Here is a 72,089-nt window from a genome sequence, read left to right on the forward strand (position 1 = left end):
ATGGAAACCACATTATTTTAAAAATCGTATAGAAAGAGGGTAGAGGAGAGAGGAAGAGAGGAAGGGAGGAAGGGAGGAAGGGAGGAAGGAAGGGAGAAAAGGGCAGAAGGGGAGGGAAGGAAAAGGAAGGGAAGGGTGGAGATGTTGATGGGAGGGAGGGAGAGAATTGTAATAATTGTAAAATGGTCTCCATAGCCGTTCAAGGGCGCTCAATCCTAGGCCTGAGAAACCCTTCTCAGTCAGGCCATAGCTGTTTACCTTCAGCCTGTTCTGTTGGGCAGTGTGGCTTGGGTTTTGCCAGTTCCATTAAGAAGTCTCTTCTCTCCTTGCTCCATAATGAACCACTCTAACTAATTCAAACCAGACTAGCATGAACTTATATGACAGAAACAGGAAGGTGGGCATTTTTTTTGGCATGTGTATAATTTTTTTTCAACTTTTGAAAGCAATGGCTCAAATTCATATCTACAGGCACTTATGTGTAGGACCAGACATGCTAGAGAGGGCATTTTCATTCCTTGCATCTTCCCAAGCCTGTGCCCACCTTCCAAATATTTCTACATTTCTGTCAGAACTCAGGAGTAGATTTCAACAGGGTTGGCTAATGAGCAGAACTCTCCTTGCCTATGAGGCCAAGCCTGTCTTTGGAAACTCCATGCAAGGCCCGCTGAAGTCTAGGAGATCTGCCAGAGGGCGGGAGGGATTTGAGGGGTGCTCAGCCACAGCCGGGATTCCCCACAAGCCTGGATTTCTTCTCCCAAGGGACTGTGCATCTGATGTTTTCATTGTTGTATAGTTTGGTTGGAGTCTTCTAACACAATGTTTCCTAAACTATGATGTAAATATGAATCATCTGGAGTCTTGTTAAAATGCAGATTCTAAAAAAAAATTAAAATTAAGAAAAGGGGGCACCTGGGTAGCTTGGTTGAGCATCTGACTTCAGCTCACAGCTTGTGGGTTTAAGCCCTGTGTCTTGGGCTCTGTGCTGATAGCTCAGAGCCTGGAGCTTACTTTGAGTTCTGTGTCTTTCTCTGCCCCTCCCCTACTTGTGCTTGTGCTTGCTCTCTCTCTCTCTCTCTCTCTCTCTCTCTCTCTCTCAAAAATAAATAAACATTAAAACAATTTTAGGGGCACCTGGATGGCTCAGTGGGTTAAGCTTCCAACTTCAACTCAGGTCATGATCTCATGGCTGGTGGGTTTGAGCCCCACATCAGGCTCTGTGCTGGCAGCTCAGAGCCTGCTTCTGATTCTGTGTCTCTATCTCTCTCTGCCTTTCTCCAGCTCACGCTCTGTCTCCTCTGTTTCTCTCAAAAATAATTGTTTTTAAGAAAAAAAATTTAATGTAGATTCTGCTTCAGGATCTCTGAAATGGGACCTGAAGTTCTGTACTTTTATTAAGCTTCCACATGATCCTCGAATGGCTGATCTGTGACCCACACTTTAACTATTTGTGGAAGAGAATTGCGCTTGATTGGATTGAATTGACTGATTTCTTGTGCTCTGTATCAAGACTACATTTCTTTCCAAACAGTATTCATAGACTATGTGAAAGCTTTATGGGAAATTCCATATCATAAAATGTTTAGAGCAGTAATTATCAGATAAGCAATCGAATTCTAGCATTGGATCGTAGACTTGACCTCCTTCCGCAGTCCCACCATCCAGCCCTGAAACAAACAAGGCAGATGGGAAGGAAAACACAACTGGCAACTGATTCTTTATTTTTCTCTTCCCTGAAGAATTCTAACTTACCCATCTTGCCCACCCTATCCCCACCTCTGACCCCAGCCGAGTATCTTAAGACTGTAAGAAAAATGAAAAAAGATCTTTTCCTCATTAAGAGAAAATGGAGAACCTCTTATTTTGCTGACTTAAATGTGTAATAAAGCCCTACTTATTATCTTTTTTTTCCTGAATCCTCTTCTAGCCAAATAGGTTGGATTTAGACGGCCCCATCCAACTTTAAGAAAAATAATAGCCATCTGGGTTTTTTCCTACTATCACCCCGTCTTCGTGTGAAACCCTCCAACCTCCCCACCTCTTCTTGGCCTACCCATTTCTATGCACGCACACGCGCGCACACATGGGTCCAATGAAAACCCAACTTCTCAGTCAGGTTTCCCTCCTCACTACCACACCCTGAGGACTGTCACTCTCCTCAGAGATTGTAAAACTGCAATTTGATGAGGAATATATTTGACCAGTCACTGTGTAGTATCCTGTGTCATATTTTTCTTTCTTTTCTTGGCCTGCTATTTAAATATTGTATTGTTAGTTACCTTTAGACATATTTATATCTCATCAAAAGATGCTAGATTAAAACTCGCTAAAGAATCTCATATGACCTATACCTTTGCCCCACTTCGTGTCTAGCATTCATTCATCCGTTCAACAATTGATTTTTGAGCCCCTAACAGTGGAGTGAGTGATTGATTAAGAACAAAAATATGGTAATGTATACGTACCTAACTGAATATAAGACCTGATATTTCACAATCCAAGTAATTTCACATGTAATATCTCACTGTCCTTGTGACTCCCTTCCACAGCAGATGGGAAAAGGTAACGTGTCATGCAAAGCATTTAATTAGTAAATTCACTCTGACAGTGTTTCAAGTCAAGATGTGGAAAAGAAGATCTTAAGTGGAATACTATAAAATTTAACTATGACACGTCCAACAAACTCTTGGAGCAGATACATAAAAATACCAAAGAACAATGATTCAAAAACTAAACAGTGGTGGATCGATTTATGGCTTATTTAACCAAATCAGCAATCTGGGAAGAGCACCTCTTAAATTTCAACTGAAAGCTTGACAGAGAGTAAGACAGCCTTGGCTCCATGGTTAATAAATTCCATAAGTAGAGAGCAAACATTAAAAATGCCCCGTAGCTCAATGTCTTCAGCCAAAAAGAACTAATCCAATTGACTGAGACCAAAGAGAATGACCGGGGATGTATGGTTCCAGAATGTCTCTGAGGTATTCAAAACCAAGTCAATTTAAGGACTTGTAAGTTAATAACTAGGACTTTACACATAATCCTGTACTTTACAGGTAGCCAGTGAAGGTTTTTTACAACCAGGGTAATGTGATTTTCATGCTTGGTGTCAGTCAGAATGTCAGTAGCTGAGTTCCAGACCAAGAGAAGCTCCTTCATCCGTCCATTAGAAAAGTGCCCCAGAATACCGGCATGTGGACACAGGACAGAGCCCTGGAAAGACAGGGGGTCATAAACACATGTTGAGAGGTGAAAAGAGTGGACAGCAGCCACAGGAAAGGCTGGTTCCTAGGGCTTTTAAAAGTATATTTAGTAAATAATTAAATAGGAAGCCTAAAAGATATGTCAGGATCAAAGATTAAGTGCAAATTTATAATAGAAATCTTAGGAGCTAACAACCTTCAAAGCTACAGTTCTGGGCAATTTATGGATTTGCAGTAATGGTGAGAACCCGGAAGCAATGAGAGTTTCTTCTTGGTGTGATTCATCATCAGTTTTAATAGTCAGGCAGAGAATATCCGGAGGTTAGGTGGTTGGAGAATGAATTTAAGTTTCAAAGTTTCAAAGGGGTGAAGATGACTACTTTTTTTTTGGTACTACATAATGTTAGATGAATATTTTAAGTGCATTGATTGGATTCCTTTTTAAAAAATGGTCCAAGAACTCTGTAACCCTGTATGTGTGTGTGTGTGTGTGTATTTTAATTTCCAGTGGAAGTATTGTAATGTAAAATGATACGATCTTTACAGATTCGATATTGACATGTTTCAAAAAAAAAAAAAAAAAACAGGGGTGCCTGGATGGCTCAGTCAGTTAAGCCTCCGACTTCGGCTCAGGTCAGATCTCACGTTCATGGGTTTGAGCCCCGTATCAGGCTCTGTGCTGACAGCTAGCTCAGAGCCTGAAGCCTGCTTCCGGTTCTGTGTCTCCTTCTCTCTCTGCCCCTCCCCCTCTCATGTTCTGTCTCTCTCTGTATCAAAAATAAATAAAACATTAAAAGAAATTTTAAAAAACCAAAACAAAACAGGAAAAGCAACAAAGCAATTAAGTTGGATACCTAACTTGTTCCAATCACAGTGCTAGGTACTTAATACACATTCTTTTAGTCTCATTTAATATTACAATTTAGTATTTTAATATTTAGTGGATTTGGCTGCAAGCACAAACTAGGAAAGGGAAGCCCAGGAAATGGAGTATGCCGTGCCAGCTCCTGACCCCTCAAAATTCATCTCCAGACCGGAAACATCAACATCACTTGGGAAGTGATTGGAAATGCAGAGCCACCCCAGACGTACTGCATCTGCATCTGTCTTCATCAATAGCTGTAGAGTTCTGAAAGATGCCTCTGTGTGTCACTTGAGGGTGTCCGCATGGAAAACCTGGGGGAGGAGGAAGACCAGGGAGGTGACCAAGCTCAGGGCTTGCCAGCCGCCTGGGCCACACAAAGGAGAACAGCCCCTCACCCAGGAAGTATGTACATACCTCTGTGCGTGCATAGAGAAGAGTCGTATGGTGAAAAACGAAGAAATGAGAGATCTTTGGCTCTGGCAAGGAGCACAGGAGCTCATGGACTCTCGGGAAGAGTCACTCCACAAAAATGTACTGAGCAACAGCCATCTCTTACAAAATACAGGTTAAGACAGTAGGTTCTAGACCCACACTGCTTGCATTTAACTCCAGATCTGCTTCACAACCTTGGGCAGCTTAATCAATTTATCCCTCAGTTTCTCTCTTTGTAAAATGGGAACACTAACAGAGCTATGGGGAGGCATACAGAGAGAGCTCAACAGGTGCTAACAGTCATTATGCCCTGTGATGTGCTGTGGGCTTTGTGCAATGTGAGACAAGACTAATGCGCCTCTGCCGCCCCATCAAGGAACTTTGCTTTCAGAGGAGGAGGCGGACTTTGTTAGCTACAACAGTAAGAACTGCTCTCCATGCATGGAAAGTGCAGGGAAATCTAGAAACACATGGAAGAGAGGAGTCCAACTTTAAAGGAATCAGGGAATATTGTCATGTAATTGACTTTTCAATGTGGTCTAAAGTTTTGGTAGGGAGGGTCTTCCCAATGGAAAGAACAGCATTAAACACCCTAATGAGGAGGCCACCTAGGTGGTTCAGTTGATTAAGCTGCGACTTTGGCTCAGGTCAGGATGTCACAGTTTGTGAGTTTCAGCCCCACACTGAGCTCTGCGCTGACAGAGCCTGCGTGGGATTCTTTACCTCCCTCTTGTTGTGCTCTTCCTCCCTTCTCAAAAAAACCTGGGGCGCCTGGGTGGCTCAGTTGGCTAAGTATCTGGCTTCGGCTCAGGCTCAGGTCATCATCTCACGGGTCGTGGGTTCGAGCCTCGCATCAGGCTCAGTGCTGACAGCTCAGAGCCTGGAGGCTGCTTCAGATTCTGTATCTTCCTCTCTCTGACCCTTCCCTGCTCACACTGTCTCTCTCTGTCTCTCAAAAACAACAACAACAACAAACAAAAGACAAAAAACAAACCTAATGAAGAAGTAAACACCTGGAGACCTGAGCGCGGACTGGGGGGTGAGTGCTGAGAGCCAGGGGCCTCTGGTGCAGGGAGAAGCAGACAACCTAACAACACCCCTGCGAAAGCGCCTTCAAGCACTGGATACAGAATAAGAAGAATGTTCTTTCTCCTGCAGAGCAGAACTCAGAAGAGCAAGAAACCCTCCGCGGCTGGAACTGAAAACAAAACTGAGAAAGAATGCCAGTGAGCTATGCCGTGGCTGTCCCTCTGGGAGTTACTCACCCCAGCAGCCCCAAGGTCTGGCTAACAGAAGAGGAGGCCTTGGGCTGCAGGAGGTAAGATGTAGGAACTGGAATGCCTCCATGAAGCCGAGAAAGGCAAAGAACAGGTAGGAAAAGTCACTTAGCAGCACAGGGACAGAATGCGGAAGTAGTCTGCCTTTTTGAGTGGAGAGAAAGTGAGAGACCCAATGGATTCATCTTCCAAGAATATCATGGTAGCTGCAGATTGGAGGAGGGCGAGAGAGGTCTGGGCACATGAGTTATGCAGTTCAACGTTCAGGTAGTACATTTTGGTGGCTTGGACCGGGGCAGTGGCTGTGGAGCCAGCCCACATGACTACAGCATGATTGATTCCGGGTTCAAAATTGTCACCACAAGTGAAGAATGGAATTCAGCAAGCCACTCATAAAATGACTCAGGGAAACAAAACAGGTCAATGACAAGAGTTGGGTTTCCAGAGACTGAAACAGTAGAGCCAGTTGGGTCCCGGTTGTGGAAAATGTGGCAAAGTCAGTGTAAGGTAACCCAGGCTGGGAAAATCATGGGGGTTAGATAGCAAGGACACTTCACACTTCAGAGGACAGGGATCGTGACCAACCCTGCAGGGGAAAGCGTTTCAGAGCAGCCCGGGGAAATGGGGTGGTCTTTGAGCTCACCTCTGAGGGGAGACTTAGAAGAAAATTTTGGAAGGGACTGGGAAGACCACCAAAAGCACACCACTGACTTAAAATTGTTTCAGGCTAGGAGATGGAGGAGTTTGATTGGGCCTTTCATACATCCATAGAGCTGAAAGAAATGGGAAGCATAAAACCCAGTTTGCAGATCAGTGTGTGGTCTGTGGATGAGCAGCATCAGCCTTTCCTGGAGGATGCCCCCAGGCCTCCTGAATGAGCATCTGCGTTTTCAAATGCTCCCAGGGATTCCTGCACACATGGTAGTTTGGGATGCGCTGTTTTGGAAGACCATGTCATTTACCTGAACTGGAATATTTCAAAACTACCCTCACGTCCTCCATTTTGGGACACCTCTCCCATATCTGTGACCAAGGATACGGGAGAGGTGCTCCACAGAGATGGGAGAGGTGCTCCACAGATATGGGAGAGGTGCTCCACAGATATGGGAGAGATGCTCCAAAATGGAGGACGTGAGGGAAGTTTTGAAATATTTCAATTCACCTCAGGTAAACTAAAATTAGGAGGGGTGTGTCCACATCTAGGCCAAGAGAGCCAAGGGAATGGGGATCCTCCTGCAAGTCAGACTGGCTAAGTGCAACAAAACAGATCCCCAAGAAACTGAAGGGGAAGGAGGTTGGAGAGAAATGCAACCTTGAGAAGCAGTTTAGGTTGTAATTTCGGATTCCTTCCGCTCCCAGTTAGATGAGTACCCAACTGACATCAACCTCCAGTTTATATATAATGCAACCTTACAATGCTCATAAATGTTTTAGATTTAAACTCATTGCTACAATATTTTTGCACTGAAGCAACATTTCCCCCCCATCCATGTCTTAACATTCTCCTGCATTCCCCTGATGCCACCATTTAGGGTATCTTTTACCCATAACACAGAGTGATTACACGACACCACTAAAATCAGTTAGTGGTATTTCCTCTCCCTCCACTCAGTGAATATATATTGAGAACCGAGCTAGGCACTGAGCAGACGTAATTCATGTGGCCACTGCTCCTATGGTGCTTCAAGACTATGTGAGGTTAAATATAATCATCACATTTCTAGACACTTTCCTAAGTGTTATTAATATGAGAACTTTGATTTATTTTTGTAGCAACACCACATGTGATAGACCAATAAACCTTTACATTTGCATGTCTCTTGTTGTTTTGCTATATAAGAACATGATGACTTGATCAGAAATCTCTTCTCCACTGTGTTTTTAGGAATATTTTCCTTCAGCTTCAATATACTCTTCCCTGTGGTGAAAAGCCTGGAGAGTCCTAAGGGATGGAAATCAAGCACATAAATATGTAAAATTCTCATTGAATTAATAGACTGGCTTTGTTTTTTTTTTCTTTTTGGCTTGTTAGAATATAAAAATCTGGCAAGTTATCTAAAACTCTATCACTTGGGTCTCTTGGGGGAAAATGTGAGAACCAAGGAGTACAGCATAAGCTTCAGCTGTCTTTGTGTCTCTAGATAGTTCTGCTCTGTCTCCAAGGGCTACAGAGGATGATTTGTCAACTTAACATCGGCTGCAGGAGCTCTGGAAGAAGACTGGCTTCTCTTCTAGCCATAGATGGGCAGAAATAGCATTCAAGCCAGAGAACAGAGGTGGCTGGAAACTTAACCCCCCCCCCACCACCGCCACCGCACAACCTTCCCCTTTTTCCTGCTCCTTCACCACTCTGTCCTGGTTATATTCCTTCCTTCTCCATCATTAATCACACGTGCTGATTGGTATTTAGCTATTTTTATGTCATAGTAAAAGCAATAACAACAAAACCCAGCTCCTCAGCTAAAAGGCAGGTAGAACTTTGAACTTTGTGTCTAGAAGCTAAGACAATAAAACTAGGTGTTAATTATCACTGGAATGACTTAGGTGGAAAATAAGAAAATATGTCCTTTGTGTCTTGCCTTTGTCTTCTCCCTGTCCCAGACCCCACTGTGGATTAATCATTGTCTCTGTGGAAGAGGGATAGTCCATAGAGGGGTTTTATTCCCAGCTCCTGGTGCCCAGGAACCAACATTGAGTTCATGTGGTTGGGAGATGAGAACACATTCCTGAGCATATTAAGATAATGGGAGGCCTATTCAAATCCCTCATTTCTGCTAACAGCTGCAGCCCACTCTTGTCTTCCCAAGGTGGACCTTTTGTGTCCTTCATGGTCTATTTCTAGGCATCATCAAATACTCTCAGTTCTTTCCTTGAACTATATTATCCAAATCACCGTCTTCCTTTCCCTTCGCATAACTACATACTTGGTCCAGACTAGATCTCTCTCCACTATATCACATCACTACCCTTCTAGCTATTTGTGGAGGCCCACCCTTATCCACAACGAGATCCATGTCGCAAGAGTGATCTTCTGCAAAGGTCACCTTGTTCTATTACTTATCAGCTCAAAAATTCTAAGTGAAAGATATCTGTACTTTCTAAATGAAAGATAATCTAACTCCAATGTGCACACAGACCACAGAACCAGAAAGGCCTGGATTTTAATCCCAACCCCCACCAATTATCTTCAAGTTCTCCAACTTCCCTAATCTTTAGTTTAAAAGTTATTTTTTGCTTTGTTTCATATGACAAAATATATATAACACAAATTTGTCACTTCCATCAGTTTGAAGTGTACATTCACTGGCTTTTATTGCATTCTCCACGACCACTATTTCCAAAATCTTTCATTACTCAAAACCGAAGCTTTGCACCCATTCAACAATGACTCCCCGTTCCTCCTCCAGGTATGCCATCTTCCTTCAATGTGATGGCCAACTCAGGAGCTCTCTGAATCTTTTTGCTCAAGAGTTTTTATACCGCTCAATCTCCAGTCACTCTCCCCTCCCCAGAGATATGAGCCTGGGGGTGGCGGGAGGGCTGGGGAGTAGGGTTGAAAGTTCCACTCTTCTAATGGAACTTTAGCCCTTCTGCCACCAGAATGGCTTAGCCTTTCCACCACCAATCTCTCATCCTGAAGCTGTTTAGGAGCCCCACCCTAAGTCACTTCATTATCATAAACTCAGGAGTGATCAAAAGGGGCTTGTTATGATAACGGAAGATAGTCCTATCACTCAGGAAACAAGATTCTAGTTGCTCTGTGCCAGGAACTGGGACAAAGACCAAGGATTTCTAATGACACCATAGCAACCATCCCACTATCTTTTTCTAAAAGTTGTTCATCATGCCAGAGACTCTCTACCCATTAATCAATAATTCCTCATTCTCTTTCCCACCAATCTCTAATCTACTTTCTGTCTCTATCAATTTACCTAATCTAAATACATCATATAAATGGAATTATGTCATATTATAATATTCATCCTATTGTATCTGGCTTATTTCACTTGGATTATTGTTTTTAAGGTATATTGAACCTTATACAAGAACTTTACTCATTTTTCTGGCTGAATAATATTCCATTGTATGTAGGTATGTACCACATTTTATTTATTCCTTCATCTGTTGATGGACATTTGGATTATTTTCATCTTTTGGCTATAATGCTGCAACAAATATTGGCATACAAATATCCATTTGAGTCCCTGTTTTCAATTCTTTTGGGTACATACCTATGAGCAGAATTGCTGGGTCATGTGGTAATGGCATGTTTAGCTTTTTGAGGAGCCACCAAACTGTTTTCCACACTGGCTGCACCCTTTCGCATTTTCCTTAAGCAATGCACAAGATTGCTGTTGCTATTTGGAGTCTTGCATCGTTCCATACAAATTTTAGAATTATTTGTTTTATTTCTGTGAAAAGTGCCATTGAAGAGATATAAATTGAGTCTGTAGATTGCTCTATATTTTGGACATGAAATCTATATTATGTTTATGATTATCAAGTACTTTCTCTCATTCTGTACGTTGTCTTTTCACTTCCTTGATGCCCAGAAGATTTAAATTTTGATAAAATCCCATTTAGCTATTTTTTTCTTTTGTTATTTGTCCTTTTAGGTCATATCCAAGATTCTATTGCTAAATTCCAGGCCATGAAGACTTACCTCTATGTTTTTTCTAAGAGTTCATAGCATTAGTTCTTCTATTTAAGTTGTTGATCTGTTTTGAGTTAATTTTTATATATGGTGTGAGGTCAGGGCTCACCTTCATTCTTTTGCATGTAGAAATCCAGTTGCCCATTACCATTTGTTGAATAAAGTGATCTTTCACCATTGAATGAATTTGGCAAAGGTCAATTAGCCTTGTACGTTTGGGCTTATTTCTGGACTTTTAGTTATATTCCTTTGGCTTATCTATCCTTATGCCGGTCCACACATACTTTTGATTACTGTAGTTTTATAGTAAATTTTGAAATTAGGATCTGGGAATACCCTGACTTTATTCCTCTTCAAGAGCTTCTTAGGGATCCTTACAATTCCATGAGTTTGAGGATCTGTCCAAAATACTAAAAGGCTCTGGAAATTTGATAGGAAGTACATTGAATCTGAAGATAACTTTATGGAATACTGTTATCATAATAATATTATATCTCCCAATAAATGAACATAAATATCTTTTTATTTATTTAGGTCTTCTTTAACTTCCTTCAACAATGTTTTATAGCTTTTACTGTAAGAGTCTTTCATCAACTTGATTAAATTTATTCCCAGATATTTTATTCTTTTACATGAAAATGGAATTGCCTTTCTAGGAATGCCTGAGTGGTTCAGTCAGTTGAGCATCTGACTCTTGATTTCAGTTCAGGTCATAATCCCAGGGTTGTGGAATTGAGCCCTGCATCAGTCTCCATGCTGAACTGGAACCTGTTTAAGTCTCTCTCTCTCTCTCTCTCTCTCTCTCTCTCTGCCCCTCTCCCCTATTTGCACCCTCTAAAAGATATTTTAAATTTTTTCAAAAAAAAAAAAAGAAAAGAAAAGAAAATGGAATTGCCTTTCTAATTTCCTTTTTAAATTGTTCATTGCAGATATATAGAAACAGGGATAATTTTTGTGTGTTGATCTTATATCTTGCAACCTTGATAAATTTGTTTATCAGCTCTAGCAGATTTCATGTGGATACTTTGAGATTTTCTCTATATAGGATTGTGTCATTTGTGAATCTTCTACTTTTTTTTCCAATCTGGTTGCTTTTTATTTCTTTTTCTTTTGTAATTTTTCTGACTCAAACTTCCAGTACAGTGTTGAATAGCTATGATAAAAAAGGACATCTTTGTCTTTTTCCTGATTATTGACTTTAAAAAATACCTATAAATTTAGGATATTACTGCCCTCTTAAGAAGAGACAGGAGAGAGCTTTCTTCTTCTCTGTTCTTTTCTTCCCACCATATGAGGATATGATAAGACCACTGTCTACAAATCAGGAAGAAGGCTTTCACCAGAACCCAACCAGACTGGCATGGTCTTGGGAAGTCCCGATCTGGGACTCCCCAGTCTGCAGAATTTAAGACATAAATTTTGGTGAAACCACGCAGCCTGTGATATTTTTGTTACAGACCAATTCCTACCCGGATTACCATATATCCTTACACTGAAGGCCCATTTACCTCAATTCCTATTACTCAATACAACATGTTCAACTTTTGACAAAAAGGCATACCCAAGGCAAGAACAGAAGCACAGTCTGAAGAGATAAAGCAAGAATGAAAACTAGACTCAGATACGAAACAGATGTTAGAATTATCAGAGAGAGAATTTAAAATAACTATGATTAATATGTCAATGGTTCTAGTGGAAAAAGTAGACAACATGTAAGAACAGATGAGGAATGTAAGGAAAGATTTTTTTAAGGTGGTAATGTTATTTCATATGATACACTAATAGTAGATACACAGCACTGTGCTTTTGTTAAAACCCATAGAACTTTATAGCACCAAGAGTGAATCTTAATGTATGCAAACTTAGAAAAATAACTTTGGAGGTCACAATGAAATACAGAACATGACCAAACAAATTACAACTGCATAGTGAGACAACCTCACTATTGCAGTAGAAGTTTACAGATTGTCAATGGGAGCGGCCTAGGGTGATCAATGTGGTAATGGATTAGACCTGGAGCCACAAGTGTAAACTTGTCTTTAGCTTACTATAGATTCAGATGATTACACACAGAAATACAAGTATATGGATATACACAGTTTCATATATGTATATATTTTGTTGCTCTGGCAACTGAGGGGTGCCAGAAGCAATGACACCCCAATAACAATAAGCTCACCAAGGGCCCAAATCTTGGCTACATTCTCCAATAAAAGAAATCAAATCTTCTTAGAGAAATGGCTGGTTCTAGAACTGGGGCAGGAAACATACAAGATGACTCTAGAGCATCCTATAGTGCTAGAAAGGTCACACAATTCCTCTGTATAGTATATCAAGGGTGAGTTGTTCCCTCCAGGATAAAGGCAGAGGAACACTTGTTTCCTAGTTTCCAGAGAAGTAGATTCCACACACTCAAGCAATAGATCCATGGGTCCTTTTCTTTTTTGGCAAAGATGCTCTCTTTGCTTCTCTCTGGGCAGTGTGACCTAACTTTCCATCCTTCCCTGGCTCCACTTAGAGGCTCTCACTAAGACATCTGTTGAGGACGGCCCTCCGAATGTGTCTCAGATTTGGGAGCTGAGCACTTGGATATCATCCTCTGATTACTGGCTTTATCCACAATGGAAGTGAGGAACAGACCTCTCTGTCTTAAATGTAGGATGAAAATAACAGTATGTTGGGCAGAGCCTGGGGGAGACTATAATAATAAACCCCTCTGATTGTAAATAAGTGCCTGTTAGGGTTCTGTATGTTGACATCATGTCCATATACAAGGGAGAGAAGATTTCCATGCTTAGGCTCAAAGTCTATTGTAAAGTACACAAATGCAAAATTACTTTTAAGCATTTTTCTACCTGCTGGGAATGATTTCTAGCCACATGACTTGAGAGTTGCTAGGTGCAAAATTTTAAATGCTTCATGTTTCAGATGAGGAACATGAAGTAGAGTGTTGTCTTGCCATTGCATTGACATTACACAAAGATTTCATTAAAATGCTACATGCAAGATAAAAAAAACCTCATTGAAGCTGACAAGAATTATGTAGTCTTTTTTAAAATGTATGTTTATTTTTGACAGAGAGTGAGAAAGAGAGAGAGAGAGAGAGAGAGAGAGAGAGAGAGAGAGAGAGCGTGAGGGAAGAGCAGAGAAGAAGACACAGAATCGAAATCGGGCTCCAGGCTCTGAGCTGTCAGCACAGAGCCTGCCATGGGACTCAAACCCATTGGAACACAAGATCATGACCTGAGCTGAAATCAGATGCTTAAGCATCTGAGCCACCTAGGTGCCCCTAAAAGTCCTAATAAACATTGGCTTTAATAAAACTTTACTATAAAGCCTTTGGATTTGAAGGGATCTAGAGTGATCTATAGTGTCTCCACAGGCAAGGAAACAAAGATATATATCTTCATCCTTTTCCCCATCTCTGTTTATTGATTATAAAGGACAGGGGGTGGGATATTGAAGCTTTGTGACCTATTTGGGTCATTCCAGGAAAAGATAAGACATGAAAGTCCAAACTTCCAAAACGGGGTGATTCTTCACATGGCAAATATATCCTCTGCCTTACAAAATTAATCATTCCAAAATTTATTCATATAACTATCTGGTGTATATAAAAATTATTTCCATAACAAATTCTAGGTAGGCTCCATAACTGAATCAGGAAAGGAAGTACCCTAGTATCTGTTTATAAGTGTAAATATTAAGCAATTCATTAACCTGATATGATGCAAATTCTCTTCTTTCTTATTTATGTTTCTTTGAAGTTTAATTATTATTTTTTTAATTCCTGAGAAGTTTGCTCAGCAAGTCATACCTGTAATCTCCTTTGGTCTTAGACAAAAAGGCCATAAGACTGGAGTTTCAACAAAATGTATTCCTGAGCCACCGAAGAAGCTTAAATCTCTGCTTCACTGTCAGCAGAATTAAGCAGATGCATGAGTTTTATGGCACAGACACTCTTTCCTCAGATCTCTGTCATCAAACTGTCACAAGACCCACTTCATGCCATTGTGGGTCAAGACAATTACTGTATGTTTTTCCTGAACTTTGAAGAACTAACCATATTATAGACCTATCAAATTACATGTCTAATATCAGGGGCATTTCTCAAATATTTTGTGTTTAAAAGAAGCTTCTAGAAGTCCAGAGGTTGATAGCAGATGTTCAGTACTCTCTTAGACATTTCATTTCCCTGCCATCTCTCGGAGACCACAAATGAAGTTCTACGCTCCAAGGATTCTGGATGGATGGGCAGCAAGACCTGCCCCACATGAGGACAGTTCCTTGAGACTCCAGATGAGTGTGCCTACTGGCTTTCAACTAATGACAAAGAATCTTTGCAACTCATGAAAGAGTGTGTTCAGTTTTGTTCTATGTGTTCACTCTTGACCCTGTAGATGTATGAATAAGGGAAAGGTCTATTGTTTCTGACATTTCAAGATAAAAGTCCTAAAGGCATTTTCTGTCCTACATTTCCTACTTTTGTAGCCAGATAGGGTATTTTAATTTTTAAAAAATGGAAGGCCTGCATGGTACAATCCAAACTCTCCACTGTACTTCTTCTGTGTTAGAAACCATTTGTACAACCAGATTCCAATTAAGTCACTTCACTTTGCCAGTGACTATTTCCCATGCCTTTTTAGCAGATTATAGGTATTGTTTTTGTTTTTGCTCTTACTCAATTACATTTACATGTTTGGAGAGGGAGAGAGGACGTTGTAACCGAGTCTGGGGTTGGAGGTCAGAAATGTGCTGTAACGCCCGCCCTTGTCTGCAAACATCTGGCGGTCCAGATGGGAATAATAGCAAACTCTCTTCGTATTTTCATAACTGCATTATAGAAGCCAGTTCACTGGCTTCCTCCTCGGTGACTTTAATTCACACCAATACTTTAAGGAAGATTAGAAAAAAAAAAAGGAAAGAAAGAAAGCATTTCTGACAGCATAGAGCTAGCTGGATTTTCATGTTCCTATCGTACAAAAAATTCCAAGATAATTATAGCGTATAACAGATCTTTAAGGCTTATTTTGTGAATCAAATCAACTATGTATTATTTTCTGTGCTGAAGCACAATATCCACCACAAAAATGCTATATTTGTAACCCAGATATTGGTTTTTTGTTTTTCCTCTAAAAAGATTTGCATCAGTGAAGAGTTTTTGTAAAGCCAGCTGAAAATGAAACAACATCAGGGTGCTGGTTTTCCCTTCCATGTTATCATTCAGCCTCACTTAAAATACTGACATTAAGCAATGCCCTGGATATTACGTCACCAACCTTTTCTAACAGCTGTACGAAGGAGAAATAGCTTTATTTTACTTTGTGCCTCCTCTCAGAGATGCTTGTCTATACCATCGTCCAGATTTGCGGAGGTGAACAAGTCAGGGACCCCCTTGCAGTCCGTCAGCTCCTGACTGGGAGCAGTCCTCAAGGGTGGGCCGCAGAGTCACGGAGCCAAAGCTGGACAAAGCCTACAGCCACTAGGATTGTTACGTCCGTTTGGAGAGGCCAGACTGAGCACAGAGCCAGGTCTCTGCTCAGGACGAATGACGTCATGCTCCTGAGGAACAGACCACCAGATGCAGGTGCTGTGTGTGAGCATTAGGGCTTTTAGTCCCTTTTGTGGACTAATGTGTCCTCGGCATCTAAACTAGCATTGGGCACACAGTAAATGTTTACTGGTGAATGAATATCTCTCCCAGCTTCTGGATCAAGATCAGAAGCCAACTAGGAATCATACTTGACCTTACATTACCAGGGTTGGCCGCATGAATGAGAGAAAAGCCCTCAGGTCTAGTTCAAAGCTGGGTCACTTACTTCAGCCACATGATTTTATGGCTATGTTTCCAAGAACAAATAACTCAGACTCTTAGCTTTCTCCTTTGTAAACTGCAATAATGTTGGGCCTACATATTTCATAGCGGTTCATACATGTCAAAGTAGATGTGTGCGGCAAACTCTGAAGCTATGTAGAAATACTGTTGCTGGGGCCTCTGGGTGGCTCAGTCAGTTAAGTGTCCGACTCTTGATCTCAGCTCGGGTCATGATCTCACAGTTTGTGAGTTTGAACCCCACGTCAGATTTTGTGCTGACAGCACAGAGCCTGCTTGGGATTCTGTCCTCCCCTCTCTCCCTCTCTGCCCCTCCCCTGCTTGTTCGGGCACTCTCTTTCTCAGAATAAACTTAAAAAAAAAAAAAGAAATATTGCTGCTATCAGCAAATGGACCCTGGGGTGTAGCCATCTTATTAACAAAGATGCTGGCTGCAGAAAAGTTTAAGCAGAAATTCTGCAGCAAAGCAATAACTCCAGCCCCACAGTGATGAAAGGCTTTAGCCAAAGGCATGCTGGGAGCCATGACCTGGATCCTCCTGAGCTAGAACCAGCCTGGCAGAAGCCAAGGAAAGTAATGCAACCCAGAGCTGGCCAGGGAACCGCCTGTTCTGAGTGAAGAAAACAGCCAGCTTCCAGGAAACACTGATCCAGAATCAGCCCGCGGGGCCCCCCTGCACAAGCACCTTCACATTACTTGAAGTGTTTGCCTTTCAGTTTTGATGTTCTTTTAAGAATCATCCCTTTGAGGGGCGCCTGGGTGGCTCAGCCGGTTAAGCATCCAACTTTGGCTCAGGTCATGATCTTGTATTCACGGGTTTGAGCACCGTGTCGGGTTCTGTGCAACAGCTCAGAGCCTGGAGCCTGCTTTAGATTCTGTGTCTCCCTCTCTCTCTGCTCTTCACCTGCTTGTGCTCTGTGTGTGTGTGTCTCTCTCAAAAATAAATACACATTAAAAACCTTTTAAAAAAGGATCATCCCTTTGAAATATGCAAATAATTTATTTTTTTTAAGTTACAAAAGTTTCAGTGGTTCATGTTCTACTATAGTTTTATGTGGTCGCTTGCCTTCTGATGTTGCAAGGCTGGTTGTGGGGTGAACATGAAGTTTGATGGGATATGGCTGGGGGAAATAACTGACCTTGGCGACCAGGGGCAACTTCCTTCAAAGAGACAGTGTTCCGGGGCGGAGGGAGAGAGGTCACAGAATCCATGAGGGGACCTGGGCTCTGGGCTCAGGGACACCAGCGGGCAGAATAGAGATCTAAAGAAGAGAAAAGAAAAGCAGTTCTTGTTACTGCTCCCCCAAATCTTACTTGGGACCAGTTGTGAATCCGGACGGAAAGTAATAAAGTCTCTTCTCTCTCCCACTCATTTTACTTCTGGTTCCTGAGATCACAGTCCAGATTGGTGAGATTCTAACAAAAAATCGGAATAGATACCATTTCCAATGGTTCACAATTCAAAAGGCACAAAAGACACCTCCAGGAAGCCACAGCTGGTTGACTGGGGACCCTTCTGGAGCTGGGTAATCCACCTCAACAAGCACGCTTCTCTCGCACAAACTCTCTCTTTTCCTTAAGCTGCTATTTTTAATGTTCAGGAACATCAAATTAAATTGGCTTTGGGGCCTGCCTGGGAATCTGACAACCATTTATAACAGTTTTTTCCCTAAGAGAAGCTGTGTTCTCAGATCCACATAATCAACTGAAAGGTAAATTTCTAGAACCAAGCACATTCATAAGTGGGAGACTTCCTGTTTAGATCTATATTAAGCGGTGCTGAATAAGCAGAGATATGAAGAATGAGGAGGTAAAAAGGGAAAACTGCCTGTCTATGCCAGATTAAAGTTTTCCAGGATTTCTTTCCTCCCAAAAGTACCTTCAAGATGGGCTTTTTAGAAGCCGACATTTATTGGGCTAAGGGTTGACGAGAAGTGAGAGCAGGAAGAAACCTTCTAATTTATCAAAATTCTCCTTCCTTCGGCTAAACAGGAGAGATCTCCATGCAAGGGGCTCGAGGGCTGTCCTCAAAAACCCTTTCCAACTGGCTCCCAGCTGCCAAAAGTTTCTGCAACCACAGATGGAAACCCACTAATTCTAGGCTCTCATATGGGACATACCTTAACATAACGAGGAGCTGAATGTACACGTCTTACTTAAGGTCACTAGCTGGTGTGTTCTGACACAAAGTTTGTTGGTTGTTTCTATGTGACAGGTCAAGCAAGTGTGGGTGTGCCGATGATCATTTCCAGAAACACCGAAAACCATACTGTGTGCAAACAATCCACTGTTCCTGGGTCCAAAACCTCTCATCTTGAGGAACGTTGTGGTCACTCACCACACTTCACCCACACAGATAAGCACAGGTTTAGTACAAAGCCTAAGTATGGACTGCAATGAACACCCTTGAAAGGCTAAACATTTAGATTTCTCACCAATAAGAGGAAGTAGTTCAACAATAAAGGGGGAGTGATTAAACTCCTCCTTTGAATTTGTTTGGACCTAAAAAACCAACTCTTCCCTTCTTTTTTAAAATTTTTTAAATGTTTATTTATTTTTGAGAGAGAGAGAGCACATGAGCATGGGAGGGACAGAGAGAAAGGGAGTCACAGAATCTAAAGCAGGCTCTAGGCTGTCAGCACAGAGCCCGACCTCATGAACCGTGAGATCGTGATCTGAGCCAAAGTGGACGCTTAGCAGATTGAGCCACCAAGGTGTCCCATCAACTCTTCCTTTCTTGACCAGAACCTATAGTTCAATTAGTTTTTGCTGCCCCCCCCCCGAAAAGGAACTTTGGTATTATGAATTAATACGTGTGTGCATAATTTTCAATCCTAGCAAATTTCTAGGTTTCTTGAAGGCAGGACTGTTACATCTCTCAAAGAGAGAGACACAGAGAGAATAGATAAAAGACATTCAGTTACATTTGAATTTCACGCAGTGTCATACTCATTATTTCACACTCCACAGTGCTTAGATGGCACATGGTGATATTCTCCAAAGTTGTTTGTTAAGCTGAATTAGAGATCATGTCAACATTTCTTCTTCTTATTATTTTTTTATTAACACTAAGTGCTAAGCCAAGCACTCTTCTGGGGGCTTTACAAATAACTTATTTAATAGGCAACTGAACAATAAATATTAAATACACAATGTTTTCTGTTTAGCATTTTAGATCTTTATGATATCTTTAGTCACAAGATCAACATGATCTAAATTTGATTGCTAGCAAAGTAAAGTTTGGTTTATATAACTTTTCTTTGATTATGAAAGTTGTACATATTCAGGTAAAAAACATAGAAAAACACAGAAATGATTTAAAAAAACAATAATTGGGCACCTGGGTGGCTCAGTCGGTTGGGCATCCAACTTCTGCTCAGGTCATGATCTCACAGTCTATGAGTTCGAGCCCCACATCAGACTCTGTGCTGACAGCTCAGAGCCTGGAGCCTGCTTCAGAGTCTATGTCTGACACTGTCTCTCTCTCCATCAGAAATAAATAAACATTTTTGGGGGAGTGCCCGGGTGGCTCAGTCAGTTGAGCTTCCAACTTCGGCTCACGTCATGATCTCACGGTTCGTGGGTTCGAGCCCTGCATTGGGCTCTGTGCTGACAGCTCGGAGCGTGGTGCCTGCTTCAGAGTCTGTGTCTGCCTCACTCTCTGCCCCTCCCCAGCTCATGCTCTGTTTCTGTCTCAATGATAAATGAAAACATAAGAAAAGGAAATAAACATTTTTTAAAAATAAAAATAAAGACAATAATTAAAAGAGAACCCAAATTAGCATTTTCATTAGACATTTATTTTTAATACGTCTAAAGTAATTAGCTGTAATTGCTGCTCATTCTAGCAAAATGGCATCCCGGGCCTCAGTCTGTCTCTATCGCTACGTGCTATTTGTTTGGTTTTTTGGCTGCAATCGCATTGGTCACTGTCTAAGATTATCTCATGCATTTAGCTTTCATTTCTTCTCTGTCTCTTGCCACTAGAATCGAACACCCCTGTAATCCCAGGTGCTGGGTATACAGTTGGTGCTCAATAAATGTTTCTTACATAAATTAATATTCCTACTTTGTTGTATATCAGATCCTGGTGATCAGTTCAGCATGATACCTTACAGCACTGTGGTTTTGGTGTAAGCATAGCATCGGAAATTATGTTACTCAAGATTACTTAAGCTCAACATTGAAAAAAGTTAGAATTTTAGGGGCACCTGGGTGGCTCAGTCAGGCGTCTGACTTCAACTCAGGTCATGATCTCACGGTTCATGAATTCAAGCCCTGTGTACTGCTCTGTGCTGACCCCTCAGAGCCTGGAGCCTGCTTCAGATTCTGTATCTCCCTTTCTCTCTGCCCCTCCCCCACTAGTGCTCTGTCTCTCTGTCTCTCTGTCTCTCTCTCTCTCTCAAAAATAAACATTAAAAACTTTTTTTTTAATTTAAAACTTTAGCTAAAATTTGATGACCACCATACCAAAAAAAAAAAAATTCTGTACAGATTTAAGTAGTTACAATAATGCTACCAAAAAAAAAAATGCTTTCAGAAGCCAGTGAGGGCTTGTTCATTTAGGATTTTAACAGATTAATCCTTTCCCTCCTGCGAATATCATGAGCAGAAACGTGGCAATGCAAATGTTAAATGAGAACCTACTTACTAAGGTCAATAGGAAGCATCATCCTCACATGTCCTATAAAGCCACAGTTTTGATATTTCCCCCAGATATTTATATGACAGAACACAATGTTAGCCATGAAAACTTTAATATGACAAAGGAATTCAGAGTATTAATGGAAAATATAAATAGGGACATCCACTTAATAACCATTTGTTTCTGGAAAAATTCCGTATCATGGCCCTAGTACTGGCTTGGTATATGGATTTTCTTTCCTTTTAAAGGATGTTAAGTCTCTTCCTATTTATTATCACAACATATCCATGAAGTAGATCTATAAGATCCTTGTGTTGCTCCCATACCGCAGAGCTGGAAACTAACATCTTAATAAGTATCTGCTAACCATCTACTGCTTGCCCAATTCTGTGCTACATAAAACGTGTCCAAGAGAGTTTGGTCTAAAGGAGTTTTTGATATAGTATGGGAAATAAAATTAAATGCTTCAAACAATTAGAAAAAGAGAGCGAAACCAAATCCATCCATTAATTATGGATGTCAGTGTTGGATGGGAGAGGGGGGCTTGGTCAACATGGAGCAGGGATACTTACAAAGATGGAGGGAAGCTGGGAAGGTCACAAGAGCAACGAAAAGCACAGTGGCACACGGAATCGCATGCCTGCTGTAGGCAGGTACTATTCTAAGTGCTTTGCATAAGCTCACTTTGCATAGGGAAAGCAACGCTATGAAGTTGATTCTATTCTGATCTTCATTTTGCAGATACGGAAACTGTGAGCTGCAGGATAAAAATGTTGCCAAAGCTTGAGGCTAGTAGGATTAGGGAAAGAATGACACAAGCTAATCATGGACCTGGACTGGGAATCGGGGCTGGAGGCACCCTAGTTCAGATGGAGGAAACGATTCCAGTAGAGAATTACGAGAACAGAGCCATCCCAGGTCTACCGAACTTTGAGTTTTAATTCGCAATCCTTACCGTGTTTGGGTTCAGGACCCCTTTATAACTGACCAGTGTCTGAGACTCTCAAAGAGCATTTGTTTATGTGGGTTATATTTATCAATATCTAGCATATAGAAATTAAAACTGAGAATTTTTTTTAACATTAACATGTTTAATATTAAGATGTTAAATGACAGGGGCACCCAGGTGTCCAACTCTTGATTTCAGCTCAGATCATGATCTTGCTGTTCATGCGTTTGAGCCCCGCATTTGGCTCTGCTTTGACAGTGTGGAGCCTGCTTGGGATTCTCTCTCTCTTTTCCCTTTCTCTCTCTCTGCCCCCACCCCACTCACACACGCTCTCTCAAACTAAACAAAAAAAATTTTAATAATAAATGACAATAATACACCTATTACCTACAGCATACATAGCACTTGCATGAAGAATGTCTGCATTTTCCAAGGAAATGTCACATAATAAGGGCGACATTATTTTACATGTTTACAAATTTCTTGCATGTCTGTTCATAGAATAGAAGGCAGCTGGCTTCTGCATATAATCTACTTTGATATGTGATTTTGGTTAAAGCATATGAAGTGAGTCTACTCCATTACAGAGATGTAGGAGAAGTAACTTTTTCTCATGTTTATTCATTTTTTAAGTAAAATCTATACCCAACATGGAGCTCGAATTCATGACCCCAAGATCAAGGGCCACATGTTCTCCCAACTGAGCCAGCCAGGCTCCCCAAGGGAGGAGTATCTTGTCTTTTCAGATAATTATGGATAATCCTTGATACCACCCCAAAACTTAAACATTTGTAGTTTCTTTACCTCTTCTTTGTTAAGCTATTATTTATATACAAGGAAACTACTCAGTTTTATATGTACAGTGTGATGAAATTTAGTACTGGTATCAGATACAGAACACCTCCACCCTTGGAGCACCTGGGAGGCTCAGTACGTTAAGTGTCTGACTTCAGCTCAGGTCATGATCTCATGGTTCACGAGTTCAAGCCCCATGTTGGGCTCCGTGCTGACAGATCAGAGCCTAGAGTCTGCTTCGGATTCTGTGTCTCCCCCTCTTTCTCTACCCCTCCCCAACTTGTGCTCTATCTCTGTCTCTCTCTCAAAAATAAATAAACATTAAAAAAATTTAGAACACCTCCACCCTAAAAAATTCCTTTGTGCCCCTTTGCTCTTCCCTACTCTTATTCCTAGCTTCATGCAACCAGTGATCTGCTTTCTGTCACTACCATTTTGTCATTTCTAGAATTTCATATAAATGGGATCATTCATAGTCTTTTTTTTTAAGTTTATTTATTTCTTTTGAGAGAGAGAGCACCAGTGAGGGAGGAACAAAGAAAGAGGGGGAGAGAGAGAGAATCCCAAGCAGGCTCCACGCTGTCAGCATGGAGCCAGATGCAGGGCTTGAACACACAACCCGAGATCATGACCTGAGCCAAATCCAAGAGGCGGGCACTTAACAGACTGAGTCACCCAGGACCCAAGTGCCCCTCAGAGTTTTTTAATCTTTGCCTTCTTTCACTTAGCACAATATTTTTGAGATTTATTCGTGTTGCATATACTACTACGCTGTTCCATTTTATTGCCAAGTAGTATTTTATTGTCTAGATAAATAACAATTTGTTTATATATTCACCAATTGCTAATTTGGGCTGCTTCCAAATTGGGGCTATATAAAATAATGCTGCTATGACCATTAACATATACATGTTTATGTAGATGTGTATTTTTATTTCTCCTAGGTAAATATCTGTGGGTAGAACTGCTGGATCGTATTATTATAATTTATGTTTAATTTTATAAAGTACTGACATACTGTTCTTCAAATGGGCTGTACCATTAAACATTCCAACCCAAACTGCAGGAGAGTTCTAGTTGCTCCACATCCTGGCCAGTGCCTTGTATGGGCAATCTTTATTACTTTACCCATGCTAGTGGACTTGTAGTGGTTTCTCATTGTGGTTCTAGTTCGCTTTTCTTGTATGACTAGTGATAATTCAACATATTTACATATGTTTATTGACTACCTTCTTTTGTGAATTTTCTATTCCATTCCTTTGCTCATTTTTAAATTCAGTTGTTTTATTATTTATTTCTGAGGGTTTTTTAGATATTCTCAATACAAAGTTTTCATGGGATCTACATTTTGTGGACATTTTTTCCAGTCTGTAACTTTCCTTTTAGTTTGCTTAATTATGTCTCTCAAAGCCCAGAGACTTTTCATCTTGATGAAACCCATTTTATCAATTTTTCTTTCTTTGATAATATTTGATTTTGGTGTCCGGTTTAAGATATCTTGGCCTAAGCCAGTATCACAAAAATTTCCTTATTAAATTTTTCCCGAAGTTTAGTCATTTCAGATCTTACATTTGGATCTATGACCTATTTTGGATTAATTTTTGCATGTGATATGAGATCATGGGTTTTTTTTATTATTATGCAGATATCCACTTGTTTTGGCACCATTTGTTGAAAGAACCATCTTTTCTCTATTGAATTACCTTGGTATGTTTGATGAAAACCAATTGACCATGTAACTGTGGGTGTATTTCTAGATTCTTTAGTCTGTTCCTTGATCTGTTTTTACATTAGTACCTCATCATCTCCATGATTGTAGCTTTGTGATAAGTCAGGAAATCAGGTAGTAAAAGTCCTCCGATTGGTTTTCTTTTTCTAAATTGCTTCAGCTATTTTAGGTCCTTTGCTTTTTCATATACATTTTTAAATAAACTTACTAATTTCTTTTAAAGCTTGTTAGGATTTTGGTTGGGATTTCATCAAATCGATAGACCAATTTGGGGAAGATAGCCATCATACCAATCCTGAATCCTCCAACCTAAGAGTCAGCAAATTATGGTCTGCAGGCCAGATCTAGCCTATTTTTGTATGGCCTCAAGCTGAGAATGGTTTTTACATTTTGGATAAAAAAAACAAAAAAGCAAAACAGAGTCTTTCAAAGCAACCTATGTGACCTGAAAAACCACCGATATTTACTGTCTGGCCCTTTTCAGAAGGAGTTTGCCAACCTCTATTCTAATCTTTGACCATGGCACACCTGTCCACTTATCTAAACTATTGAATTTCCCTTCAAAATGTTTTGTAGTTTTCAATGAGTGAGTCTTACACATCTTTCTTTAAATCTAACCCTAAGTATGTATTATTGTGGACCACACTTTAAGAACCATTGCTATAAGCAGTAGGGAGTGGAGAGCAAAGATAGTTTGCTTTCTTACTTTTCTTTTTTGAGGAGCCAGAATACGTGGTGGAAAAATACCAAAGTATTATTTTAATGACTCTATGAAGGGGCCCATAGAGACTAGAAACAGGGAAAACAAGAGGAATCTGCAATATTCAAATTGAGAAGGGCTAGACACATGAGTTAGAGTGGAGGGAGAGAAGAGGGAGGCAATTCAAAAAACATTTCAAAGGGAGGAAAAGCAGGATTGGTAATGGATTGGATAAAAAGGATGAAACAGGGGGAAGAGTCAAAGACGACTTCAAGGTTTCCAGCCTGTGATGTTAAATGGCTCGCCCATGGTGATTTTTATTTGCTTTCCTTTTATCATCTGGATGCACAAATGGGATTTTCCCACATCTCGCTATTGTAGCTCTCTACATTCAGATTTACCATTGAAATTACCTGCTATCTCTTCACACCCTGTTAGTGAACAGGTAGTATTTTGATGGATGTTATATGATCAGAGAAATCCCGGGTCTTGGTAGCATGTGGAACATAGCTCTCTCTAAATCCTTGTTTTAATTAATTATTCCTTCATATTAAAAATCTTTTTTAGCTACGTGGCAACCTTATTTTCACCACCTTGTCTGTTCAGAAATCATCAGCCCTGGAAGATATTTATACTATTTATGGCATTTAAATTTGGGTTTTTTCCCCCATTTTCCATCCTTTGGCTTTCTTTTGAAGTCCTACTATTAAACCTCCTTAAAAATATTTCTGTGTGTTTAGTTAACAAAAGCTCCTGTAAGTTGAATCCATGCTGGGAAAAGGTTCAGGTAAGCTCTCTATATAAGCTTACAGACAATTGTGTAAATCTTCAGCCATTAAAGAGAAAGGAGAAAAAAGCCACCCCTCATTACACTGCTGTCATTTACTCTTCGTCTCCTGTCCTCTTTAGCAGCATTAAGATGGGATGTAAATTTGCCAGTTAATGCTGTTGGAAAATGGATGGTTCAAGAAGGGCAGGAATTAGAGATCAGTATTAGGTGCAGATAAGCTTCTTTCCCTCTGCAGTGGCGGCTGTTTAACATTCATGGGAAAATCATCATCAAACAGCGTTATCACAGCCCTGTTGATGGCTGAGGAACTTCATCACTATGATAATTTTTTTTATAGCTGTGAGCCAAAAAGCTCCCTTTTATTTCTGCTGTCTAGGGCTGTGATGGAAGCTTGTTTATATGGGTAGGATACAGCCAACCCTGGGCTCCTGGGCCGGGTTTGATTTCTTCTCCCACCACCACCCCCCCTCCCCAGCTCTCTCCCTGTGCATGTTGCACTAAACAGCCTTACTGATAAAAATATATATATGTAAAAATGGAAGTCCTCCAACAATCCTTCAAAGCATAACAGATATTTTTATGATCAGTAATTCAAAGTTTGACAAGTGATGCCATTCTGTAATGAAACTGTCATCCATTTTATTGTGAGCAAAATGCTAACTTGATAAATGGAACGTGGAGGGGAGGCGAGCAGAGGGCTGGGCGCAGGCCAGAGGCGGGAAAGAAATGCTTGACTCTGAATACCTGGAAAGCAAACTATTCAAAACGGTCAAAGTATCCCTAAATAGCCTATTTCTCATCAATAGGCTGAGTCCTCAAAGCTCCTTGCCTGTAATTATTCCTTTCTGAGTCTCCAGCAAAGCGCACTAGAGATGGGGGTCTTCTGTAGCCTTTTCTTGGCTCCGTTCTATTTTTATGTTTCGAGTGTTTGGGGCACAACATTGGTTGTGTTATTCTAAACTTCCCAAGTTTGCTTTAGAACACAAAATCTTTGCACGTGGTATTTCCCTGACATGTTTAGACATCTTCAAGTATATGAGAGAGAGAAGTCAGGGTTTTCACTTGCTGCATAGACGGGGCAGAGACGTTAGGTATTCTCCTGAAGTTGGTAAGGAAACTATCAAAGAAAATTTAAATTTATTAAGGTGCTCAAGCCAATGCCTCTTTGCAGCTTTGACTTCATTTTTGGAGGCTTAACTGCTCTAAGTGACTTCTTCCTCCTTTTGGAAGGCCACTAGAAAGCACGGTGCTGAAAAGCAGTTTTGTAGTCTGGACAGAAAGGGGCTATAACTTAAATGGTGGAGATCTGAATTCAGGATTGATTTAACTACTTCAGTAATTTACTTTCAACCTCTTGCTCATTCTCTTTCTTTCCCCAAGAGCAGACTTCCAGGCCTGCCATCATGGGCTGGATTATGCTTGAAGTTTGGAGATAAGGACATTGGTCCACTGGGCTCAGCTTAGAAGACCAAACTCATTTCCCACAAGACTAGAGTTTGAGTCCAGTTAGGATCCTGGAGGTGAAAGGCCGGTGCCTTATCATTTAAGTGTAGCTATTTAAACATGAGTTTAAAAGAGATATTGCAGGATGGAGGGATGGCATTGTTTCTTAAGGATAATCTTAGGGAAAGCTGCCTGATGGGTCCCTAAAGATCAGATAGCCTTCTCCATCCCTAAATAGCTTTGGCCACCTCTGACTTCTCAAGATCAAGAGCCAAAGGATGCTTCCTCACTTCAAGATTTTCTGTTCCATCTTAGAAAGAGAGAGAGAAAGGAAGGAAGGAAGGTAGGAAGGAAGAAAGGAAGAAATATCTAAGGAGGGACTTAATTTTCATAAGCACACTCCTTCTTGAGCTGACTATAGTTGACTTAAGTCAACTCTGTGAGCTACTCTTTGTTGGTGAAAAACAAGCATAGAACGCCATCTAACAGAGCTAATGGGCATGTCTGATATGTATTCTTTTCACCGGACATCGGTAATACACAGGGCACAGATGGCCTCTGCCCTACCTTCTTATAACACCTACTAAGTGACGCAACATGAGCCCCCTCTCCACCGAGGCTTTCGCATCCAGAAGAAATCCCCTGTCTTCTTCTCTCAGTTAATGGAAACTCCACTTGCCACCACTCTTTACTTATTTACTGCCTATCTCTCCACTACAAAGGAGACTGTCTAAGGACAGGTATTTATATTATTTTTTTCTCTGTTTCCTTTTGTTTGTTTGCTTTTTCTGTTGTATCTCCAGTGCCTAGAGCACCTTGACATGTGGTGCAGGCTCAAGAGAGATGTGAGGAATGAATGTACTCTGGTCTGGGGCTGAAGCTGGAAAAGCTTCGGAGCATTGTAGCACAGACTCATGGGGACAAACCTGGCTGGTCGAGAAGTCCCAAGGCCAGCAGGGACATTCAGGACACCAGAAGTGATCAAGAAAGCCCTTTGCTTCCCATGTACATGAAAGAAAGATTCAGTTCTGAAGATGGGCCAGAAGAAGCAGGTCCATAGAGAAACATGTTTTACAGTCACCTATAATGGCACAAATGGAAAAGAGAAAACACATGGGGTGGGGAGGGGGAGTTTCTTCTTACCCAGAATTTCAGGAAATAATGTTTATTGCCAGTGGCCCCTGGTAGCCTTTACTTTCTGTGGAAACACAGGTAATCAATGGTCCACATTAGTTATAAAGGCTGTATAGTATAAGCCACGAGTCATATGGGACTTTCACTCACAGTAGATGCAGAAAGGGCTCCTCCAGAGGACAGTTGGAGAGGACCATGTCCCCAGAAGCCCAAAGGGAAGTCTAATCCCTGGAAGGGACCAGGCCATCCTCCTGTCAGTCCACACAGGCTTGGGCACAGAACTTACAACCCCCACAAAGGAAGTCGGCTACACGGAGCAATCACAGCAATCACACATTCTCTAATTTAGTTCATTTTACACTAACAACTACAAGAAACAGCTTTAAGTTCACAAGAACAAAAGACAACGATGATAATTTCATCTGGTTCCATTCCCCCGCCCCCAAGCCCTCTCATCTATCTCATTATCTTGCATTAGCCTTATTTTTTCTTGGAAATAAAGAAAAAATTAATTAACCTTTTAGTAACTAGAGCCCATTACAGGGATATCTTGTATGTACAGTATGTAGGTTATGACTCAGTTATTAATTAAAGTATTTTTTACCTCATTTTGGCTTTGGATCTAAAAATAGTTAATCTCGTAAGAATTCCATCCCAACTTTACCAAATGTAGCTGTGTGTGTGTGTGTGTGTGTGTATGGACAAAGCACACACGTTTGGCAGAAATAGAGCATGGGTCAGTGTGGATGCAAACCTGAGTTTTTATGAATTTTTATATTCTCAGATTTCTTGTGGATATCAAGAATTCCTCTGGAAAGTGCAAAGTTAATCTTACTCCATCAGAGTTTATGTCAATTAATAAATAAGAATAATAGCCTCATCATTTTCATTGATACTATTAAGATGATACCATCTGAATCTATTTATCAGCCTTCTGAATCAGATCAGAATCTGAAAATACCTTGTAACCCAGAAACCACACTTTTGTCTCACAGGCACAGAGAGGGGAGTAGTCGATTCTGATAGGAATGGCTGGTAGCATTTTAGGCTGAAGCTGTTTTTCCAGGATGCAGTTCTCTTATGAACTATCTCTTCGCCTGCTTCTGTGATCTATGCACTTTTTAGGAAGAGTATTGGCATTAAGGAATCGTAGGGATTCATGCTTGGTTCTTGGGCCAACCATTTATTTTGTTAGCCAATCTAATGGATATAAACAAAATGAGCTCTACTGGCCCTCTGATATTATATGAGTAATGCATATCCCCACCTTCCTACCAACACGCGCACACACAACAATGATACTGTTGAATGTCTTGTAGGAATCTATTTTCTTAGTGGAAGCAATGGATTTGTTCTGATCCACTGATAACTCCCTCACCTCCATTGACCCAACACGCAACTGTGAGCTAGGTGACCAGCCCACGGAGGCAGCCAGTCAGTGGCTAGGGATAAGTCAATCAAACCATTTAGGGTCAGCCCCTGGATGCTGGTACTAAGTCAACAAAATAGACTCCAGGGGCCACACAGTAACACGTGAAAGCACACAGATTCTGCTGCCCTGCAGGGCTGCTGGCCCCCACACCTGTTACCTGCCGGAGCCGGTGTGAGGTCCGGCCCCTCACACCACACCTCGTTAGCCATAGACCGGCAGAGCCGTGGGGAAACATCAGAACCTATCTGTCGCCTCTAACAATTCACCGAACAGATTCTCCATTTCCTTTGTCATGCTATGAATATTCTGCTGCTTCTCCGGTTTTATTAAGAAGCCTTTCCTTTGGTTTCTCTTTGTTCTTCTCATCTAATCTCTTAATGGAAGTTGCTAATTAAATTCCTATAGCCATTTTTTTTTACAGTGTTTTGAATAGCAAAGTCTGTCGACTGCAGAAAGTGTATATTCTTATCAACACGCCTGTTGCCTGGAGGAGTGAGGGCCTTGCTGACAGATGGCTGCCGAGGAAGGCCCAGCAGGGCTCACATCTGCAGCACCTGTCAGCGGGAACGCACGCGAGAGCAAGGCTGCAGAGAAGGGCCCGCTTGGGCTCAATAAATAGAATCCAGGTTGCTAGAGAGTTTCCTTGAATCTCAAGTGGAAGTTGGCAAATTTAAGCCAAGTGTTCTGGGCATGTACTCGTCTCTAGCTTTCTTTGATGCTGTCCCAAGAATGGTCACACATCCCTTTAAATTTCAGTGGTATCGGGGCGCCTGGCTGGATCAGTCGGGTAAGCATTCAACTCTTGATTTCGGCTCAGGTTTTGATCTCATGGTCTCATGAGTTCGAGCCCCTCGTCAGGGTCTGCAAGCTGACCTCGGGGAGCCTGCTTCAGATTCTCCTCTCTCTGTGCCTCGCCTGCTTGCACTTTGTCTCTTCAAAATAAATAAACTCTGAAAAAACCATTTAAAAAAATTCAGTGGTATCAACTCCGAGTTTAAAAGCAGCTGAGTGTTTGGCATGTATGTCGACCAGTCTTTTTACTCCGACACATGTCATCTGATTGAGTCCCGTTAAATTTACGTGCTGCTGTCTGGTAGGAGCTTTTGAGACCTTCATGAACAACGTAGACTTTTATGCTAAATTTACATGGAAATTAAAGATGCAAACACTTTCCCTAAAACTAATCCCACTTTTACCCATACTTAGGTAGTCAGTTGCACAATATCTTATAGTTGTGAGTGGCTAATTGAAGGGTAATCCTTTCAACGCAGAGATCAGTGCCAAATTAGTCCCTTTGAGATTTGTGTCCTTGATCAAATGTTGGTACCTGCCTAACACAAAAACTCATTTGTTCTCTCAACGCGAACTTTGTCCATGCACAGCCATTGTCTAGTACTGGGCGTGGGAAATAAAGTACTTGTCATAGCCTGACTCAAAGTAGCAGGCTAAGCATACACGTCTATACCCTCTCATCCCAAGTCAGAAGAGGGGTGTGTGTGTGTGTGTGTGTGTGTGTGTGTGTCTGTGTGTCTGTCTGTCTGTCTGTCTTCATACCAGTGCTGAAAAATAAGGCTAACCAGGGATTTTGAGGAATTCCTAAAAAATAGAAAAAAGAAGGGATTAGATAAAAAGAGAAATAAGCCTAGGGTCTAGCAAAAACGACAGCTCAAGAAGGGAAAAATTGCTGCCAACATAGAAGCAATTCTGGGAAACTTCAAGTACAGAGGCAGAGGATAGAAGAGGAACTAGTAGGCTTACAACTTACCCAGGGGATTGTATCTATCCAGAACAAATACTGACGTGTGTGCACTGGTCTGTATGAATGAGGGCCTTGCTGCCTGAGTCATGGACCTGATGGTCCTTCTACAGATGAATGGGCTACTATGAAATTGTGTAGATTGCAAGGTACTGACATGAAAAGATCTCCAAGATGTGCTGTTAAAGGAAAAAGCAAGTTGTAGAAAAACAGAGTAAAGCTAAAGATTAGGTAGGTAGGTGGGGAGTAGGTAGGTAGATAGATGATAGATGAATGGATGGATGGATCAATAGACAGATGGATAGATAATGCATGGATGGACAGATAGACTACCCGTCCAATAAACGCCATGATAAAAATCTGGAAGGAGGCTTGGAAAATGGTTATCAGAACGTAACTTTAAGACAGAGAGTGAGGGTACAGTTAGGATGAGGGGGATGTTCACTTTTTATCATGTGCATGCAGTGCCTGAAAAACTACTATGAAGCCATATTAGTGGGTCATGTATATGATGATAGATCCATAAAATGAACAAAACAAGATGACAAAAGCACATGTACTTCCCCTCCTTGAGAAGTTTGTGTGGGAGATAGAACAGGTAGGAAAAATGATTGGCATTTCAATGAAACAGGGGTTTTGATAGAGAAATTTCGAGGTGGCTTAGCACCCTCTCAAGAAGGACACCATTCTAGATCACAAAGGGCTTCCCCAAAGCAGTGGTGCCTAAGCTGAGCTCGGAAGGGAGGGCAGCCTTGGTCAGATGGACAAGATCTCCATGGGCTATGAAGGTCCATGTCAAGGCACCCTACTTCCCTCCAGGGTCTGCTGGGCAATGAGGTGGCCAGCGCCTCACTTGAAGAAGTGGGGTGTCAGGACTCCAGACCTGAGGGTGAGGAGCTATTGGGGGCGGGGAGAAGCACCTCCAACCAGTTCATTACTCCCAGTCTATCTCCTTCCAGTGAGATCGTGGGAGCCAGAAGAAGCAGTAAGTTACATGGAAGTTACTATGAAAAACCTCTCTAAAGGTTGGGTCACCTGTCAGAACTCTTTCCTCACAATCTGGCCTGTTGTCCACCCCCATGACACCTTCACTCTTTCCTACCTGACCAGGTACCCAGATGCCCTCTGCAGGTGGCCAAGAAGATGCAAGTAATGACAATAGACTGGTCATCCCTTTCTTCATCCTTTTTCTCTGACTTCTGTGAAGATCAGCCAATATTAACCCCTGCCAAGAAACCTTCACCTCCTGAAACTTTTCTGAAAATTTACACATTGGAGCACATGGCTGACTCAGCTGGTAGACCATGTGACTCTTGATCTCAGGGATGTGAGTTCAAGTCCCATGCTGGGCATATAGTTTACTTAAAAGAAAAATTACAACTGGACCAGTCATTCTTTCAAGGAACATGGACTTGAAGCCAAGGGCAAGGAGTTGCCATGCTACGGTGGGGAGGGAAAACACTCAGTAAAAGCAGAGAGAGATGAGTTGCTTTCCTGGAAGTAGCAGTCCATACGTGCCCAGAAGCACTAGGACTTTCCTATATGTGGCTCTTTCTTGAGCCAAACAGTGGCATCCAAGGAGGAGAGATGTGGCAGTCTGTGCGTGGCACAGCCCTAAGGAATGCAGACCTGCGCCTGTGGCCCCTCAAGAGAAAATGTGGGGTGGCTATACTGGCAGTATATTAGTTTCCTAGGGTTGCCATCACAAATTACTACAAACCAGTGGCTTAAAATGACAGAAAGTTATTCTCTAAATCAAGGTGTCCACTTAGTACTTGGTGCTTTCTTGATTGTGTCCCAGCTTCTCCCAATTCTAGGGTAGTGCTCTTTCTTGTGACTTTCAGCTTCTGGTGGCTCCAGACATCCCTGCCTCTGTCTTCATCTTTCCTTCACCCTGGTGTCTGTGTCTTCTCCTTTTCTGTCTCTTATAAAGACATTTATCATTGGCTTTGGGCCCCAATTAGATAATCCAGGATGATCTCATCTCAAGATCCTTAGCTTAATTATATCTGCAAAGACTCTTTTTCTAAATAAAGTCACTGTCAAAGGTTCTGGGGATTAGGATGTGGACATGTCTTCCGGGGGACATAATTCCACCTACTACAGATGCTCAGTCAGCCTCCTTGGTTCTCTCACGTCCTTCATTCCCAATTGTTTCCACCAGGTTTGGGTTCAATCTTAGATGCCATACTTGTCTTGCCATCTAGCTAGAATATTGTTTTGGGGAGAAGAAGAATGGAGGACCTAATAAAATGGTGTGGTTTTAGAGATGAGGTTCAGTGTCCTCATTATTTTGATGGAAAAACTGCCAGAAAAATTCAATCGCTTATCCAAGGTCACAGTTAGTAACAATGCCAGGACTCAAATCAGGGGGCTCTTTTTACTACTCCGTACTCTAGGTATAAGAATCTAGGTAGTTATGTTTGACTTTGGTTACAAATTGGGTGACTGATGACAGGTGCTTTGAGGAAGACATACTAAAAGTAGGTAGCATTCATCTTGCAACTCCTTGCCCAGTAGCAGGGCCTTGGAAATCCACCCCAATAGGGCAGAACCTAACCAGACTTTCTTCCCTTCCTTCTTTCCTTCCTTCTGGACTTCCTGCCTTCCTTCCCTCCAGGGTTACTCAAACTACTTAGTACTTCCTGCTTTGATGTCAGTTTCTCCAAAAAATTGAAACTGTGTCCCTATTCTCATTTTAAGTTGGTGTACTAAACTGTGCTTTGCTCCAATGAAAGAAAAAAACTACCCCAAGTGCTATGAAAACAAAACATTTTAGTTCAGTTAGTTCACTTGAAGAAGTGTTACTGAGGCCTTCAGTTCAGTCTGGTAAGCCAAGGGTAGGATAGCATACTTCAAAGACTGGGCAGTATTTTTCTTGGGACCTGAATTAGGAAAGAATGGAGGTGGGGGCAGGTGGGGGGGGGCTCCCTCTGGACTCACTTACAAGGTTCGGCTTGATAGGGGCGCTGGGTGCCTGTGCATATCTGTTATGTAATACACACCCTGAGCAGTTGTAAAGTCATTCAGACAATTGTCAAACTTGAGAAGTTCCCAACTCATGAATATTGCAGATAGCCCATTTTCTTCACCTTCAGTTGAATCTGATACGTTTGAATAGGCTATGAGGTGTTCAGGACCTTATCTGAGCTGGTGCCGCTGAGCTGAAAGGAGGTGTGAATGGGTGAGGCAGTCATTCAAAAAATGCTTTTATTTGGTCTCAGAAACACTCTCTTTGTTTTGATGTGCTTAGAACATCATCTATTTGAAGTCTGGCTCCACTAGAGTTTTTATCTCCAAAGCAAGAAAACTATGGTAATTTAAAATAAATAAACGGCCACAACAAAATGCATTTTCTTAAAAAAAAGTTTCTAAGAGATTTGTGCGTTTCGAACCTGGGTCATACCTGTATAAAAATCTAAAAAGTGAACCCAAGCCATAGTCCGTCTTTCTCTTTGTTCTTTATGGAAATAGTCACATCTATCCAACTAAATTAACATGTATTATCACAAATGTGTCATTCTCAGATTTCCTGAGCTCGGCTTATCCCTCACCATTCTCTTTTCTTTTTCTTTGCTCATGACTATCTTTGTGAAAACAAAACAACATTATTCACACCAATAAGTGTAAGGGGCACAATGGGAGAAAGCTTGGCTTTTCCTTTCTTCGCCTCCCTGGAGTCGCCTCTCTGAGAAGGACCCGTAGGACTCTATGTTCCGCTAGTGAACCCCACGCTCATTTGTCCTCTGCAGCCCCTTTGTGCTCTAGAATTCAGCATCCAGGAAGAATCTAACTCCTGCCTTTCTTCTGCATTGAAAACAATATATCTTGTTTAAAGAGAAGTACTCAATTCTCTTCGCTATCTTAATTCATATGTGGTTTAAATGGCTAGGGGGAAAAAGCCTCAGTAGATGGTCTCCTGATACTTCTATAAAAAATTAAATAAACTATTTACTGAAAGCTCCATTTGAAGCCAAGCCCCTTCGGAGAATTTGACCGGACCGAAGAATCATGTGTAAGATTGGAGATAATTGTATTTGCACATATTCCCATATCTGGGAGCGAATGTGTGTCCTAAACACTCTGATATATATCCCAGTGAGAAACACAAGAAGGGGGTGTCTGGAAAGATAGGGGGAAAATATCTCAGCCGCTCTGAATTGTAATTCAGGCCAGGAAGACAGTCTCCTGGAAAGATTCCTGTTACGTTCAAATTTAAGACTCAGAACCAACAGCAAGGAGATATTTCAGAGTGTTCCAGTGTTAGTGGGGTACTAAAAGTACAGACTTCCTCAACTTGCAATGTGATTACTGCCAATAAAGCCCTGGTAAGTTGAAAATATCGTTAAGTCAAAATGCATTTAACACATCTAACCTCGTAGCTTAGCCTAGCCTACCTTAAATGTGCTCAGAACACTTACATTAGCCTACAGTTGGACAAAATCATCTAACACAAAGCCCATCTTATACTAAAGTGTGGAATATCTCATGTAATTTATTAACTACTGTGCTGGAAGTGAAGAGAGAATGGCTGAATGGGTGCAGGATGGTCCTAAGTATGTCCGTTGTCTGCCCTCGTGGTTGTGGGGCTGACATGGAGCTGAGGTTGCCGCCACTAACCACAATTCCAGAGGGTATCACTCAGCATATTGCTGGCCCCAGAAACTATCAAAATTCAAAGTTTGAAGTACAGTTTCTACTGAATGCATATCTTTTTTGGTCCATTGTAAAGTCAAAAACTCATGAACCATGATTAAGTTGGAGATGGTCTGTAATACTTTTAGATTTCACCATTTAAGGCAACTCGCTGTCAAAAATATCTTCTGATTTAAATGAGCCCTCTGTCAGGACATTAGGAATGAAATAGGAACATTTTCTGACTTCCTATGATAGATTTCTTTGTGTCGCTCACATAGCAAATACCATCCACATAGGTTGCCGACTGCTCATGTATTATGATAGTGACATGAAATAGCTTGACCCTTGCCATTTTTGGAATATAAAAACTTAGGTATAAAACAACTTACTTAGGGGCACCTGGGTGGCTAAGTTGGTTAAGTGTCTGAGTCTTGATTTCGGCTCAGCTCATGATCTCATGGTAAGTGGGTTCAAGCCCCACATCAGGCTCCACACTGACAAAGCAGAACCTACTTGGAATTCTGTCTCTCCCTCTCTCTCTCTGGCCCTCCTGCTCATGCTCGCTCTCGCTCTCTCTCTCTCTCTCTCTCTCTCTCTCTCTCTCTCTCAAAATAATAAATAAAATAAGAGAAGAGAAGAGAAGAGAGAGAAGAGAATAAAAAACAACTTGGGACACGTAAGTGGCTCAGACAGTTGGGCATGTGACTCTTGATTTTGGCTCAGGTCATGATCTCACGATTCATGGGTTCAAGCCCCATGTAGGGCTCCACAGTGACAGCATGGAGCCTTCTTGAGACTCTCTCTCTCTCCCTCTCTCTGCCCCTCCCCAGCTTGTGCTCACTCTTTCTCTCTCTAAAAATAAATAAACTTAAAAAAAAAAAAACCGTACTCAGGGCTTCTGGGTGGCTTAGTTGGTTGAGCATTGATTCAACCCTTGATTTCAGCTCAAGTCATGATTCCAGGGGTTTGGAATCGAGCCTGCAGGGGGCTCAGCACCAAGTATGGAGTTTGCTTAAGAGTCTCTTCCTCCTTGTCCCCTCCTCTCTTGCCCCTCCCCAACTCCCACTCTCTCTCTCTAAAAAGAATTAAAAATAGAAAAAAACTTAAAACAACTTACTGATCTTTACCTAGTGCTTATATTTCTTACAAACTTTTTAGTAAGTTCATTTAAAAATTTTTTGTTTTAATGTTTATTTATTTTTGAAAGAGGGAGAGACAGAGCCTAAGCAGGGGCAGAGAAAGAGGGAGACACAGAATCTGAAACAGGCTCCAGGCTCTGTGCTGACAGCACAGAGCCTGACACAGGGCTCAAACTCATGAGCCATGAGATCATGACCTGGGCTGAAGTCGGACACTTAACTGACTGAGCCACCCAGGCGCCCCAGTAAGTTTATTTTTTAAATCAATATATTACCAAGACTGAGAGGCTGTAGAGGCCAAAAATACATTTTAATCATGACTATCATAGACACACTAGTGACCAATAATCCATTTAAAACTTTTTTTATGTTTTTTATTTATTTTTGAGAGACAGAGAGAGACAGTGCAAGCAGGGGAGGGTCAGAGAGAGAGGGAGACACAGAATCTGAAACAGGCTCCAGGCTCCAAGCTAGCTGCCAGCACAGGGCCCGACACAGGGCTCGAACCCACAAACTGCAAGATCATGGCCTGAGCCGAAACTAGATACTTAACCGACTGAGCCACTCAGGCACCCCACCAATAATCCATCTTAATGATGACTATCAGAAACATGAGACTTGTCAAGAATGACTAAAACAGATAGGAACTTTGATAGGCACCAGATTTTTATTTTAGTTTTGGTTTAAACAAACCCTAACCCCTTCTCCAGCATCTTAACAATATGTACAGATTTCTAACCATTGGCCTTACAACTTTTTTTCCCAGGAGAAATTCAAGATCTCATCAACCATTCTGGCTAGGATATTCCGGTCCATTCCCATCTTTGCCAGAGGTTGGCTTATAAACCATCTATGATGAACAGAAGGTGTATGCAAACTCCCTCAAGAGCAAGGAGGTAAATTATCTCTTAATTCTGTTCAGTCACCACGGATCAACATTTATTACTCTTGCTCAAAATTACAAAGTTGGTTCATGCCTGGATGCTTGTCAAGCCTGTGGGACTCAGGAACTCTAAACCCTACCAGGCATTGACAGGCAGAATGTCTGTAAAATTACTCTGAAAACATTAAATCTTCATGGCTTGGAGATTAAGACTCTCCCCTTTCGTGGAGGCATTTGCTAGTACAGAGTATTAAAATCGACTTGCCTTTGTTAAAGCATCAACGTTCCCACATTTTTCATCTAAGCTATCAAGGAGACAAACAGACGTGGGGAGATATTTTTGGTACTGGAACACTGTACAGACTGTACCCATATCGGGCAAACACAGAACTTTTTTTTGAAAAAGATTTGTGAGTAAGCCTTCTTCTGAAATAAGGCTTTGGGGAAAACAAGAAGGAAAAAAAAAAAGCTACCTACTCCCATTAAGCTCCCAAAGAGACTACAGTACTTCACATTATCTTAAGAAAAACAAAAGGCCAAAAGCACAGCCCACAGCCTTTCCAGTCAAGTAGACAGACATTAAAGTACATTAGCACTATCATTTGTATGTCTATAAATATCAATAAAGTATGAGATTTGGCTTCACTTTCACACAAAGAAGGGGGACTATCCTTTTCAGGAAATTTCACAGAGACACTCAACAACAAAAGTTCGGTAATTTAATCGTTGGAAAGCTCAATAATGCTAAGTTCAAAATTGCAGGTTTTAAACGAATGTACCTGATAAGTGACCCATTACTGAGTAACCCGACCTTCCCAGTCCTGGTTATCTGTGACGGACGAGTCTCCCTAAAACAGAACTAATGTGTTCACTTCTACATTAATCTCTGAAGTCAAAAAGAGGCATTCTTCATAGAGGCTTTATCTGTTTCCAAATGTCTGCTTTCACCAGAAGTGATTTCGCACCCCTGAGGCAGCTATGCAAACGATTCCAATATCTTTGTCCGATAGGTGTTATTTCTTACGGATCCACGGGATACTGTCCCACAAACTATACACTTTCACAGCGGACTCACCTTTACGTGTCACAGGACTTACAGACCCCGAGCCAAATGGGGGCTGTGCGTCTGTTGCTCCTAAACCATGAAGGACCTGAAGGCTTGAACTGGTGTGTGCATGCATGCCTGTGCGTGTGTGTGTCTGTGTGTCTGTCAGGGGGTATGGGCCGTCCATTAGAGATTTCCCCCTTCTGTGTCACACGGCTTCCAACTTTCTCTCAAGCACAAGTTCCTTCTTGCCAGGTGTCATGATGCTAATAGAGAGGACTTGTAGAGCCTCCCTCCAACAAATTTATTCGCGCAGGGCCACTTATCACTGCTAGTGGTTTGAAACCTCTATCTTTTTTCTTCCTCTGAGTTGCAGACCTTATTTCCAGAGCTGAAATAAACATGCTCCACAAACCATTCATTATTCAGTAACACATTAGGAGATAACGTGAAAAAGATAAAACGTATTCAAGGTGACGCCCTATTCCTGCCTCCCTCCTGTGGCAACATTAAAAGCGACTCTGGTAAATATATTGTTCATGCACACGACTTTATATGTTGCCATTTAGACTTAAATAATTTTCCTTTTTGAACAGTATTTTTTACTTGTACTGAAGTAAGATGCCCTCTGTGGGATCCAGGAGGTAGGACGGTAAGCAGATTACTTGGAATAGGGCTACCACTCCTTTCCATGGCAATCTTGACTGGTTCTGGCCTAGAAATACACATTTCCATGAATGAGTGAGTCTATCAATGCACATGAATTTGTATGTTGGATCTTACCAGTCCAACAGAATTAAGTTAATAAGCACAATATTTGGCAAATATAGTCAAGGCAAGTGTTGAATGTCCCTACTGGGGGAGTGACAGGATCCTGCTCCTCCATAGAATATTTGTTTTCTTTCACCAACCTCTCAACCTGGGAAAGTTCCCAAGAGACATCACAGGAGGGAAGAAAGGGATAAAAGAGACTCTCTCTCAGAAACAGGGGTTATAATTTTTTTTATGAGACATTTTCAGTCCTACAATTTCTTGAATTTGGAAGTTGTGTCTATGAAAAACAAGAATTCTCCAAGATTCAGAAAGCTTTTCTTTCTATAATGACCAGTCAAAGGAGGCACTTTGTTATTAAAAGGTTGCCTCGGGGCACCTGGGTGGCTCAGTTGGTTAAACCTCCGCAGTTGAGCTTAGGTCGTCATCTCATAGTGGTTTGTGAGTTTGAGCCCCACTTCCGGCTCTGTGCACAGAGCCTGAGGCCTGTTTCATTTTCTGTGTCTGCCTCTGTCTCTTCTCCTCCCCTACTCTCTGTCTTTCTCTCTCTCCCTCTCTCTCAAAAATAATAAACATTAAAAAAAATGTTTGGCTAGATCCAGAGTAAAAAAAAAAAAGTAAGTTTAAGACTATTAAACTATTCCAAATTGAGAGCCATCATATATATCAAATATGGATCATTAATTTTAAAAGAACCTTAGCAAACTTAAGGACATCAAATTCTAAAACTGTCCCCAAATAAAATTCCCCTAAATTCAGGATTTGTGAATGCTGAGTCTATCAGTTAGCATCCCATAATCCTATAGTTACAGAAAATGTATGAGACTGAGCTGACCACACGTTGAATGTAATAGACTATCCCTGGGGAAGTTGCTATTTTAAACAAATCCGAGATTTGGGCTTATTATTGCCAACTGTTTCCTTCCAATAAAAGTGGAGCACAGAAGGTGAAAAAATCAAATCGTAGTCCTGAAGATGTAACAGTATGGAGGTCATGGGCACCAGTAGACACCAATGGAGAGCAGGGTTCCCTCCAGAGCTTGGAACAGTGTGGGCTCACCCCTTAGGGGTTCTGATTTAGTAGGTTTTTGATGGGATCCAAGAATTTGCATTTCTAACACCTTCCCCGGTGCTGTTGATGCTGCTGGTCTGAGGACCGAATTTCAAAGCTACTGCTCCAGAGTCAAGTGAAGGTTTGCCTGTCTGCTTGGCTGCTTCTCAGTTAACTTAACGGGTTAATGTAAACTCAGATAATTCCATCCCTAAAGATCCCTTCTATGCCCTTGGAAATACAGGTTGGCCAGACTGATCAGATTAACAGACTTTTATTTTACATTATACCACCTTGGTATAGAATCATAAAGTTTTTACTCTCTGACCATATAGAGCATTTAAACATTTGGACACATATACATGCAGTGTTTAAGCCAGATAAACTTGGATTCATACATAGCTTGGGGCTTTCCAACTGTATAGCTCTAGGCAAGTCCTTTAGTGGCTCTAAACCTCAATCCTCAGACTTATGAACTGGGACTAATAATATGAACCCCAATCGATCGTTACGATGGTTTTAAATGTAAAGTTCCTACTTAATGCACCTAGCAGAGCTGGACATAATATTATCTCCTTGTTTCAAAAGATTCAATTTGGTAAAATTCTAACTACTAGAGGAAACAGAAGATAACTCAGAGAACTTGTAGTTCTCTCAGACAAAGCCATGGACTTTGCAACAATGGTGAAACTCCTCAATATAAAATATGACAACATTCCATAAAGTACTGATTAATTACAATATAAAGGCTGACTTAATTTTCTGATTAGCAGAAGTTTTTTGAAACTCCTGCTTCTACCCCGGCTGACATTCCATTTAACTCCCCTGTTTTACAAAGTAATGTATTATCTCCAAATAATCTGTTATTATTGAGTTAGATTCAAACATCTTTTCAGAATCATCATTGGCATCAACTTGTCATCACAGTCAAAGAAGGTAATGGAAAGCATACCGAGTGAGTTGTGATCCTAGAATATGATCTGGATCTTAAAAATATATCTATCTAATTCCTATTGTAAATTAGGCTTCTTCACCACACACACACACACACACACACACACACAAAAGAGCACAGGAAAAAATTCTAGTAAGTTATTTAGTTAGTTAAGGCTTAGTAAATTGATAATGTAGTGACATTTCACAGGGCACTCAGGAGTATAAAAAACACAGTTCAACTGATGTATGTGGATTGTTCAAGCAGTGAATGGTTATGGAAGGAAGCGGATCATGTAGGAAGTGGTGTTTGGTCCTCTTCCTCAAGATTCATTGACTTAATGTGCTTCAAAGACTGATACTCTTTGATGAACCTCTTTATGCTGAAGTGCAGATCCCATTGATCTCTCCGTAGTTGGGGTTATTCGGTCACTGTAATGTATGATCCAATGTCAAGGCAAGAAGCCCTAGTTCCCCACGTGCACTGTGGCTGCTGCCAAAGAAGAAGGCTTGCCTTTAAAGTCTTTTCAGGGCCCCTGGGTGGCTCAGTAGGTTGAGCATCAGACTTCAGCTCAGGTCATGACCTCATGGCTTGTGAGTTCAAGCCCGCATCTGTGCTGACAGCTCGGAGCTTGGAGCTTGCCTCAGATTCTATGTCTCTGTCTCTTTCTGCCCCTCACTCACTCATGCTCTGTCTCTCTCTCTCTCTCATTCCAAAAGAAATAAACATTTTAAAAAATTTTATTAAAAAAAAGAAAAAGAAAAATGCATAAAAAGTCTTCCTCAACAGTGGCTCTGTTGACCTACAGGGCTAGATAAGTCTTTGTTGGTGGGGAGTATCCTGTGCCCTAAAGGATGTTTACTACCTCCCTGGCTTCTACCCTCACAATGAGGATGACAACTTCCTGACTAAGTTAAACAAAGGAGCCAAATATTACCAGAGGGGCAAAATTGGCTCCCTCTGCCCCTCGGTAACAACCAGGGCCTTCAAGGCCAGTCCTGGGTTTGACCAACAATGGATCATTTCACCCTGCCATTCCCTCTGTTGTTGATTGGCATGGAAATGACCAGAGACTTCCCTGGGAATCCGGCCCTTTATCTCTTCCTACTAATTCTTTGGGTCAGGCAAACAAAGCAGAGAGATTTCTTCATCCCAACAGTCTTATTTGTTATGTCAGATACAAACATATTCATAGTAGAGCTTTTAAAACTAGCCACCTAGGTGATAGATGATAGATGATAAATGGATGGATGGAGAGATAGGTAGATAGATAGATAGATAGATAGATAGATAGATAGATAGATAGATAGTCTTCAGGATGTTTTTTTTTTTTTGAGAACAAATTTCTGAAGGGCTCACATGCACAGTCTAGGCAGGCAAACTTCACCTCCCTGGATGTTCAGAGAATGACTGTACCAGTTCCTTGAACTCCTTGATTAACTGGAAGTCGTCAAGAGAACCTTACTAAGCACTTGCATATGAAACATCTTCATAAAACACTTTTTATATTGAGAATAATGAGAAAATTATTAATGGGTTACACAATTAAAGTGACTCAAGGTATTAATTCTGATTATGAATTTTCATTGTCATGTGGTAGCATAAGAAACAGATGGCAATGAATGCTATTCATTTTTTTATGTGTGTGAGTGTATATGGTAAAACAAAATTCTTGATATGGACATTTTTAGGATTGCTTCATCTTTTTCCTCCAAGCATAATTCAAAAAACAGGAAGAAATATACATTCATGCCTGAAGGTATTGTGTAGTATGTCAGAGAAGAGTGAGAGCACGGCTACCCTCAGAAGGCTTACTCACTATCTATTTGAGCAGATAGCAGACACTGATACCCATGAAAGAATGAGAATACTACCATAAAACAGACCAGCTCAATGTGTGACAGGGGATGAGGGATTTGGAGAAGGAAGCTCCTCGAAGGCCAGAGTTCTTAGGAAAGGTTTTATGAGGGGCATTGCACCTGGACCCATGTGGAGGGCTGCACAGGGGCCATTTCTGGCTACAGAGAAGCCGGGACTTAGAGCTAGAGAGTGATCTAGGAGCAGCTAGACACAGAGTTCAATGCATTTATGACCATGACCAAAGGGGTACTTGTAACAGCCCAATACTATAGAATTGTAAAATATGCCATGTTCTGGTTAACCACCATTTCCTTATAATAGTAAAATCAGAAAGGAATCTGGAACAGAAATAGTGACATAGATCAGAAGTAATGTGAAGTTTGAGTTACTCATTTTAGTAAGACCATTGCTGTAAAGTAAGTCACACATGCTGAAGGAACCATGAGCAAATCCATGTCTTCAGTAGGGTACGGATCTTACCTATTCAATTTGGTGGTAAGATAGGGATTCACTCATTGGTCAGCACAATGGGGGTTTACACATCAAGTGGGTGTTTACCACTCACCAGGTGACTCCTGCTATTCCATAAGCAGGGTGGGGGTTGGAGGGGCAAGGGAAGAAGCAAACCCAACAGTGAAGGCCTCTATTCTCACAGGCCATGCTTTTCTCATGCAGGCAGACTGCTAAGTAAGCAGCAAACAGTCAGAAGCTGATTCTAGAGAGTAATGTGGCCAGTGGAAAAAATTAAGTGGTATAATGTGCTGGAGCAGAAGCCTGCAAACTGGCCCTCAACCAAATCCAGCCCACTGCCGCTTCTTCCTAGGCCCATGAGCTAAGAATGGCTTTTACCTCTGACCCCCAACCAAGTGAAATGTCCTCCTCCTAACAAAAGGATTCCATTCTTCTCATTGGTAGACCTACTTTCCAAAATATGATACTCAACTGTTTTATTCTATTTTGACTTCATTCAATAAAAAACTACAAATTTGTTCTCCCATCTTTCAAACACCTACATAACATCATCAGTTTGCCTGTTGGCCTAGATCTGTCTCTTTACATTAAAAAGTCAGCCTTAACAACAACAACAACAACAAGCAAATGCTACCATTTGCTATGACAGGGATGAATTTGGAAGACATTATGCTAAATGAAAAAAGGCAGCCACTGGACAAAGGCTGCATGATTTCACATACGTGAGGGATCTAAAATAGTCAAACTCACTGTAGCGGAGCATGGAATGGTGGTTGCCAGGGGCTATGAGAGGAGGATATAGGTGGTTTTCACTCAACAGGTAACAAGTTTTACCCATTCAAAATGAATAAGTTCTAGAGGTCCGCTGGGCAGCACAACACATACAGAGTTAAGATAAGATATCACACACTTTAAAATCTGATAGTTGTCAAGTTAAGTGTTTTCACAAAATACACACACACATACAAAAGAACACAAGGAGATTCTGGAGGTGAAATCTATTCAGTCCCTTGATTGTGTTGACGACTTCGAGGGGATATGCGTATGTCCAAACTCATCAAAATGTACACATTAAACACTTGATGGGGGCTTTTTTGTCTATTAACTATATCACAACGAAGCTTAAAAGCAGTTTGCCAATCCATGAGTTGGAGGCCAAGAACAGTGGTGGGGAGAAAGGACAAGGAAGGGCTCAAGTGGTAAGGGGAGGCCTCTCGTAGGTGTTGACGTTGGAGCTGAGACCTGAAGGGCTACTCCTGCCACTTGGCAGCTGTGTGACCTTCAGGTCTCCCCTTCCTTGCTTACGAAACATCTGATCTGAGCTATACCATCTTTCTCCCCTAACCACCGCCACCCCCTCCAACGACAACCACCTCCATGATGAACATGGCGGACACCACAACGCTGTTTGCCTTTCATCTCCACCTTCACCCACTCTGTGAGTATGGGGAAGAAACAGTCCCAGCCCCAGCAGAAGAGATATTTTCAGTTCTCCCTTTTTGCCCACAATCCTACCATTTGGCAAAACTCACAAAAACCCCATAAATCTGAGTTCTTACAATTAACCTGCAATACCTTTGCAAGAGATTCGGGAAGTGGGCGGAAGTTTATCAGAGCACAAGGCAAATGCCTTCCCATCTTCAAAACACTACAGAAAAACAGCCCGCACTTGCTCTGAATTATTGTGGTCTTTCAAAGTCTATACAAAGTAATATGCAAGGAGACAAAGCCATTTTACCAGGCAGACAGATATTCCAAATTACTGGCTCTTAACAAGCATGGTAATACATCAGTCAAAAGCAATAAATTTAAACTTAATGAAATCTCAATTTGCCTACAGTGCATTTCACTTTGACATTTTCTATATTGCCACGGTGCTTTGATAAAGTTTTTTAAAATGCAAAGAAAGTGTCTGTGAGGCTAAAGACCAGACTTAGTGCCATTGTGGCCAAGGCAACATTACAGTACTTAAGTGCCATCACTCCATGCCTCCTGGCAGGCGAAGCCCCAACGCTAACACAGGTTCAGTTTTCATTATCATCGTATGATTATGCATTTTACTGCATTTAACTGATAATACAACTACCAGCTCACCTTAAAAGAATTAGCTTGGAGGTTTCATTGCTTCCCAAATGGAATTCATTTGACAAACAAATGACAATTAGCCTGGTCTCCCTGTTCTGCGTCAGGATGCTTTTTGATTGAACCTAGACCAATTTACAATTTTTAAATGAGTTTAGACATTTACATTTAAAATGTCTAGAGGAAATTAGCCCTGGGACATCCAACAGCCAAAATGCTTTTTGAAGTTGATTATTATTTGATCTAGTACCCTCTACCTGTACATTTTGTTCCAACTTCAAAGTTTGGGAATGTAAATGCCACCTCACCTCAAAGCACAGGGAGAAACTTAAAAGCGGTTTTGCTCATTATGTTATGCAAAGGAGCCCATATTTTAATATTCGTTTAATATGGTTAGTTAGCTTTAATGACACCAGTGTGACAGTGTCATAGTTTTGGAAGCTGAAAGCACTGATTGAAGTTTCTGGCGGCTGCTGCTCCTATTTTCCGGCACAGAAAGGAAGCGTGCCCTTGGACGGACATACCGGCTTCCGGGTGCGTCCATTAGGGGGAAGACGAACCGGGAAGCCGCTTAGATGAAGAGTTCACCTGTCCCGGTAAAGAAAGCAAAACATCGTGGGATCAGGAACCCCAGAGGCCCTCGACTATCCTGTTTCAGTTCTGTTGTGAGGGCGTGCCCTCGAAACCACTGCTGCAGTGGAAAGTGCTGGAAACTCCATGATGCACAGGCAGTGAGGATAACCCGGCCACAGAGACTGCCATGGGCCGGAAGCAAAGCCCACGAATTTCCAGTTGAGAGCATATTCTATTTATTTATTATTGCTCATATTGCCACGATGTCGTCCAAATGAGGAGACGGCAGCCCTTTGCCACGTCACGTGGTTCAACGGCAGAAATAAAATACAGTGAGGGGAAAGGCCCCGGATGTGCATTGTCGTCATCGCCCTGTCCTGGGCAATCCCCCCAAAGGCCTGAGTGTCCGTGTTACCCACAACACATTCAAAGAGACGCTCTAGAAAACGGGGGCTGGGACCCAGCACGGAGGCCTGTGTGGGTCCGTGTCTGTGAGGAATGACCGTGGCTCATCCCCGGGAGTCCCCCGGAAGTTTGAATTTCTAGTTGTGTCTCCCACACTGGGACGCACGCCACATGGTTTCAAAATAATTTTGAGTTCAAAGCAACTCCCCAGTGATAACACCGTATACTCCCCGCATGGAATTCACGGTTTTCGAGACTGTTTGCTGTAGAAATCCTAGATGCTGCATTAAGCGACCCCGCCCCTCACTAGACTTCCCAACAGTGTCATGAGCCAGGAATGTCAGGCGGACGTGAACTAACCCAGGTCACAAATGTAGAAAATGGCCCAAGAGGGCACCATACCTGCCCTCCTCACTCTGAATCTCCTGGTCTGACCGCCACCTATGGTGAAAACGGGGATCTATGAAAAATGTTTTTAAATGTCATTGATTTTTCATCCATGATGGCTTCGCTTTGCTGCAGCAACGATGAAATTTCCTCCAGTCCCTGAACTGCTAAACCCTGGGATTTCCTGTCAGCTCCCGTCCCCCTCCCACTCTTGTTTTTCCTTCATGAGAATAGAGTCAAAGGATCCTTGGAGTAAATTCTGTTTTCATTCCAAATTCAACACAGCAGCCACACGTTTTCTACATCCCAAGGTCGGGGCCGGGCTAGAGACGTGCCAAGTCCTCCTTTCAAAGGTTTTCCATTTTCCATTTCTTCCTGTATACCTAGGAATGTTTCTTCCCCGACCCAGGGCCTGGCGGCAACCTGACACACGGGCAGCCCCCCTCGGACCTGGGCCGCCCCCCTCGGACCTGGGCCGCCCTGCAGCTGCGGGCGCGGAAACCTGGAGACTTTTGTTACCTCGCGCGCCCTCTGCCGGCCGCACCGCGGGCTGCCTGCACGGAGCCCGGAAGCGCGGGGAAGGTTTTGCTCTAGGCTGGGTGTGGTTTTCACCAAGCCACAGGGAAACATTTTGGTGTTTTAAGAAATACAGCGGTCTTTTCTGCACCTTCTCAGAAATGCACTTTTCTCTAGCTTGTTGCCCTGGTACACCAGTGTATTCAGGCTCTCGTTTTAAGGCAGAGCTACATTTTTTTTTAAAACATGGAGATCATTTATCAGAGGGGAAATCTTGAAGACGCTAACATCTCTCTATGACACGCATGTGCGATAGGAGCTCTTGCCCCGGCACCAATGAACTGGCAACAAGGGAAAAATGATACCAAGACAGAGCCATGCTCATCATATGCTCGCAGCATCAAACTGCAGAATGCCACAGGGGTTAAGACCATGGGACAGACTGCAAAGCCTCCTCTGATACCTAATAGCTGTGTGACAAATACCTCTCCAAGTGTCCATTTCCTCCTCTGTAATATGCACTTATAATAATATTTGCCTCCTATGGTTGTTGTAAGGAAGTAACACGTATAAATAAGCTAGATCAGTCCTCGGCACATAGAAAGCTCTAGGTAAATGTTGGGTACTAAGTGAGGTAGCCATACTAGAATAGACAGGAGGAGAGATTTTCCAGATCTTTGTTTTAAGTTATTTCTATTTACAATTACTCAGAGGGACTGAATCTTACCTTTTCTAAATTGAAAGAAAAGAAATAGAACTTTCAGTGAAGCCTAATTCAGAAAGGATCTTCTTTGCCTTCTATGCCAACAAGATACTGAGGTGTACAATTGACAATACACTTTACCTTACAATTCTTGAGAGAAAAAGAGAGAGCTTCTCAGGAATTGCTGATCTCCGCAGGACTTTGTAAAGGAAGGTTAAAAGTTGAAGTGACTTGGGCCGCTTGGGTGGCTCAGTTGGTTAAGCGTCTGACTTCAGCTCTGTTCATGATCTCATGGTTTGTGAGTTTGAGCCCCGCATGGCGCTCTCTCCTGTCAGCACAGAGCCTGCTTGGGATCTTCTGTCCTTCCCTCTCTCTGCCCCCACCCCATTCTTTCTCTCTCTCAAAAATAAACATTAAAAAAAATTTTTTTAAGTTGAAATGACTTTTATGTATTAAGCACATGTTAAGGAATGGACTGTCCATCCATTCACTTATTTTACAAATAGTTATTGGGTACCTACCATGTCCCTACAGGCCCGGGCTAAGTAGAAAGGATATAGATATAAATAAGACAGACACAATACAGAGCTTACAGGCTGATGAAATATACAGACAGTAAACAAGTATTTAAATATGAAAAATGGCCTAAAAGGGGAAGGACCAGGAGCCACAGAACACAAACCTCCTCAGGAGGTGCCACTTTCTAATTTTACAAGAGATTCCCTTGCCTGGAGGGTTCTCTATGCTCGAAAAGGTCGTGTTCTTTAAAAGTAATAGAGGAGCTATAAAGTCTTCGTGGTTCCGGGTGGGGGAGATTTTATATTTAGGAAAGCGAACGATTGCCCACAAAACAATAACATGGGATTTGTGACACCAGTTCGGGAATACACCGGAGCAAAACACTGCCTCCTCACGCCCAAGGTTTCATCTACAGGAAGTAGAATTACATTTTCGGCACTCGATAAAGCCGCATGCCACTGCCGTCTGGAACATTCTTGAAGGGTTCGCAGGATGAAAGCGGGCTGGGGGCTCGTTGCTCACTCGAACACTCGGAAGGACTGCTGAGGAGTCGCTAGGGATACTGCAGATCTGCCAGCAGATATTTTTTCTCTGCTAAGAAGTGGAGCGTCTGCAGATATGAGATACAGATGTATACCATACAAGTGACCCTCCTCTCTTACCAAATTTTCCAAATAACCGAAGTGATAGACGAAGGAAATCATTGCCTGCGGTTCATCAGGCCAAGATAAATCAGAGCAGTATGAAACCTCAGGCTAAGTTATATCGGAATATACTATATATCGGATGGTGGTTTTTTATTTACTTAATGAGTTTCCATGGAAGGAAACAAGTCTCACTTAACACTCCTGTGTCCCAGAACCAACCCACGGTAGCCGATTTTTCATCAGTCTGTGTGAAACCCCTATTTTTAGTAACCCACCTTCTGCTCTTACTGATTTTTCTCGCTTCCTTATTCTTTTTTCCTCAATTACTAATCATGTTCAGGTCAAAGCTATAAACACACAGTGAAGTAGAGATGAGATACATATGAGAATATTATTGCTCAAGCATCTAAACCATCAGATTAAATGATGTAGAAATAATATCCTATTAATGTACAGAAAGAGAATCTCAAACAATTAAATGAAAAACCACTTGGCCTGATCATTAGTATACAGAGACAAGAAGGAGAAAGTTGATTCAAACTCAAAGAAAATGTATTTTCAGAGACCTGTTCTTCCAGAAAAATTTTGCATAACTGGAAAACCTTAGAATTAGGTTGATACTGACCAGAATCTAGGACATATGGGTCATTTGAGGTCTTTAAGTTAATGTAATTAAAAATTTTTTAATGTTTTTATTTATTTTTGAGAGAGAGAGAGACAGCATGAGCAGGGGAGGGTCAGAGAGAGAGGGAGACACAGAATCTGAAGACAGGCTTCAGGCTCTGAGCTGTCAGCCCAGATCGTGACGCGGGGCTTGAACCTACAAACCGTGAGATCATGACCTGAGCCAAAGTTGGATGCTTAACCGACTGAGCCACCCAGGTGCCCCTAATTTAATGTAATTTAATGAGAAGAAAAATACAAGTTCTTATTAGATTAGTACGTCACCCATTTTGGTAAGTGTTTCTGTAAAATTTCCCCAGAAAGAAGTTTTCATTAGAACCAAAAGGAAATACTGATTTTTATATAAAAGTGAATGTACATTCATAGTACACACACACACACACACACACATTTATCCCCTAGAAAGCCAACTGCCCATGAACCAAACGGATCTATAGAAGATGTAAACAGTAAAATAAGCAAACTTCCCTTAAACAACAAAAAGGCTCCCTTTCCTCACCTTTAAAAGTCACAATCTGAAAAATTTTTAAGAGCCTGAAATCTCACAATTAAGGTGTGCTGATTACTCGGGCAACTTGACATTTGCAGTAAAATATTAAACCTCTTTCGAGGTGTATTAATTTTTTGATGGCATCGAATCCTCTCCGATGATTCCCTGCAGTTAGGCAGTTAGCCGATTGGTGCCCTTCCCTGGAAACAAGTAGGTTTCTTCACCCACATGCATAAATTACACCAGGTGATGCTGTCGTAGAGATTAGCGCAGCTACGAGTTGGAAAAACGAATTCTTAAGCATAGATAAAAAGCCATTCCATTCACTTGGGAAAGATTCGTGATGAAAGTCGCCATTCATGGGCCCGGCGCGGACATGAGCCACCGCCTTCTCTGTGTGGCTGCAGGCCCCCGCTCTTATGCCGGAGTGTAAGTGAGACCAGGGATCTCTCATTTGACAAACGCCTTTTTCATGTGAAAATACATGAACTCCTTTTCCCCCTAGACTAAGTTGTTTCAGATCATTGTCTCCTCTGTCCTGCAGGAAGAGAAGCTAATCTGTAAACAATGAGACTTCACTCTGGATGCCAAAGTCTGCAATTATATTGTACAGAGGGGCTTCATGAATAATTCCTGGTGTATGATAAGCTGGGCAGCTAATACAGACATGGGGGCAGTGTGAGCAGAAAGCTGACTGATTTCTTTTGAACACAGCACTTTCAAAGTGAGGATTCAGCCTCTTCTCTAAGTTATATTCTCTCTCCAAACCTTGATGTCTTGCGTTTCTTCCTGAGTTGGATGTCTAGGTATTGGCAACAGAGTACCATCTTAGGGAAAAAAAGGCACTTGGATTAGGCAAGACAGTGCCGAGATTTTAGGTACTGTTTGTTTTACAGTCCCTTGTTGTAAGAAAATCACCTGACGTTCCGTATATATAACTGTATTTGTCACCGTTTCTGTTCAGGGTATGAAATCCAGGCACCAGTTCGCGCTCAGAACTGGTCACTGACGGAAGTGGCTCAGGGGAAATGACTTCAGAAATTCTCCTTCGGGAGTTCTTGGTGGAACAGTTTTGATATTTCTTCCTGAAGTCAGCTGGAATGATGACAAATAAGTGGTCTTTACTTAGTTAAAATGCTCCACGGCTTCAAATACTATTTAGAGGATGCCTGTCTTATATCTTATGTTCCAACTGTGAGAGGTATTGTGAGAAATTCTTAAGAGAAAATAAACAAACAACTACCAACTAACTATTGACAACAGCAACATGTTCTCTTTCGGGAGGATCTTCCTGTCAAGTCCGAGAAATAGGAGTAGAAACAGATAATAAGGTCGGAGAGAGGAGAAGTGAGTGGGACAGACGGCTGGAGGAGGTATCTTGCAGAGGGGTGGGTTTCTGGTGAGCTTTGAAGGATGGTAAGGTTTGGGGTTGGTACCCACGACTGGGGAACTGTTTTCAACACTAGCAATAACCAAACCAAAATGTGGAGCTGCCCCTACTTTTCCTGTGTAATATTTTAAATATTTAACAACAGGTGTGATATTTAAATTATTCAACAACAGGTGCAGCACAGGTGATGACCTGTCAGAGTTGGCCCCACTTGCCATTAACAAGCCACAGGGTAAGGGCGCAGAACAACAGAATCTCAGCCTGACTTGAGACTTGGAAAGCTTCTCCATCCTCTGTTTACCTGTCTATTGTCCGTCTCCCTCTTTGAGTGTAAATGAACTAGGAGCACCGGAAGTAGAGCCTGAACATGACGGTTTCTCAGAAGTGTTTGTTGAGGGGTAGAATGTTGATGAAACTGTGCATAAAAATCTTGGATTAGCCCGAACGGAGCAGAGAACTCATTTTAGGGAGTTGAACATGACATTGGATCGGATGGGCAGAAAGATGGCGGCCTTTAACTGTCAAGATTGAAATTTGAACACTTTGAAATTTGAACCGCCGGAAATCTACCAAGAGGAATACGGCAACACTGCCACTGCCAACATCATGATTTCCGGAGTCAGTTACTTCCCACAACGCTGGTGAGCTTTTCCTCCGTGCCAGGCCCTCGTACTTCATGTTTTACACACATTACCTCATTCAACTCTCGTAACAACTCTGTGAACTGGATCCTATTATTATCTCCTTTTTACAAACGGCAAACCGAAGCTTAGAAATCTGCAGTAAACTGTTTGAGGGCACATAATTACTAACCACTCTGCCATATGCCTACACACACACACCACACACCCATCCTGATCAGAATGGTTTTCTTAACAAAATTAAATAACGCTTTAATAAGGAAAAATGACCCATAATTTCAGCATAATACTACTCTTATAATTTCTTCTTACTTTTGGGCGGGGGGGGGGAGGGAGACTCCTGCCCTCATTTTATTATAGCTCTAAGTACAGCTATTATACAATTTTATGATATGCTTTTTAAATTTAGCCTTATCAACTAAAACTTTTCTCTGTTGTTGCATAATATTTCCCATAATTTGTAATGGTTATTGCTTAGTTCCTTTTTTCCCTTTTCATGGGTTTCTGTGTGTGTGTGCGTGCACGTGCACATGCATTTAAAAAAATTTTTTTTTCATTTTTGAAAGAGAGACAGAGTGCGAGCGGGGGAGGAGCAGAGAGAAAGAGGGAGACACAGAATCCGGAGCAGGCTCCAGGCTCTGAGCTGTCAGCACAGAGCCTGATGCGGGGCTCTAAACCTAGCAGTGGTGAGATCATGACCTGAGCCGAAGTCGGACACTTAACCGGCTGAGCCACCCAGATGTCCCTAAATTTTTTTGTTTCTTTGTTTATTTTGAGAGAGAGCAAGAACACCAGTGGGGGAGGGACAGACAGGGAGAAAGAGAGAGGATCCCATGTGGGCTCCACACTGTCAGTGCAGAACCCAAAGCGGGGCTCAATCTCACAAACCCTGAGATCATGACCCGAGCCCAAGGTCATGCTTGGGCGAGCCCCCCAGGAGCCCCTGTGTGTGCTGTTTTAAATGATGCATCAGTAAATGTGTTTCTCCATATACTATATTTTGTTTTCTAATTTTTCTTTTGAATTAATTCATAAAAGTAATTGTACTGTGTCAGAGTATGAATATTTTTTACATTCTAAATTTATTGCCACATTGGTTTCCAAATGAGTTTACTAACTTCTACTAATTTCAACAATTATTATTTACCAATTTTACTAAAAATATCATCATCTGCGATTAGATTATTTAATTCTTAATAAAAAATAATTAGTACTTTTACTTGTATTTTTATTACTAATTTAAACATTTGTAAAACAAATGATATGTATTTATTCATATTTAAATTGTCAGGGCAGCAGTTTGAGCCATATGGTTATTGAAATCTTAATAATTACCCTTACAAAGCTGACTGAAACTTTAAATGCTATAAATAATAATATAGTCTGTCATTTTTGACACAAATATATTTTATAACAGGCTGCTTTCTATTTAGTTTCTATATTTTCATTGTAGAGCCAATTTGAAATTTTTTTGCAATCTATTACTTTGCATTTTCTTCTGTTGCTTCAATGTTTAGAAAGTTCTCATCCTTCCAGATAGCTGAGATTCTATTTTATTTTTAGCTAATTTTCATTGCTTTTTCAGCTTCATCTTTTTCCTAATGGAGATTAGTCTATGGTCTATGGGAAGGAAGAAATAAGAAAAGCAATTCTCCTTCTCAATATTTATTAAGTAATTCATTCCCTGTTTGCTTATGATATTTTATTACTAAGTTTTTATATTGAATTACAGGCTTCTATCCTGTTCCACTGAACTGTTCTATTTGTTAGCTTTACAATCTTACTGTTGTTTTATAGTATGGTTTTACATTTGGCTTCTTTTTGTAAATGACATTTTTAAGAGTCGCACCCATTTATTTTTCAAAATGAAGTTGTGAATCGTTTTTGCTGTTTTCTGTAATAACCCAGAATTTCAAGTGCATTTGCTTTAGCCTATGTGGGGCCTTAGGATCAACTAACACTACTGTATTATCTCATTAATTTCACATATTCTAGGCCATTTCTTCATATGTTGTATATTTCCCATTAAAGATTTCTTTACACAAGTCACTCATACCTTTTATTATGCTATTTATTAGGGATTTCTTAAAATGCTATTGTCAATAAGATCCTTGTATAACTTCTGATTACTCTTCTTGTTGGTACAAAAGAATACAATTTATTTTGTATGTTCAATTTGTATTTAGCTAAACATATATATGGTGTGTATATATATAGTACATTTATATGATGTATATTTTATATATATTAAAAACAAAACACCTAAGCCTCAGCCATCATCTTGATGGATATTTTTCACTTTTAACTTGTTTATAGCCAAAAGTTTCCCATGGTGAATTATCTTATTATGTTATCTGATTTTGCAAATATTTATTTTAAAAAGTATAAAGAGGATTAGTTGTTTTTTGAGAAAGAGGGAGGGTACAAGTGAGGGAGAGTCAACAAAAGAGAGGGAGGGAGAGGGAGAGAGGGAGAGAGACAGAGAGAGAAGCAGGGCTCACCCAAAGAGAGACACAAGCTCACTCAATGTGAGACTCGAACTCGTGAACCATGAGATCATAACCTGAGCCCAAGTCAGATTCTTGACAACTGAGCCACCCAGGAGCCCAAAGAGGACTGGTTTTTAATTAGCTAATGTGGATATTACGTTTCTACTGCTTTAAAAATTAACTAAGCTAGAATTGTAATGGTCCGGACTTCAGGGCCTAGACCATTTATTAACTTGTATACTATACAAGTATACTTTACTAAAGTCAATTCAACATAGTATATACTTTAGTAAATATAGTATATACTATAATAATAATAATTCAACATTATTTCTTGAGAACGTTATCATTTGGAACCAGATTCCTATGTGAGTACTAGAGACTCGGGAAACCAGGGCTAAAAACAGTAGTCTCGCAGATTCATGGTGCTCAAGCCCAGGCTTCTTCAAGCTGAGAGAACAGCTTTTTGCTTCAACCTCAGTTGAAGTATCTGACTCAATCTGCATGCTCCAAAATGGCCGTTGGGGCACCAGCCATGAATACCTCGTTCCAAGCTCCTGCATGAAAGAAGCAGCAGGAAAGAACGGTATAGCACCACTAATTTCATGAGACTATCCAGAAGTTTCAGCCCCCTGGTCACAACTTAGGGATGTGACCACATGTAGTTACTACAGCGGAGCCTGGAAGATGTGATCTTCTTACTCCGCAGCAGTGTGTCCGGGTAAAAAATGGATCTTGTTCATTTGAGAGAGAAAGGGAAAGGACTGTTTGGTAGGTAACTGTCTCTGCCATAGAATAGGACAGACATAATTCTGGCCAAACAGAATTCCTTGGCCCGAAGGGAACCGCCTTCCCTCCCCTTACATGCACCTCACAGGCTTATCAGTGTTGATCAGAGGTCAGTCCTACCTGCAGCAGAGCGCTTTTCATTCGTTGAAAGTGCTTAAGCAACACCACAGACTGTCTGACCTTAGGCAGATCTGATTATTTTGAGCTCACTCCTGGACAATCAATATTCTATCAATATTCATTATTTAAAATTTTAATTGGTTCTCTTTGTCATATTAAGAAAATACACTTATTCCAATTTAAATTTTTTTAGTTTGATGTTAAATTTTGTCAAATTCTTTTTTTGCTATATTTAAAAAGAATGGCATGAGGGCTGTCTTTTTCTTATTTAGCCTACAGGCGTGAAGTATTCCATTAGTAATTTTTCAGTAATTACACTCTCAGTTCTTAGTTTGAAATTCCTTTGCGTTTCAGGGATAAACTTACTGACTGGGGACTGTTACTTGTTTAAAGTACTGCTGAGTGGCTCACACGGCTCTTTATTTCAAAATTTCACAGCTGTATTTATACGTTTTCTGTTACCTTTATCCTATTTGGGATGAGAATAGTATTGAGATTAAATTATATTTGTCATGTAGATTAAATAAGGTCACTTATTGTTTTCTGTGTTCACAAACACAGGATTCTTCCATATAACAAGAATTTTCTGTTGCTTAATGTGTTGGTTCTCAATGCCTTTTGGTGTTGGGGGGAGAGAGGTACTATCATTCAATAGTTTTTCATCTTTTCTTCATGTATTGATTTATTCCAGGCTTCCCATGCTCCTTGTCAGTGTTTGAGTTTTGAATGAAATATTTTATTTCCTACGCATTCAGAACTGTCCACGCCCAACCTCGCATTTCTGCTGTAATGTCACATCATATTTACTGTTATCTTTATTGACTCATTTATAACTTCGTTACTTGGTTTTTCTTTCTAGTTATGCATCCCAGAAGTTTTTCTAACAATTCATCTTTTGAAAGAATCAGTGCTTGAATTTATTTATCAGTTATTCCATTTTGCGTCCATAATTTACTTATACCTGCCTGTCTTTATTAGTTCTCTCTATTTAATCTGTTTGGGCTTATTGTTTCTATTCTTTTCTATGATCTTGAGATTTGATATTATATCTATCAATTTTTAGAATGACAAAATGTAATGAAAAATGTCTAAATTCTGCTGTTAGAACTTGTACCTATTTATTTCGATATAGATTTTTAACTATTATTTTCTCAATTACTCTTAAGCTGATTATATAATTCATATATATGTATTTAATATATATAAGTTCTGAGGTATTAAGTAGTTTAGAGCCCATTTAGTATAGTTTTAATAAATTGTACTTTGGGGATTTAAAGTTTATTGAGATTTTCTTTGGGAAATTATTTTGTGACCAGTTTTTAAGTATATTGAGGATATATAAACAGGAATGTATTAATTCCACCATCATTTTTCCTTTCACCATTCTTAATGTCTTTGTCCACTTGATGTGATATTTAGGAAGAGAATATGAAGCCTAAATCTTCTACTTTAGTGGTATTCTGTCCTTTCCACTTACAAGTTCAGATATTTTTTTTCTTTTTAAAAATTTTTTAAATGTTTTTTATTTATTTTTGAGAGACAGAGAGAGATAGTGTGAGCAGGGGAGGGTCAGAGAGAGAAGGAGATACAGAATCTGAAGACGGGCTCCAGGCTCTGGGCTAGCTGTCAGCAGAGAGCCCGACACGGGTCTCGAACCCTCGAACTGTGAGATCATGACCTGAGCTTAAGCCAGATGCTTAACCAACTGAGCCACCCAGGCGCCCCTAGATTTTTTTCTTAAAAGTATTTTATATTTTCAGAATTCCTGTGCCTTTATTAGTCTGTGTTTTGTCATTATACAATGGCCTATCTTTTTCTCTAAGTTGTATTTATTTAAGTAATCTCTACACCCAACATGGGGCTCAAACTCACAACCTTGAGATCTAGAGTCAATGAACTTCCAACTGAGCCAGCCAGGCACCCCCATACAATGGCCTATCTTCTGTCACTTCACACTTTCTTATATGATATTTTTTATGTATTGTTATTAATCATTTATATCCTTCTTTCTTTTTTTTCTATTTCAATATCTCTTTCCCTATGCCTTCATTTTACTATATTTCATATATATATACAAATACATACACATATTATGTATAACATATACACATATACATACTACATATATATATTCCTTTTAAGTATATCTCCTCTATTGAATTATGTATTTGATTTTGATGTTTCCTTTAATAAGAGCAATTTTAAGCATTTACATTTACTGTTTTAATTACTTGGCTAATCAATCAATTAATTCAATTATATGGAAAATGTCCATTTGAAGGCCTACTATGTGCGGATAGCACTCCCAATGCTTAGGATCATCATAATTACACAAGAGTATAATAATTATGACTACACTTGATCTGTCTCTTGTTATATTGTATGGTTCTTATAAAAACAATAAACCATGAAAAAAATCATTGGACTTAAAATCAAGAATGTCATCCAACCTCATTGCCTCACCAAGCCTCAGTTGCCTATCTGAAAACTGAGGATGTGGGTGACACCCAGCACAAGACAAGCCCCGGCTCTGGTTTGTGGATATCTATCATGTATTAGGGTGACCCTATAATCGGAGATTTCACTTTCCCTCTCGGGCTCATAGGCTATGACAACCCCTCGTGGATGCATACAACTATTACCATAAAACACTTGATAATCATTCTCAGTGCTATATTTGACTATATTTGTCATTAGTATCTTTGGACTATTTTTTAGGGCAGACAAAAACTAACATCACTTTGGGATTCCCTCTTTTCCCTTTCTCCATTCATTTTAACCTAAAATTCTGAAACATTTCTATTTTTCTCCTTCAGTTTTTTTGACTTAAAATTATTTTAGTCTCATAGTAGCTCCAATGAGTTAGATCTATCAGCAACAATACTCTCCTTAATATTTGTTACTTACTCATTTTTCACCTTTTTCATGGCTATTGCGTCCTTCAGCATGACAAAAGTTACCATATTGATGAAAAAATGGTACCTGACTTATAACTGTTCTAAAACAGCTATTCTGAAAATACCTTTTAGTTGCAATCCATTCTATATACACACACTGGTCACTTGCGTCTATTCCTAGGACATAATCCCCTTCCTCATACCAAAGTCACCCAAATCTGTATCTCCAGTGCAAACCCACAGATCCTGCCACCTGCCTACTAGTACATCCCCCAAATTTCCCTCAAACCTGCCCCTTCCTCTGAATGCCCCAACCCCCTTGCTCCATAGAAATATCAATGACACCTTCAACTCCCGCTCTTCCACACCTTGTTTGCCTTTCACCGCCATCTTAAATCTCTCTCAAGTACATTTGCTTCTGTCTACACTCATAACCACCACCAATGCTGCCCTCGTCTCTTGTCTGAACAGCTACAACAATGTCTTTACTCATTGCTCCCCCACCCACCTTTACTCATCTTTGATTCATTCTCCCTCTTCATTCAGAGGAGTTTTGAAAATGCAAAACTGTTGTATAATTCCCTTGGCTGAAACATTCCAGTAGTTCCCCGGTGCCTTCAGGGTAGAGTCATAAGGTCCTTAATGTGGTTTGTCCGCCATGTGCATTTGCAGCCTTTCCCCCACCATCCCTTCCACGCACTAACTCCATCTCTTTCCTTGGGTGATTCCCTCTCATCCTGCAGGCCTCTGGGTAGCTGCCCCTCACGGTTCACCCAGAAACCTTCCACGTGTCCTTAGAGCTTCTTTAGTATTGAGAGAGAGGGGGAGAGAATTATTTTTTGTTCATTGAATACATGAACTACTGACTCAGTTGCCTTTATGAATAAAAGGCATTCTTTCTCCTTAAAATGGTGTTTCATGTCTTTCTGGTTTTGGTCATTTAAGTGGGAAGAGATTAAAAAAGCCTCTCCATGCTGTCTTGTGGGTAACCTCAGTTTTTGACTTGTGAACTAGCAATGTCCCCTTTCTTTTGGAAAGGTGTTTCTTTTCAATGTCCCTTTTCTTTTCTTTTCTTTTAGTGTTGGTCTCTGTCTTTACTACGTGAGCTCCAGGAGCCTTCTCCACTTCTGATCTCATGGGTCTACATATCATCTGTCTTCTTCAAGAATTTGTTACTTATCTGTTAGATTTGTTCTCTGTCCTCCAGTTTTGTCAATTTTTTTCTTAAATAATCAACTTATGTGATCCAAGTTCATCTTTGATTTTACTGCCTTAATTGAGTATTTTCATTCTGAAATTTACTCCTTCCAGTGATGAGCTAGTACTGTGCTTGCTCTTTTAGTTGTTTCTTTCTTTTCTGTCTTCTTTTCTTTCCCTCTACTTCCTTCTCTCCCTCTTTCTCTCTAACATCAGGCTATACCTATTTCATAATAATGCATCCTCTGTTAGGTGTTTAAATATAAACTCTAGCCATTCTCAGAAATATTTGGGGTCTTTGGATCCACATTCATTTCAGATGTAGTATTTTTTCACATTTTAAACCTTTTCTCAAAGCTATGCTTAATTCTATTTATTCACATATTCTTAAATTTCATTCACCAAACTTTGCTCAAATTCCTGAAAGTCCTACATTTCAAAAAATATTGCAGTTTTGTTGATGGAATTTAAATGGAGATTTCTGTTGTTCTTGTTTGAGCATCATTCCAAATGTGGCCCCCTAAAGGAAATAGGGTCATGAGGTTAGGAGTTATATGTAGGGTGGATAAGGAGAACTGATTGGGGGTAAGAGAACAGTGAGGAGGCTTTGCAGCAAACCGGGTCTTTAGCAATAGAACCTTAGATTAGAAGAATAGTGGAATAGGAAACAAGCAAAAAATCTAGTCATGAGCTATGTTCTAACAAACTTCCTCCAAGTCAGATGTTCTGCAGCATAAACTGAACACATACATCATTCTGTCATTTAACCCACTTGACATTGTACAAATCCAAAATGCTGAATACTAGCTATCACTTTTCTTGGGCAGTAAGAAGCACAAGTAAGAAGGATACATTTCCCCCAAAGAAAATCTAGAAGAGCTACCTTTTCATCAATTATCTCTGTGCAAGTACCTGTGTCATCTAGGCAGCTCAGCTCAACATGACAAAGCGATTGGGATCTTGAGCTGCAGGTGGGTGAGGCAGCCACACTCTCCAGCCCTGGTCTATTGTAAGTCCACCATTCACCCCTCACCCCTACACGCCTGTTAAAAGTTACAGTAATAGAGCTAATTCCTCCTTTCACCCTGCCCCAGCCTTACTGACATCATTATTGGAGTAGTTGGTCTCCCGAGATATATCCTGGAAAGGTCCTGCAGAAAGGAGTTCAAGGCCTGCCTGTGCTGGAGAGCGACGAAAATGTAAACTTTGATAATCTTACTAGTAAAGCAGACATATTTCACCAAGACCAGATTAATTTAACAGCTACATTTCCATTCCTACGTGCTCTTAAGTAAAAACAGACCTACAAAACAGTCAAACAGGCAGAAGTGATTCTCTAAACACACATAGTGTGCAGAGGCCCTAGCCCACAAAAGGGATCCCAACCGGGACCCCAAAGTCTATGTGATGACACAGCACAGAAGAGAAGAAGGCTTTCTGCATTGCAATCGTTTATATAAATATTGTGTAGGAATGCCTGAAGGCAATACATCAAATCTGTTTTGGGATAACTAAAAGGTGTGGCCCCAAGACAGTATCAATTAGACAGAACTAGGAATTATGTGTAAACCACTTTTGCCTGACTCTACCAACTTGACACGTGACCATAAATTCCAAAGCTGTGACCTCTAATTGTTGGCCAGCAAGTGACTTGTGCTCTGGCCTTATAAAAGCCACATAAGCCCTATCTTAAGGAGCACATCAATGTCTCACCCTGAAAATATTTTTGAGGACCTTCATTGTGCAAGAGATGCTGAGACAGACAAATGTGAAAGACCCTGTGCCTGCTCTCAGGGAATTTCCAAAGTAGGGACCAGACAGGCACCATGCATCTGTAAGGCAACTGATGGGTCAGTGAGAAATTGTACAAAACGAAGCCAATGGGAAACAGTAGACTTGGACAGGGGATGGGAAGAGCAGCCATACAAGGTGAGTGACATTTGTGCCCCTGATACATGTAGAGGACCCCTCTTTTCTCTGGTCCCTTGCTGGGTTGTGCATTTGTCTGTTAACACAGTCAGCACTGTATTATAATCATTTGCTTTTAGGTCATCTCTGCAACTTTTCAAAGGCAGGTACCATGGCTTACTTATTTTTTTCCCCAAAGCACCTAGCCTATAGTATGTACTCAATCACTTAAGAGAATAACATTTCATCATTAGAGTAGGAATGCATCAGCCATGTCCATTAGTACAGGAGAAATTGTTTTCCCTTCCCCAGGCCAGAGGGAAGGGTCTGTGAGGGCAAAGCCTGCCAGAGAAGGACTTGAAAGGGTGTGGGGGGGGGAAGGAGGGGGAGTGTGGGGGGGGGGGGGGGGGGGCTATGTGGGAGGTAGCTTCTGGTAGATCTGTCCTTGAGAGACCGCCAAAGATTAGAAGATAGAAGTCATCAAACAGCCACCAGAATTGGAGGAGCAGAGCAAATGTGGGCACAAAATAATAATAATAATTAATAATAATAATAATAATAATAATAGTAGTAGTAGTAGTAGTAATAATAATAATAAAGGATGTAAAGATGGGAAAATAAATGAAAACAGGCAGATTACTTGGGATTCAGGACATGAATTACAAAGGGCTTCATGGAGTGGCCTGCTGCAAACTCTTTGGTCTGAGGACAAAGTCTTAAAGTAAAGCTGCAGGATAAAATATGTCCCAGATATTCCATGGGAAACTGTACCTCAAATATTCCATGAGATACACTTACACTAAAGAAAATGCTTCATTGTTTTTTCTGAAATTCAAATTTAACTGGGCATCTTATATTTTTATTTGCTATATCTGGCAACTGATTTTAAAGGAACAACTGATGGAAAAAGGGCTGGGCAGATCCAGTAGGATGAGATTATGGAAAGTTAACTCCCATGAGGCTCCATGTGGCAAATTTAGTCCAATTTTACTATAAAATGATCAAGAAGCCTCTTGAAAGACAAGGAAGGATTTAGTAAGATAATCACGTGAGTTTCAAGTGATGTAGCAATTGTCATTGGGTTTTCTCCCCCTTTCTGAGTCTTCACACCTGTGCCTGTGGTCACCAGGCCTTACAAACATCCCACCTGTGGCTTCTGTCCAGGAGCCAGTCACCAGATCTTATCCTCCAGAGGTTGGGGGGGGGGGAAAGGAAATCCCCTGCCTTCCCTGTGAGAAAAAAGGGACTGAATGAGTTTTCCACATGGAAATTTGGTTTACCTCAGGGGAAATTTGGCTGCGAAACCTTTACTTCTTTGTTTTTCTTTACATAACAAGTCATTTGGAGATAGGATGCTGTTGGCATTGATTTGGTCGCTTAGCAACATCAAGACCACATGGCTGAAATGCTCTCAGTTTCTGCCTCATGGTTACAAGATGGCTGCTGCAGCATCAGCCACTCCAGTCTGTTTAAGGAAGGAAGGAGAAGAGGATGAGGTCATTCAACTGGTTCTCCTCTTATTCTTCTTTCCTTAAGAAACTAAATGGCTTTCAGAACCCCACCCACCTCAGCAGACTTTTGCTTCTATCTTATAAGACTTTTGAGTTTCTTTAGTGAGACAACTAGGATGAAGAAAGTGGAGTGGCTTTTAGGTGGTCAAGAAACAGTTGAAAGGAGCCCTAGCCTGACCAGCCTTCTAGAAGGAACGTCTCCAGGAAACACGGAAAAGAATCCAGGCTCTGGAATCCAACAAACCTTGGTTCAAATGCAGGCTTTACCACTCACTTTCATGTTTCCCTGAAAAAGGCACTTAACATTTCTGAAAAGCTTCTTCCTAATTGGAAGCATGAGAGTAGCAATGGCGACCTGAAAGCAGGGCAGGAGGGGAAGGTCAGAGATAACACAGGCGGCTCCCTGGTGTGGTATGTGACAGATGTGACAGGAGATGTGACAGGAGGCACAACATGGACACCAGCCATTCTTGTTTGCAGACACCAGCCAATTAACACATGAGGGTTTTATTTCTTCCTATTTGGCTAAAATGTATCTTCTATTAAGCATATATTTTCATTAAGTTCCAGATTATATACATTTTAACTCTGCAACGTGTTTGGAATTCAACAAAACATAATTTAAAACATTGACTTTGGGTGGTCATTTATACATTCTTGTCATTAGGAGAAATCAGAAAGTATTACAAAAAGATACTTCTGTATCTGACATTCAGGTTTGGGACACTGCCCGGGTATTTGCAAGTTGTTTTTCCTTTTTTAAATTACATGAAAAGAATTTTTGGTTCAAGGGATAGTTAGTCCTTATGTGAAATGACTAAGTACCATCTTGAAAGCCCTTCATTTTAAAATATATTTTATAGGTTCCCATTGGAAGAAGACTATAGAACTCAGCGTAATCAAAATGACTTCAAGAGCCAAACAATAGGACTTATGGGCTCACTGTGATGATCATCTAGGAAAGGTCCTCAAAGACTATCAACATGTACTCTATTTGACAACTGAAACCCAATGAACCCCTCATAAGGATGAAAGAGAATCCTATAAGTTATTGCACTATTTGGATATTAAAAAGTCTAAATATAGGACCGAGAGATTAGGATAAACTATCATTACACACACAGATGTTTAACATTTACTGGTAATGAGCTCGCATTGGCATGAGAAAATGAAAGAAGAAATGGCATTAGAATTCTTTATTATTCATAAAAACGTCTTATAGACAAGCCAATCTGATACATACAGTGCGAATAGCAATGACTTGTCCAAGGAAATATTGAAATCCATTAGGATTGCACGTGCATAATCTGATTCAGCAAGTCAGTATATTTTTCTCGAAAACATAATATCTTTCCTGCTTTGTGTGAGATGAAGGTTAGATTACATTTCTTGCCTGTGCAATAATTCCCACATCATAAATTCTGATGAAATTATATCAATATATAAAGCAAATGGATGTCTGACCTACCATCATTTTCTACTTCTCAGCGAGAGAGGCTGTCATACAGCAAATCCCTAGCTGCTTGGAGCGGTGCTATTGCAGCATGCCTTTGCCTGGGAACTGTTATTAACTATCCTGACCAGGAGCGGCTGCTCAAGTTTGTGGTTTCTGCTCTGAATATTAAACTTGGGCATACAAGAGTCCGTATTGTGGGGAGCACTTGGAAATGGTAATACAAAATTGCTTTATATTTGCAGGATTTGATTGCTTTAGATGATACAGCCCTAGCTGGTGGGCCTCTCTTGCTGCTTGTATTTCCAGATTATAAATCATTCCTTTGACAGGGTATCTGCCACAACCAGGTCTCAGTTTCCGTGGTATCATTTTTTATATTACAACTGGCAACTGCTCTTCTGGGCTGTTCATATAAGTGACACATTTCGCATAATTTATGAGAAGGGGGTCAAAATCAAAGCTAATAAAAGCCTCCCCAACTTTTCTTGTACATGTCAAAGCGTCTCAGGCTTTGGTTTTTTAAGAGGACTGGGTCACGGAGAGAGGATGCTTTTGTATGGTGTCATTGGCGCTGTGTTTACTGATACCGAAATTCAGTGTCCCAAAAGGCAACCTGAAGCAAAGCTACATGCATATTAGCCGATCGGTTACTGATAGTCAACCTTTGAGAGCAAAACAGTATCTCCTTAAAATGTATGTAAAGAGACAAAAGCACTTATGCATCTTCACATAGAAAACGTAGCTAGAAGTGAGTTTTCCTCTTCTGAAACCAAGAGCATTTAAGGAGATGGTCTGCAGGCTTCCTTCCAGCTCTGACATTTTGGTGAGGCTACAATATTTACTGGTAGAATTAAGGCACAGTGAACCCAGATGATAGTCAAAAGCCTATGCTGCCTCTTTGTTGCAAACAGGTTTGGATCCAGTCTTAGATTTAAAAACCAGAAGGTGTCTCTCATTCCTGAAACCATTTATGGACCCTCTATATACCATCTATGTAGCAGGACCCATCTTGCCCAAGTTATACATTTTAAGTCCTGGATCACAGCTGACTTGTGGTTGTACCCAAGATGCCCTGGTTTTTCTTGATGTGAATCTAGAGAGGCATTAATGTGAAAGAAGATACCCGATAAGCATAATGAGATCCAAGCAAGAGTGTGAGATGCCTTCCAATTTATGCTCTTATGAATTTATGAGTGAAGGAATCAATGGTTTAAAAGACTGGAAGGCACCTCAACCAAGAAATAAGAAGCTCTCAGTCACTCCTCACAAGAAGCCCAGCTTACTCTGGGTCTCCTTGGTTGCTGTTATTAGATCAATGCTTCTTTGACATTCCATTAGTCATAATACAAAGCAGGAACTGTGAGTGGCCCAAGGCCCAACATTAGCTGGAAGTGGTTTCCAAATTAAGCAAATTCAGCATTTCCTGAGCAATTAGGTGCCCTTCCCCATCCGCCCTCCTCCACCATCCAAAAGAGGATTTATACATATTTTCAAATATAGCCACAACATAATTATAGTGTAACTAGAGAAATCTAGCACAAAACTTCTGTTGGAAACCCACAGATACTGTCCCTGAGTGAAGTTAATGTATTAAAATAGTATCCATCCTAATGACCTGTGTTCCTATACATGGTCTGCACATTTCAGAACTCTTTGGGAAATCATATCCTTCCAAAATGTGGAAGATGGAGGTTATCTATGCAGAATAATTTTTTATTGATAACTGTTAAATGCTGAAATCAATTCCTTTGGGCATCATCATGTCATCATTGGATTTTAGAACTGAGAAGACTGTATAGACAATCTCATTTTTCAGTTGAGAAACTGAGACCCAGAAGAGGAAGAGGTCTTTCCCAAGTTCGTAGAGACAGAAGCACAATCAGGACTAGAACATGTGGACTCCTGATTCCTATATACAGACAGTAACTCTCATGCTCTCTTGACCACAAACTGCTGTACACAACGTATTTTCCATTGCAGTCCAGTCGAATTTACACCCAAGCAACTGAAACAACATTTCAAGAAATGGTTCTTACCCTTATTATGCGTGTGACATGCTCTGATTCATTCTGTTTTGTTCCTTTTCACTTACTTTTTTCGAACACTTATGGTTATAAGTCACGAATGATTTATGGTTATAGCCTACAGTTTTTAAAACAATGTTCTAGACTGTGTTTGCTCCAAAATGGTGCATTAGATTTCCTTTAATAAAGACTTTCTACAAATAAAGCTCTTATTTTCCTCCCTGTCTGAGAAATAGAACAGGACAGCATTCCTCATCCAAGCCCAGGATTTTGCAGGCCTGTTTACATTTGAAAGAAACAAAATTGACTCCTTCAATAAGTTATGTTCTTCCTTAATATTAGTGACTAGAAAAGCTTAAATGTCTGGAAAACGACAACGCAAATAACAGAAGATCCAGAAGCAGTCAAAAGCAACAACCCTAGTAAAATATGAGTCCTTCAGCCAATAAAAGGACACTGCTCTGCAGAGATGCTTATGTAGGCTCTTGGCTGAATTTTAGGGCTCTTGGCCTTGGAATAAATGGCTTTTGTTAATAAGTGTTCCATAAAACTCAGTGTAGTGTTCAGTTTATTGGGGTGACAGTAAACACCCAAATTTATGAGTCCAGTTTCACTAACAGAGGGAAGGGGAGCTTTGTTTTGTTTTTTTTTTTTGCTAAGAAGCTAAGCCCAGGCTGCTAATCTACCAAAACATAAGGAGAGGAGATCTCCTCTGGAGTGGGTTTTACATAGTCACTTGCAGGTTTCCCACTGTTGCTCTCAGGTGATCGGTGCCTCCAATCTTCTCTCTAGCAAAGTGCATGAAATCCTAGTTTGAATACATCCATCGTGTAACATTGTGTACCCTCACCAGGGTAAAGCACAGAGCCAACGAATCCGACTGGCAGTAGAGAACTACAAGCCCCCCGGATGCCAGCAACAGGAAACATGGAAGTCGTTCTCAGAAGACAGACACTCAACATGGGCCAAGCTCCTGGCCTGTGATGATATGCACACTCCCCATCTGACGTGGCTGCAGGCCAGGTGCATGACTGCAGCAAGCAAGAACTCCTTTGGTCTCCTTCCCCCACGGGACAAGGCCTGGACCTGCATCTCATCAGTTCACAGAACGCTTGATTCCAGTCCGTGCTGGGTTCATCCTTACAGACTGGGGATGGAACAGCTTAGTTTCTTCTGCTGAAATTCCTGTGCCTCCATCCTGTGGTAATAGGGAGCCAGCCAAACCTTGTTTTTCACTCAGGGCTGATTTCTGGCACAACCCCCCCTGCAGGACTCCAGCACTGACAGAGGTTAATGGATACCATTTAGCCACTCTCGGCAGCAGTGGTTTGATCTTCTTGGCTCCGATACTCTTCCTCCTCTTGGCACAAGAAAATTCAGCTTTTGCCCTTTATCTTGTTATCCAAGAGCCTGAGTGCCCATGACAGCCGTGGATGCAGATGCTGCCCCATCTAAGTCCTTGGCAGAGCAGACTTCAGACCAACGCCGGCAATGTGCGCTGAGCTCTTTCTCCCTCAGCAGCCAGCTGGCCTGCTGCTGGAACCAAGACCCATCAGAAAAGACACACATGCATATGTGGCTGGTACTGCCTTGTTCTGTCCTCCACCAGGAAAGACAGAGGAGCAGACAGGGGCTGGAGGGAGCACTTTCTCACTCTGAGTAAGCAAACATGATTAAATCGACCCTGATTTCGAAGAACCCTTGACTATCCTGAGTTCCTAAGTCCTCAGAGGTGCATCAGCCCACAGAGTTACAACGTGACTTTGGAAGAACAATGCCAATGTCAACGCGACTGCTTCTTGGCAAACAAGTGCACATCGGCTCCAATTACAAACAATGGATCACTCTCTGCTGGAACACCTATTACTTTTTTAAATCCACCCAGAAGGTTTCTGACTCAGCCTCAGCCTCAGCAGAGAAGTAGGAATGAGAGGGGTACAGAGAGATTGGGGCCTGCAGTCATCATGGACCATATAGAGAGCCAAGTCCCATTACTCCTGAAGAGGCCCTAAGTCAAAATAGAGCACAGCACTGTATCAGACCTCTACTGAGTGTGCACAGGCTTATCAGTGCATTTAGTGGAAGCGGTTTCTCCTAGAGCACTGGAACAGAGAGCTGTGACTTTGGTTGGGCACCAAATAAAGTAGTTGGTTTACATTTAGAAACACAAAATGCCTATCTTTTCACCCAAGACTCACACTCAAAGAGGAACTTCAGTGGGACCCACTGAGGACACGTGTCCTCTGGCAGATGCCACGAGTGGTGGGCACATGAAACTGCGGAAGCAGCAAACACACATACATGACTCGCTTTCCCCAGCAGCACCCTCCGGCCACCCTCCTCGCTTCCACCTTTTCTCCCCAAGCATAGAGCTAAATTTGCCCATCTTTGAGAATGAATCTTTATTTCCAAATGTCGCTGGGAAGATGGTTCAACTTCCTATTTAGAATTCCTATCCTTGTCCCCACCATGAAGATTCCAGAATTATTCCAGAACAATGCCCATTTCTACCTACATGTTGATTCCAAAAGTTCAGAAAAGTTTGGAGAGGATATTCAGAAATCAAAATTGCACTCATGAAAGGCACAGGGGCGGACTGAGAGTGAACAGGCTTCACAGGCAGCGCGGGCCTCAGTTTAACTGCTCTGAAATGGGCGTAGCAGCACACTTCTCTGTGGAAAGGGTGGAATCAGGTTAATTAATTGGCTTCCTCAGAGCAGAAAATGTGTCATCCTCTTCAAACCCTCAAGATGAAAGGTGTGAAATGGTGTCATTGTTTCATAAATTGCTACATCAAACATGAGACGCCCTACAAACTTGCAATACGTAATTATCATAAAAATAGCACACTGTTAAAACGCCCAGAAGAGCGCAGCATATTTGATGCAGAAGAAATCCAGGTGGTCCTGAGCAAAGAGCCCCACCTCGGACCCACCTCTGTGGACACACCCACTACTCCCTCTTCTCACATTTCTGAAACAGCCTCCCAGAGGCCCTGACTTCACTTTGCCCTCAGTGATACTGTGATTTATAATATGAAAAGTATATTTGGTCTTTATCTCCATTTGTGACACAGAGCTCCTAAAAGTCTTGCAATTTCCTAAGTATGGAGAGCAGCAGACATGTCTTTTGTTACGCTAAGGAGGTGACTTTGGGACGGACCTAAATGTGGGGGCTGGTTGACTGGGAGGAACAAACCAGGAGATTAAAGGGTAGGAACTTTGAGTCCCACACCCCAAGCTCTGGAGGTTGAGTCACTAATGGCCAATGGCTTAATCAATCATGCTTACATAACGAGGCCTCCATAGAAACTCAGAAAGACAGGTTGGAGAGCCTCCGGGTTGGTGAACACCTAAGGATTGGGAGAACCACACGCTTGGAGAGGACACAGAAGCTCTGGCCATCCCTGGGTTATATTTTTTTATAATAAATAGGTGGTATGATAAGTAATGTTTCTCTGAGTTCTTTGACCTGTTCTAGCAAATTTATCGAGCCCAAGGAGGAGGTCGTGGGAACCTCAGATCTATAGCAGGTTGGTTGGTCAGGAGCCCATGGGCTTGTGATTAATGTCTAAAGAGGGAAGACAGCCTTGTGAGACTGAGCCCTTAACCTGTGGGATCTGATGTGGTTTCCAGGGAGATAGCGTTTAGAGGGATTTACATGCAGGACACCCAGATGGTGTTGGAGAATTGATTGATGTGGGAACCCCTACACCCAGGTATTTGCAAGACTTGTTCCCTCTCCTCCTCTGAGTCTGTGCTCAAGTGCTATTTTCTCAGTGACACCTTCCCTGACCATATTATTTAAAACTGTAACCCTCACGCCACACATAAGCTCCCCACCCCTTTTCTGGCTTATCGCTCCCCGTCATTCTTATCCATCTGACCTACTATTTTTTGTTTATTTTCTGCTTCCCACAGGACAATGCCATCTCTACGAAGTCCAGGATTTTGTTCTGGTTTACTCAGTGCTACCTGCCCAGCACCTAGATCAGTGCCTGACACGTGAAGGTGTTCAATAAATATTCCTGGATGAATGAATGAATGACAATTCTTCCAAATGTAAGGATTTTTGCATTTCCCCTAAGATGATCCCTAGTCGTACCCTCTTATCATCTCTGCAGCTGCCCTTCTGACTATTTTTAGATGTTCACAGCTGCCTTAGAGGGAGTTATCGGGTAGAGACAGGAAGAGACAAAAGGCAATGTCATCGATTAGACTGAATTTGTTTCC

Source organism: Suricata suricatta, chromosome 2 (assembly GCF_006229205.1).
Source record: "Suricata suricatta isolate VVHF042 chromosome 2, meerkat_22Aug2017_6uvM2_HiC, whole genome shotgun sequence".
Classification (NCBI taxonomy): domain Eukaryota; kingdom Metazoa; phylum Chordata; class Mammalia; order Carnivora; family Herpestidae; genus Suricata; species Suricata suricatta.